Source organism: Podarcis muralis, chromosome 8 (assembly GCF_964188315.1).
Source record: "Podarcis muralis chromosome 8, rPodMur119.hap1.1, whole genome shotgun sequence".
NCBI classification, from domain to species: domain Eukaryota; kingdom Metazoa; phylum Chordata; class Lepidosauria; order Squamata; family Lacertidae; genus Podarcis; species Podarcis muralis.
The window spans coordinates 61,032,019-61,095,321 of NC_135662.1; the positions used below are offsets into that span (position 1 = coordinate 61,032,019).

Genomic DNA, 63,303 nt, shown 5'->3' on the forward strand with positions numbered 1-63,303 from the left:
CAAAGTAACTGTCTATATTCAAACATATGTAACTAACTCTTAGCTCCATAAAATATATAACAGGAACCACTTAATATTTAATCACCTGTATTGTGAAATATTTTCTATCCATATTGAAAGATAAGAGGATCCACAAACTCAAGGGATGGATCTGCACAATTGCATGTGTAAGCGAGTGCATAAACAGATAATTGTGCAAAGCAGTATTTTGCATAACATGTCAAGTTGTGGTCTTCTGCTCCCCTCCAATTGTACCATGGATTCAGAATCACAGGGGAGAAATATTATTTTGGAAGAGTCCCTATTGCATACCATACGGTAAACAAAATAAAAATAGCTTGTTCTTGTTGTCCACATAGTGTGGCATTATATAACAAGCTTTGAATTTGCTCTTTTCTATCATTGCTCTCTCATAATTTTACCTGCTTTTAAAAAAAACAACAACCCCCAAACATATTCAATACTGCCTTTTTAATGTTGTGTTATTTTCCTTGCTCGTATTCCAGTAGCTGCCAACGTATCTAGAAAAAAACTCAACCGCTTCTTAAGAGAAATACAATTATGCAGGCAGATTATTAATGCTTTGAAAAAATTAAAGCGAGCTTAACTTTTTAAAAAATACATATTTTTGAACGAGACAGAGAGGGCAGCAGGGCACTGGAGGCATGTAACAAACTGCAAACAGTGTCAGGCTTCAGAAATCTATCTCCCCCCCCCTCCCTCCCCCAATTTAAAAAGGGGAATCTTGCCATGTCCAGAGATGAACCCATCCGTTCCTGGAAACCAGAAAGAATCTCGAGAGAAATCTCTTGGAGAAACTGGACTGTGCGTATTTTCTTTGCCGGGAAAGCCTGGAGGAAGGCGAGAGGAAAACAGCAGGAGCTGCCTTTTGGAGGATGGTGTCAAGGTGAAGAGAAGGGGGAGCGCAGGCCTCCCCGTCCAAAGGACCCCCTACCTCCTCTCCGGGTGCCCGGCAGTGGCCTTCACTCACTCAGCGACTCCTGCCTGAAGTGCCCGGAGGAGTCTGCAGCCGACCTGGGCCCTGAATGTAGGAGCATAGTGGAAGAGGAGCTGCTGCTGCTGCTTGCTGCTGCCGCTGCCGGGCACATCCCAGTCCCAGAGCCGCCGCCTCCTCCTCCTCCGCCTCCTCCCAGCTTCATTCACCCCTCCGGCAACCACCCAGCCCCGTACTACACAGTGCAACGAGGACCGGCCCTCCCTACTATGAAGCCAGGCGGCGGCGGTGGCGGGGGGAGAGGAGAGGAGAGGGAGGGCGCGCAATGCTCCGCTCGCCCACAGCAGCTGAGCCGGCCTTCAGGAGCAGCGGCGGCGGCGGCGGCAGCAAGCGGGGACGCAGCTCCAGCCAGACAGCGGCGGCGGAGGAGGGCGTTGCTTCGGGACACACAAAACCCAGGCCCTGTGTGAACTCGGCGCACTCGCCCTCGGCCGGGCTCTCTCGCCAGCGCCTCTCAGGGCGCAGCAAACGCAGAGGCAGGCGCGCACAGCTGACACCAGTGCACACGCAGGCAGATACACTCGAGGGGAGCGAGGAAAGCAAGCCGAATACCGGCGAGGAGAGGGGGAAGGGAAGGGAAGAACACTTCTTTCGGTTTCTTTGCTTGCATAAGCGGCGGGGGGGGGGCATTTCTCGCATATACACCGACTCCAGCCAGCGGCACCATGCCCTCCTCCTCCCCACACCGGCCCGCCTCTAGCTTGCACACACAGCACGCCGATCGCTTCCTGGCCTGGCTTCCCCTTCCTCCTACACCTCCAGCCTCCTCGGCACGGGATGGGGGGGGGAAGATGCGGGGACCGGGCTCGAGCAAAGGGAGCTACTTTCAGGGTGACAGCGCACCGCAGTCCCTCCTGTCCCCCTCTTCCAACAGCGTATCTCTTGTGTCGGTGTGTTTTTCCTCGCCGCCACCACCCCTCCGGCCCCCAAGCTGGAAATCTCTGGAGGTTTGCAATCGAGGAGGGGTCAAGGGAGTGGAGAAAGAGAAGCGAAAGCAGAGGATGGTCTTTTTTCCTTTAAAAAGCCACTTACTGTAAAGTGTCAGTGGGGTTGGAGAACGGGACGGACCAAAAAAAAAAAAAAAAAAAAAAAGGACTCACAATATCTTGCCAGCTGATCGCAAGGGCTTGGGGGTTTTGTAATATTGAAAAAGGAGGAAAAAGGAGGAAAAAACACAACAACAACACTGTGCTATTTCTCTCCTCCCGCGCTGTGACACAGATGTCTCCTCACCAACTGTAGTAGAAATGATGTCTGCGGTATAGAAGCTCGCTCCTCTCTTCTCCAGTATGTAAATGTGTAATAGAAGCCAAATATGGAGCAGTTGGCTGCCTCTGCATCAGCTCTAGGATCCTACTTCATGCAAAGGGGAGGAGGAGGAGGAGGAGGAGAAGCGGGGGGGGGGGGGAGGAGAAGGAGGCAACACTTTGTCAGGCGGCCAAGAGAGCCACACAGATTATTGCATACGCACAACAGAGCCCGGCCAAACCAGCCTTAACCCTTTCCAGGGTTTCGTCTCAGCTTCCAGGAAGGGATTTGGATTTTTGTTTTCACTACAATGTACCTTGGAGGTTATCTCCTCTCTTCACCACACCACTCCACACGCATGCCAAATTATGTGCACAAACAAATCTTGTGCCACTCTACATTTTTTCAGTTCTGGAATCTCAAAGCTCTTTGGTTCCACTAACAGATGCGAGGAAACGATTGAAGCCCTTTCCAGACATTTCAAAAGAAACTGGACTTTTAAAAAATTAGTCTTACAGCCTGATCCTATGCATATTTACTCAGAAATCTCATTGAGTTCAACAGGCCTTGCTTCTAACTAAGTTGTCAGGAGCCCGTTCTATACTCAAGCTAGGTCTGAAGGAGAGCTCACTCTCTAATCAAGTTTTAAAAAGAAGAGCAGAACACATTTTAAGTGTTTGCAAACCAACACAAGCATGAAGGGAGAGATTTAGTCACATGCCATTAGTGATATCAGAGGCACACAATAGGTGCCCACACCACATACACACAAGAAAACAACAACACTACACTTCATTGCTGTGATTGACATGCTTTGTAGGGGAAGAATAAAAATTTCCCAGCAAAATGTTTATGTATGGGGAAATGTGGTATTTGTTCCCATAATAAAGAGCTTCCTTGAGGAAAGAAAACAAATGAGAAACAACTGAACATTTATTGATGCATAAGGTGATTTTTTCCTTCAAATAAAAAAAATGGTATAGAGGTGAAATTATTATTATTATTATTAAATTGGAAAAGGCCCTAATGATAAAAGGGGGGGGGGAATTGAAGCCTATTGCCCCTTCTAAATTACAGTGTAATTGGGAGGCAGTTGCCCCTCAAGTTTTTTCTGTTACCGAAAGAGGCGGGGGGGGGGGGGATACCACCTTGGCAGCTAACGATAGCAACACTTTAGGGCTACAAAGCTATTTTAAAGTTACTTATTCTATTGCACTGCCATCATTTAAAATTAAGCCTTAACCAAGAACCAGAGATGAGAACCAACTCCCTGTGGTGAACTAAGGGAATGACTGTCAATTAGCATTTTTCTGTTACAAACCTGAGGCATCTATTCAAGCCCACTGACAAAATGCTTTTTTAAAAAAGATATCGGAGCCTTGTAGTCATTACAAAAGGATGGGCAGCTTGATGTACAGCCTTATGCAATAACTGTCAGGGAGGAAATGTATGGTGCTGACCACCAAAGTTGTATAACATAGCAAAATTTGCTCGTAATCCTGTTTTTGACATTTTTCCCATTCCCCTAGGCAGCCAGTTAAATGGCTGTAAGCTTATAAGCTCTTTGGTTCTGTCAGTGCTACTGAACCCATAGTGTCTCTGTGATACCTCAAGACCTTGCATACAGGGTGCTTCCACATCAGAGCTTGTCCTGGAATCGGTGTTACTCATGCATGCAAGTTTTTCATCGCATCTACACAATACTGCCAGGATCAAAATGCCACAAAGTATTTTTAACTCCTACTTAATCCAGATTTCTCACTACCGCAAAAAAAGAAGTAAAAATAACCCATTATACACACATCCACCGTCACCACTGGTATAGAAACCTAGCAATGTTTTTGTGTGACTGGTTTTGTCACATGTATGCTCACTGTCACCACACCCCTACTTCTGTTTGCTCATTACCTAAGCGCAATCTACCCATATTTTTCCTGACAAACCTAATGATGCAAGTAGGTGTAGTTTTACCAACTGCTGCATGCTAGAAGCACATTCAGATTGCAGCACATATATCAGTATGTTGTTGTTTTTACTTTTGCTTTTAATAGGGGGGGGGTACTGTACTAGACTGCTTTTGAGCAGGCCCTCTGTATAATGCCACAAATTTATTCTGCCACATGAAGGAGGAGGTACCATTTAAAGCAATTCAAACTTGCATCACCAATGGCTTGTATGCTAAATTAAGAGTTTGGAGTGGGGGAGTTGTGCCCTTTGGTCCCCCTTCAGCCATCTAAGCACACACCCACCCACCCAGTCTCTCTCAAGTGTCAGGGGGCCCATCTAAAATGCTGACAGTAGCAGCAAATTGGACAAAGCAGGAGGCAGTAGAGACATCATGCTGACTGTCAATACTGCGTTGAGGCAGGAACTGCAGAGCAGGTGAAAAAATCAGTAGAGACGGCAGTACCACCACCACAAGCATGGTAAGCTATTAGGCACTGGCAAGAGGAACTGCTGCTACTGCAGCAGATGATTAAGCCAAAACACATCCTGCTCCGAGATTCTGGAGAAGTATGAACCACAAGGCCAAAGTTCATCATGCGGCGTATAATATTGTTATCTGTCCTAGTAGCCTAGTGCGAGGCTAGAATACCAGTAACAAGGCCGCACCTTGCCAACTTGATTCCAGAGAGAGGGCTGAAGACCTGGAACTGGGGAAGACCTTCAGAGGAAAACAGGAAGCTGCCTTATCCAAAGTCAGACCCCTGGTTCATCTAGCTTAACACTGACAAGCAGCAGCACTCAGTGGCGTAGCGTGGGGGGTGCAGGGGGGGGGCCGGCCGCACCGGGCGCAACATCTGGGGTTAGGGCAAATCCACAGGTTAGGGGGCGCAAATCCACGGGTTAGGGGGCACAAATTACTTGCCTTGCCCCGGGTGCTGACAACCCACGCTACGCCACTGGCAGCACTCCAGGGTTTCAGATGCAAGTTTCCCCCGGTCCTACCCAGAGATGCTAGGAATTGAACATGGAACCTTCTGCATGCAAAACCGATACAGTACTTTACCACTGAGGAGCAACTATGCTAAGAGATTAAAGGCTGCACCTGTTTGGGAAGGGCCTGATCGATAGGACCCTCAGATATGGATCCAGTGATATGGATTTCTCTGGACTCCATCACAGAAACCTGTTACAGTTTCTCCAAGGGTGATTGCAAGTAGACTGTTGCCTGATCAACAGCAGGAAACTGGGTGGAAGCACTCGCTGCACTGTAGGGGCACTGCTGACACTGGCAAAATACCAGTCAACAAAGAAAATCACACAAACAAAGTAGGAGAAGACTGATGAGAGGAAGAGAAAGGAATAAAAGTATAACTTTTCACCTTCCTCTGAAAGAGAGCACAACCCATACGGGGGACTAAAATAATAATATTCTGTCTATGAATTTCCTTAAGTTCCACTGAAGTTAATAGGATTTCCTTTATAAGCAGACATGTATACAATTGCAGTCTTAGGGTCCAAGTCAAGATGTTTTCTTTATGGTCCAGAATAATTCTCTTAGTTCTCTTGCATATTTCAGAAGTCATTCATCATTTAACTGCCCTATTTAAAGAGCTCAGAGTGGGCAATGTGTTTATTACCAGACATTCACTTAAATATGCAATAAAGACAGAGTTTTAAAACACTCAAAACTACAAAGAGATTCCACTGTGTCCCTTAGATGTGTGTTGTATATTCTGGCCACTACTACTAAATAGTAACTGGGAAGAGCAAGAGCACAGCTGAGGAAGTACAAAGTAATTTTCACAGCCGCAAACTGTTAACTCTCACAAATGCAATTCTGCATAGTGCTATGCTACAGGCTTTCTTGACAATACAAATTGCGGCCTCCCTTCTTCAGTCTTCACTTGACTTCATGATTGTAACTGGAAAGTGTACAGCCATTCTGTCCCCTTGTTTGCTGCTTAGTGGTGGTGGTGCCGCCGATTATAAAGAGTGTGTAGCCTTTACAGATCACAACTGATAAGTTGTACCTGTCCTTGGGGATGCTGGCAGGACTGAAAAATGGGCTGAAAATTAACTGAAATATAAAGGTCAGTCTACCATGAAAATTTTCCAAATAACGTACTAATGGCTGGCCATCAAAAAGCTAACCAAATAAATTCTGGCATGCTCATAGTTAGAAAATGGCTAAATTTCAAAGGAAAGAAATTCAATAATTATTGAAAGCTGCTGAGATATTTTACTACATAAAGCTGGTGCCTTCCAGATGTTTTGGACTACAACTCCTAACAGCCCCGGCCATCCTGGCCATGGATTTTGTAGGGTTGATGAGAGTAGGGTTGTCAAAAACTTCTGGAGGACTCAAAGGTAGGGAAGGCTAACCTGGAATATTCAAGCAGGAAAAATGCTGCATTGTGATGTTGGGTATTTTGTCATGATATGGGTAATGTTTATTGCTATTACAAACTAGAGATGCACATCCTTAGAATTCTTAAATTACCACCTTGAGCAATTGGGCGCTTTCTGTGGAGCTGCTTCTGTGCATAGTGCTAAACTGAAGATGCAGAAAGTAGTATCTTCCAGCAAAGAGTTGCAAAGTTGCAGCTATTTCTATGCAACATTCCCATGTTGACAGTCCTATTTGTGCTACCATTCTCCTGTATGGATCATTAAAACTCCTTTATGGTTATGCCTGGAGTATATAGATACCAAGTGGGGGGAAACATAAAAAAACCCTGAAACTTGGCAGGAGCAGAATGACTCCAACACCACCCAAAACTCAAGTGTGATGTGTAAACTTGACCTGTAGCAGAATGTTTTGGTGAGAGTACTGGCAAAGGTAAGCCTACACCTTATGGGTTTGAGGCTCAACACAGGCGCCACAGCCTTTATTCCAGCAGTTACTTGTGCATGACGAAGACAAAAGTACAAAATTTAGGTGCCAGAAGTCAAATGGTTAAACATCCATTTCAATTTGTTCGTGTCACAGAAGGCTTAGGAGAAACACCAGTTGACAAGAACGTGATGGTCCCACTTAAACAATAACATAAGGGGCACAGGATACTCCTGATTCCACCCAGATACAACTAAGTCCTGTACCACCTAATGACTAAGCTATATTATGATCCTATGCAGAGAGTTTATTTGCTGTAGGCGATATAGTATTATAATTATCTGCATGAATTCATGGGCATAAAGTATGACCCAGATGGACATTCTAACTACACACATGTTGTCCACTTTGACACAGGGAATTGTGGTGCATTATTTACTTAATAAGTTGGCTAGCCTGCTGCCTGCTGGCCACATCCACTCCCTTCCATGTTCACTGATCACTTACACAAGTCCTTGCTATGATTCTATTATGGAGAAATACTTTGTGAGCCCCTCACTCCAGCACCCAACATCCTTTAAGTTAGTTTAAACTGGCCACACTCACTTTTATACTTCAGCCACACTCCTTTTGGCATATGACATCCCACCTAGGCTTGACATGGCCCAAAAATGGCCTGATGTATTGCATATTGCCACTGTCACAAAGAGAGATATAAAAGAGCTTTTACATTCAAGTATCCTTACCAGGTCCTTAAAAATGATTTTTTGCCAATTACTATCCACAGAAATTATGTTCTAAGGTAGCTGATGATTGCCTACATTTCAGGTCTCTACATTGTTTGTCTCACTACAGCCTCTAGTGGACAAATGCAATCCATTCTCAACGCTTTCACTAAAGCTCTGCCTCCTTTTTACAGGAAGCCCAAAGCAATCCCTTTGGACTAGTCAAGTTACCTTTGCAATAGTTCTACTTGGGGCAATTCACACCAATTACTTTTATTTCAGGCCACCACCCTTGAGTTCAGCTGTGGCAGGTTAGTCCCAAGTCTCTGCTGTCAGCATCAGAGCATATTCTGTGTTTCCCTTTCCTTCTTCAGCGAAAGCAGGCCTCAGATTGTAATATTTCTGCTATTAATACAATAGCTACCCTCAGGAGATTCTGGTAACACCAATACAATCAGTTTCATTCAGGTTTTCCTTTTTAGCTTTCGTCTTCTAGAGGAGAGGAAATTTGGTTGTTCTGGATCCTTACATTTATTGAATGACTTTATATTTTTAATTTTACTGAACTATCCTATAAATGTCTTTTATTCAGAATAAACAGATCGAGGAAAAGTTCTGACTGGAAAGACACACACAAAAAGAATATACGGTACTTACTGTGAGCTTGAAAGGGATCCAATAGGTCACCTTGGTTCACCCCTTTTATTATAACATCTATTGTAAAAAAAAAAGACATAATTTTAAAAAGGAAGTTTCTTTCCTAAGCAAAAACCACACTACATGCTTCTAAAGACATGCACCATCGCAGAAAGCTTTGTTGTGGCAGTGACCCGCCCAATTCAAATCTAAAAGACATCTCCCTAGCTACCTAGATTATGCACATACTGTATATCCCCAGGTGAAATACAAACTGCACTTTTAAAATGTATGCTAAACACATGGCTCCAGCAGCATACGTGGGTCTCAGCAATCACAGGTAGACCTCTGATCAGGAATGCTGTCATTGTCAGCTATTATACTATCTGTAGAGAGTTTTTCCACTTTATAAATGGAGAACTAGCTTCTTTTCACCACTGCTGATCACCAGGGTATGTGGAGCAGTTCACAGTAAACCATAGCTTGGCTTACAGTTACCAGGTCTAGATGCATTTAAGGCACTATACATTAGCACTATTAACATACTGCTTTAAATTGTCATGACTTCCTGCAAAGGTTCATGGGAAGTGTAGTTTGTTAAGGGTTCTGAGAGTTGTTGGGAGCCCCCTATTCCCTTCAGAGAGCTATAATTTCCAGTGTTTCCTTTGATTGCTCAATAACTTCCACTGCCCCCGCTAACAAAAATCCTGGCTACGCCCATGCCCCAATTCAGCAGAAGATAATGCTAAAATGACTCTAATGTAGAAATAAAGAATTGGAGGCATAGTTTCTAGAGTGCTGAACTAAGACATGGGAAACCAGGGTTCAAATCTCCACTCAGCAGACTTTAGGCCAGTCACTGCCTCTCAACCTACCCTACATCACAGGCTGCAGGCTGGGCAGCTGAGAGACAGAACTGTGCCTGATTTCTGCTGGAATCTAAGGCTGTGGCTATCGGAGAAGCAAGACCTTATTGGGGTGTTAAAACTGTGAGCCCCTCAATCATAGGCTGAGGTTGTATATATGTGTAAATAAATCATATATTATAAAGACACTACAGTCTCTGCTGTTGCTCATTCCAAGGAAAACCGAACCTTCTAGAATCTCATAGCACTCTGAGAATAGAGTGCCGTGCAACAATATTTTACTGCACATTTTCAATTACTGCAATAGTTTTACAAATCATAGTTCCAAGCACTTGAAATCATGCCTGGCTAGCATTTCAAAAAAGAGCTATAGTATGCAATTACAAGTTACTGGACTTTAAACCAGACTTATCAAGTGAAGTTCTTTGACCTGTGTAATTATCATAACAAGGGTTGTGATTCTGTCACAGTCAAAATTCTGTTTTTCATGGTAAAACATCCTTAATTCATAGTCCAGATGTATCTATTTAATGGAATAGATTTTTTAAAGAACGTTTTTTTTAAAAAGGATTCCATCATTTTCAATGCCACCCTATCAAACATCCTCAGTCCATTTTGGGGATTAGGGGTATCCTGCTCTGCAGGAAGACTCAACTGGGATCTAGGACATGGTGAGGTTCAAACTGGATCCAAGCCAATGTGGCGTTCAGGCTGGACTCTAAGAGCTGCTCCAGTAAGGAACAAGCTGAAACTGAGCCCTTATATTGTAATCACAGCAGGTGCAGCCTGATTGTTAAGTGTACTGCAAGATGCTGCTTGATTGAAAGGGCTCCGTTCTTCTCCAGTAGTCTACTACTGAGATGGAGTAGAGGAGGCTTGGGTCTTCTACAGTGGAGTCATTGGAGTCAGAGGACGGCAGTGCCACGGTGGGCGGCACTGATCCCACAGGTTTTTCTGGACCTGCATGCCTTCCCCCTTCAGGTTTGGAGTCCTCACCTCAATCACCTGATGAAGAGGAATCCAACTCCTAGTCTCTGTCGAAAGGTTGCTGTATGCTGTTATGACTGAAGAAGTGCGGGAAAACTGGTGTAATGGTGGGTTGCATTCAATGTAGCACCAGTGAGGTCATTCCAAACAGCATTTCTGTTTGCCTGATGGAACAATAACAAATCTCCCCTTTCCTCTTCTGGGATACTCCCAATCCACCAGACCAGTTTTGGGAAGGTCATGAGGTACATACAGGGAAGAAGTCCCATTGCACTAGCAGAAAACCTTGCACTGGTTTCTGCTAGAATGAGGTAGTTGAATATAGCCCAGTGCTTCTGCTTGCTTCCTAATGTGAGGAGATTTTCTTTCTTTCTAATTTCTAGCCGGCTTTTCAAGTCAAGTTGTGGTGCCTTGCGTTGAATTATGGTAGTGGTATATCTGCCATACCTTTCCCTTGAACAAGTCACCTCCAAGCTGGCATGTAGCAGCTTGGCACTGAGTTTGTGGCCTTTCTCGGAAAACCCAACAACATAAGTTCTAGTGATTCTGATGCTGCGTTATGCAATCTGAAAGGAAACAGAGAGTGAGTCTGTGGTTGCTAGATTTCACACACACACACACACACACACACACACACACACACACACACACATATCACATAGCAGATCTATGAATAGGCTAGATGTAGCTCAGCCTGTCAAACTGAGTCCCTTCTGCTGGAAGTGGCACTGTAGATTCAGAACAATAGGATGGAAATTGTATATTATAACAATTAAGCCTCTTCTTGCCTGAGAATGTGTGTTAGCAAATAACTGAGGCAAGAAATTGGGTACCTCAGACATAGAAGATGCCACAGAATTTATAAGGTTCTCTTCATCCCCATTTTCCACATCCTTAATAACCTCATCAAACACAGGGTATGAGAAATTACCTCAGGGTCAAATAGCAACTTGACTGATAGATTGGTTTCATTTATTTATATGCCACCTTTCCACAGTGAGTCCAAAGCAGCTTCTAACAAACAATTTCAATTTGCAGAAAGGTTGGAGGGGACAGTTATAAGTGCCACCACCCTACCCCACCGGCTGTTGTGGGATGTGAAACAAATATCTCTGGAGATCCAGGGGTCTTTGCTAGCGAAGTCAAAGGTTCCTTGTAAGTCAAAAGTTATTTATTGGTCAAACGTCACTGAGTTGATAGTGTTGAGCAGGGGTCAGCAAACTTTTTCAGCAGGGGGCCGGTCCACTGTCCCTCTGACCTTGTGGGGGGCCGGACTATATTTTGAAGGGGGGAAATGAATGAATTCCTATGCCCCACAAATAACCCAGAGATGCATTTTAAATAAAAGCACACATTCTACTCATGTAAAAACACACTGGTTCCTGGACCATCCGCGGGCCGGATTTAGAAGGCGATTGGGCCAGATCTGGCCCCCGGACCTTAGTTTGCCTATCCATGGTGTTGAGGGATAATAGTACACCCTTTCTCTTGCCATCAAGTCCCTGCTTTTCTCCATGCTTTTGACTATTAACCTTACTATAAAAGGAAGCTTTCTTGCCCTTCCCCATTTGATACACCCTCCTGCATTACTATAGACATCCTACACCCCGACATACCAGAGGTTGTAGATGGTGATAGAGCAGGGAGAATAGTGGCTCACACATGGGCTGTACAATTCCATTCAAGAGTGGCTGATGCCTTGCAGCAGTGTGACATGAGCATGACTGCCACTTACTAGGGCAGTGTAGAGTGGTGGTGAAATTGGGCCATGCAGCCACATCATTTGAGGTAATCTGGCACTCCCGTCACTCTGGTTGCCCAACTCTGCCTTGCCCTGCCCCCGTACTGTCCTGGTAAACAGCAGCAGTGTTGGGAGAGAGGCTCAACATCATCACCAAACTGCGGTGGTCACTGCTTTCTCTATTACTATCTCCTGAGGGAGACCAAGCAACACTCTCTCACTTACCTCCCAACTTCAACACCTTCCTTAAATTCCAATGCCAGGTCCTTCCGTGCACGTTCTTGTTCTCACCATTCCACCTTTCTGGTGCTGCATCTCATTCACCACGAGTTCCTTCGCCTCAATATTTTGAATGGGGAGTGGTGGAATCCAGAGTTTCCAGGAAACTCTTTCATACATTGACACGTGGCACTGAGGAAACAAATGGCCATTGTATATAGTAAGGCTTACTTCAAAGTAAATATGCCTGCTGCAAACAATTTCACCATCAATCTCATTCAGCGTGACTCAAACACCATCACCGTGAAAGGTGTGTATGGATAAATTCCCCTTTTGTAGTTTTTACAACTAGTTATCAAATCGGGGGGGGGGGGTGCCTTTGAGTGATGAACGGTGGTTTGTTCCATTTAAGATCACATTTTATTTGTTTCCCTTTTTTCAGCAGCGGATTTTCTTTACCAATGAAAAAAAGTGTGTGTTTATTACTGGTCTCGTTTGCACCACACTATAAACCATAGTTAATGGTTTATAATGAATGCACTGACTGAGGCCCCTTTGACCCTCCCCACTAACGGGGGGAGAAAAAACAAACCAGTATCCTTGTCTTAGCATTAAGGCCAACCTAAGGATCACGGCTGTTTCACTTTAAAAAACACCCACAATCTTTAAACCAAGAACAAACCTTGACTATACAGATCCTGCTTTGTTTGTGTTACTCCAAACCATGGAATCATATTCAGACATATTGCTAAACCAGGGTTCATGGTTTGTTTCACCTGCACACATAAATAAACAATGTTACATTTAAGTAGCCCCAATTGCACCCCGCCCCCAAGATTCATTCCCTCCTTGCCAAGTAGAAGCCTTCCTTAAAAAGGGATTCTTTTAAATTTTGTACTCATTTTGTGTTATGGATATATTTTTGCCACCAGAACTACACATTGAGCACCACATAAGGCTTTCCCTGACATCCTTATGCACATAAATCAATAATTAGATTAATCTGTAGTGCACACAGGTGGGTGGTTGTTGTTTTGTTACTATGGATGAGGATGAGACAAGGTCAAAACAACACTGGAGTTCAGTGAATATGTGGGATATTTATCTCGTAAGTTTTAAATAAAACAACAAATAACAAAACCCATTAACAATAAATGAGAGTGAACAGACAACAATCAAAACACAGATTTCTCATCCCTAAAGCAACCACATACATGGTGCCAATTAACTGCTTTTGAATCTCTATACATAGACCTGTCATTAGCCATTCCTGTTGTTTAGTTCACACTTCCTCTATTTTCTGATGTCATGCACCAGGACTTTTCTTCTTTCTTCTGCCTCAGGCCCCTCTACATCTTTATTGTTTGTTTCTTCTCCAACTGCCATCAACAGACAATTTCCCCATACTGTCTCCAATATTTTACGTTCCTTCATCATTCCAGCCTTTATGATGCAATAAGAACAGGCACCACAGATCCAGGTTTATACATTTATTTAGGAAGTTTTGATACCAAGATGGTGAGGAAGATGAAGTATAATTACCTCCAGCATTATAATGTCATTTTTGACAGAATATTGAAGATGCTCGCAAAGGAAAAACTAGTTACGGTATGTTACTGAAGAATTTATTTATTTTTTTTAAATATTTTTTATTGCTTTGTTTTCCAGGGTCAAAGTACAACATTAATACATCGTCAATAATTCACTTTTTCAAATCCTTTTTCAACATCAACTGGACTTCCCCAAATCCTCCATCCCTGCATTCTTTACAATAAAAATCAACAGCAAATTAAAACCTTGTTTCATGTGTATTTGTATTTTCATCTAATTATTTACTCTAAAAGTTAAACTTTTCTCAAACATAACTTAGTTTCAATCAATTCCGAATCTCAATACTGAAGCATGTTTTTCTCAAAACTTAGCAAATTCTCAACATTCATATAACTTAAAATGATGTTACTGAAGAATTTAGACTAACTTTCAATCTAATATTTCATAAAACTCTGTTTTAGGACTTACCTGAAGTATCATGGGTAGTGATACAACCAGAATGCAGCAACCACTTAAAAAAAAAAAAAAATCCTGCTTGCATCTCCAAATATATTGTTTCTCTTGGAATTATCCTAAAAATTCAGCACAGGAACAAGATGGAACCACTGGTGGAGGAAGAGGAGTGCGGGGGGAGCGCATCGTCCCTGCCAGTGAAATCCCAGTAGGGTGCCATCACGGCTGCCGCCCCTGCCATCACGGCTGCCGCCCCTGCCTGCACTGGGCGCTACGCCCCTGCAGGCGGCATGCCCCGCCCCCAGGACACGCACCAGCCCCGCCTGCTCTCCGCCCCCTGGTGCCGGAGTATGAAGCTCCGCCACTGGGTGCAACATATTTCTAAGTGCTTGCAGACTTAAATGGGATGGGATGAACTGGGATAGAGTCATGCATCTATAGTCCCCATCACTCTGGAACACTGGATGTGTGGACTGGTGCAAGAATAGAGGGAACCATGTCCAAAATAGTTAATGTGGCCCAGTCAGTCTTCACTTGGAAAACGTGAGGGTAGCTGCTGTAATGACCATACTCGGATCCATGTTCTTATGTGATAAATTCTGCAGCATTGATTCACTTCACGGAATCATGTATTGCACTGACTGCTTGAACTGTTCAGAGGGTTTATTCTTCAAAGGCTGATTGTATAATCAGCCTGTTAGTGTACCAAAGTAGCATGTCTTTTTGCATTGTCTTTGCCTTCACTTGTGGGTCCTTTGGTTAAATTTTCACTGGCCTTTCAAATCCTTGCACAATCTGGCACAATCCCCACATGTCATTGTTTTTTTCAATCAAGATCTTTCCCAGATCAATAATGAAAATGCAAAACAAAGCCTTCACTGTTCTTATTATCTTAATGCATATCCCTTGTCAAGGTCATGTTGCTGTTTACCTTTACATTTTTTCCCTTACACTACATTCTCAAAACACTGTGTCTTGAGACAGGTTTCCTATCACCATTAAATAACTTCTGGCTGCACCAGTTTACATTTTCTAGTATTTTTTAAAAAAACATTCAATGCATGATTTTTAATTCAAACATATTTCACTCCTCTTCCTTTTTATATTTTCTAGGTTTCACATTATTATTTGACTGCAAAATGAACACATTTTCCTCCATGACCTTTCACATTACATGCACATTATACTTCCTCTTAATTTTCTTTCCAGTAAGCTGCAGTTAGCGCATGACACATTGCAAAGCTCACAGTTCACAGTCCCTCTGACAACTTCTCTTATTTTCTGTCACTCTCAGCCTGGGACTGATTCAAATCTTTTTCCAGTTAGCAGGATCAACTTCCCATTCACTCAAAGCAAGCTTTGAATGCAGAGTTGCCATCTTATCTGGTTGCCTCTCTATCTATAGCAGAATTAAAATGTTTGTTGAGGACTATTGCTCCTCATATCAGAGCCCAAAGACTGAGAGACATGGGAGTGGCAAGCTGTGCCACAACATGAGTAGCAGTAACTCATATCCATCAACCACCTTATAGCTCAGTGGTAGAGCATCTCAGTCCTTTAGCATCTTCAGGTAGGGTTAGGAAGGTCCCCTGGTTGAAATATGGAGAGTCACTGTGGACCAATACTGAGCTACATGGTCAAATGGCCTGGCTTTGTAGCTCCCTACCTTCCTGTTTTAGTAAAGGAAACATTCCCACTGCCTGTATGCTGGTCTTTCTTCAGCAAGGTCCAAGTACTCTTTAAGAATTCGATATCTTGATCCCACTTATGTATTCCTGTGCAGATGGGGTTTTTTAAAAAATGCCCTGCACAAACATGATTGGGATTATGGGGATACAGAACTTCCTCATCCACAATGATCCCCAACAGATGTTTCTCCTTTGCTCTCCAGTTCTCTTATCCTTTCTCAAATAATTGCACCTTTACTAGTTTTCCATTGTCAAATGCTGCTTGCAGGCAGCAGAAATACATTTGAAACACAGATACAGTGGTACCTCGGGTTACATACGCTTCAGGTTACAGACTCCGCTAACCCAGAAATAGTACCTGAGGTTAAGAACTTTGCTTCAGGATGAGAACAGAAATCGTGCTCCGGCAGCGCGGCAGCAGCAGGAGGCCCCATTAGCTAAAGTGGTGCTTCAGGTTAAGAACAGTTTCAGGTTAAGAACAGACCTCCGGAACGAATTAAGTACTTAACCCGAGGTACCACTGTACACTTTTCTTGCTTCTCTTTAGTGTCACCTCTCTATTGATTAATGCTCATAGATACCAATATCTTTGCTACAAGGAGCATTTTGCCCTGTTTCAGTCATACCCAAAGGATAAATAATAACCTCCTTCGTTCAGAAGCAATCTGCTTGGCCTGTTTTCCATCCTCCAGACATTTGTGCACAGCCACATAAAGCACTTGCTTTTCTTATTCTTTCACTGTTTGTTATGTGTACGTGAGATAGATAGATGGACACACACACTCCTTTGCTTTGGTTGCTGGAAGGACATGCCATTAATACGGATTAATTTTATCTATTGTGAGTGAGTTAGTTTGCTCCTAGGCTGCAGAGAGCCAGATTTCCTGCTTGCAATTTGTTACAGCTCAGTAGCAAGTCCCTGAAAATAGGAATTTCAAATGGAAATACTGGAAGGCCTCTCAACAGTGCTATAATAAGAAGGGTGTTTTCTTCTACATACTATATGTTGTTACACAACAGCAGCACACCAGAATGTGCGTGGAAAACAAAACGACAGTCCTTTCTAAAACTGGGCATGCACAAGATGGAAAGCAGAGCAGAAATACGGCAGCCCAAGATCAACACTCCAAATTAAGACGCTTCTGTTAAACATTTCAGCATGGGCACAGAAAGCCTAGAAAAGCATGCCTTTGAATTTGCTTGTTTGTTTGCCAGGTCATCTCTCCATAATAAATGGATGAAGAATATGTACAATTTTAATCTTGGTAAATGAAGCTGGATCAACAACAGCAGCAATGCAGAGAGAAATTATTCAGTAAAGGTCTCACTGCACCAAGAAGGGCTAACCTGTGATGTTGGCTGGACTGCCAACTCCTGTCTGTCTTAGCCAGCATGGCTGATGGTGAGGGATGAGGGGAATTATAGCTAGAAAGAACAGAAATTCCTTGTCACAATGGATCTACTAGCTGACAGTTTGTTTTGGGAACAGTTGAATCTGTTCTAATGTATGCTGTGAACCAACCTGGGTCCTGCACTGCACTGGGTGAAAGGTAGGGTAGTAAATAAGTAATACATGGCCACTCCCGCACTACACTCATTTGTATAGGGACTACAACCATCTTAAGGCAGGATGGAATGATAACCACTCCAGGGTGCTCCTGACCACTTACATTACTCCCTTGGACAAGCCTCCTATGGCAACCCTAAGTAGCCAGGATGCCCAAGGTTCAAGCATTCAAGTGACCACTTTCACAATTCCAAGGAGCGTGCCTACATCCTTAGGTTGCACAAATCAAAATGTATCCATAAAAGGACAATTATTCTTCTCCACCCAGGACTGACTGAAATGCAAACAAAACTACATGTGAAAACTCTTATGCGCAGTGGCAGAAGGTACAGATCACAAATAAAGACTGTGGAAAGTGATCTAGATAACTTTGGCCTCTCTCATGTGTGTCGCTCTGCAAGAGTTCCAAGTCTGTACAAATGTCTGGCTGTGATAAATCAGATGAAGGTGGTTGCTCGACAAAAATGCTTTCTGGTCTGCACATGGTGGATTGAGCTTCCACCTGCAGTGCTAGAGACAGTATCATGAAAGGTTTTGTTTTAGCAATACAAGCTGCAGCCATGCTTGAACTGTGCTGCTGAGAGGACAATCCCAGATGATCAGTAATCTGGGAGCATCATGTAAAAGCAGCATACAAAGTCAGCATTACTGATCAGGTCTTCAGTAATGCTGGAACATTTGTTGTTCTCTGACAATTCACTAGATTCCACCTGCAATGGTAATCACTGCAATGAAAATATCTCGGGCTACAATCTTATACCACTTACCTGGGAGTAAGTCCCACTTAACTCAATGAGTTGACATGTATAGACTGCACTCTCAGCCCATGGAGATGCAGTGTACAGTTTTGAAAGGGACAAACGTTTTGTACAATAAAAACGTCACGGTATAAATCCCCACACCGCACCATCTACATTTTATTGTCCCAGTTTCAAAAGACCAGGATTTGTAGATTTTAGGCCCTTTTTCTGCTTCTACATTTCACAACTGTGCAATATCAGGAACTGGCTTAATGAAAAGCAGGCACGATAAAAATGCATCAGTGCGTAATTCTCACAAGAGATTTAAGAAGAAAACACAGCATAAGCTAAGAGGATGGCAAAAGCCAAACATTGGACTAGATGACCCTTGGGAGTCCCTTCCAACGCTATAATTCTGTGATTCTATGAACAGCAACACGTCTCTAGGGCATTCTCACAAGTGACCCCAAGGCCTTTTTAGTCTTTCTTGAATGTGTTACATATGAATGTTAATGCGAGGCAGAAGAAAAGGGAGCCGTGCAAAAACTTAATCTACATTCCCATTAAAAAAATCTATGTTTTTTTAAAAGTGAGCTTTTAAAAATCAATTAACAGATGCAATACTGAAAAAAAGAAAAGCCCAGCAAACACTGATGTCAGTGGCACCAGTGAGTACAGCAATACTCCAGAATAACCAGAAATACTTGGGTGCATTATGGGGAATACTGGAAACAGCAAACAGCCAGTAAAGGGGGAGGGGTGTTTTAAGGAATGTGAACCAAGAGAATGAAGGAATCTGGATGCTGCTTGTTTTAAATGTAGACTAGCAAGTGAAAGTGTGGAATATGGACTTGGTGTTTTAATATACCAACTAGTAAAATACTAGTTTTATTTTGTCTGTACGTATGTTTGAAAGTTACAGTTTGGTTAAACCACAGAGCCTAGGACTTTCCAATCACAAGGTCGGCGTTTTGAATCCCCGCGACGGGGTGAGTTCCCGTTGCTCAGTCCCTGCTCCTGCCAACCTAGCAGTTCGAAAGCATGTCAAAGTGCAAGTAGATAACTAGGTACCGCTTCAGCGGGAAGGTAAACAGCGTTTCCGTGCGCTGCTCTGCTTCGCTAGAAGTGGCCTAGTGATGCTGGCCACATGACCCAGAAGCTGTACGCCGCTCCCTCGGCCAATAAAGCGAGATGAGCGCCACAACCCCAGAGTCGGTCACGACTGGACCTAATGGTCAGGGGTCCCTTTACCTTTATATTTGAAAGTTGTTGTGCCCAAATTATCCTATACTGGAATTAGTGGGGAACATGTACCAAAACAACTTGTTACTATTGCTGCATGCCACCCCAATCTCCAAGTGGTGCAAAAATCCAGGGGTTCCAAGTTGTTTCCTTGGAATGATGGACAGCGGAGACTGTGGTGTCCTTGGGATATCCATAGCCTTGGATTCCAGCAAAAATCAGGCACTGTTCTATCTCTCAGCCTGCAGCCTGCTTCTGGCTTCTTGCTCACACACCTCAACTCGGGTTTTGTCCTAACTAACAGCTAGTTGAGGGATGAGGGGCATCCGTTTTTCACTTCCTCTGTTACCTTAACAACCCATACTTAGGGGCCATGACTAAGAAACTCACCTGGCTATTCCAGCAATGGGGATCCTTAAGGGATCCAGAAATTAGAAGGGAGCTCAGGCATACAGCCTACTGCCCAACCCGCACCCCCGAAAAGTTCACAACACGATTATGTTTTAATTTAAAGCGGGGTTTGGGGTCCACGACCCTTTGGGTACTGATGCCATTGGCACTGGTGGGGTAGAAAACAGAGAGACCAGCAGTATGTGGAGCCAGAGCCTATGGCAGGCAAGAACCACTCCATGGCTTAGTGTAAGTAAGATGGCAGCCAGGTAGAGACTGGCTGTGGGCAGGCTGAGGTTGGTGGAGCAATGCCACATGGAGAACCCTCCACTCCTGTGTTCACTGATGGGTTCAACCTGAAAAGGTTGAACATAACTGCATCTTAATTTTTAAAAATATGAGAAACATATGTGCAGCACTGAACATTGTACTTCTGCCCATCTTGAGCCTTTTGCAAATTATGTGTGCTTGGGCTCAGCTCCAGATAATCAGGATAGACGCAGTGCCACGTGAATGTAACTGCAAGAGTTAAACCACTTACAGAGCAGCAGGCAAGTTCCTACAGAGCATCCTAGAAAGTTGTGCAGCTTCGTAAGGTCACTCTCCCACAGATACTAAGTAAACTTCTGAGCAGCCTTTGTTAACGCTGCTGATAACGTTGGCTGGCTAACGTCGCTGGCTTGATTTATTTTAAGTCTGTAAATGCAAAGAGACAGCGATTGCAACAGATGCTTTTTGACAGCATAAAATAATAGCATGCCAACTTAAAACTGTAAATTACAAACAATCCTTCCCTAAGTAGAAAATGAATGCAGAGAACAGGGAAGCTTCATCAACCAGGCGTGTTTGTAAATCAAATGGAGGAAAACAAATGACTGCCGAAAGCAGAAGAAGAGGTGGTGGTTGCAGAATCAGGGCTGGTGGGGAAGGCTGGCAAGGAGAGAGCTGGCACAGTTCATAGTCATCAGACCGAGGCTTGAGCCAAGTGGAGAGCAACTGTTGGGCCAGAGAGTCCAAAGGCAAGAGACCAAGCTGTAAATGAACAGAGTGCCAGAGAGGCAAAGCACTAGAAACAGTGCAGGTCCAGGCCAAGGGAAACATAAGGAAGCAATGGGATTTTTTTCCTCCCCTAAGTGCTGCATGGCCAGTGAGGGAAGGCTTCAACCTCTCATCCCTGTGCTGATTACAAGTAGAAGAAGAAAAAGAAGAGTTTGGATTTGATATCCCGCTTTATCACTACCCGAAGGAGTCTCAAAGCGGCTAACATTCTCCTTTCCCTTCCTTCCCAACAACAAACACTCTGTGGGGTGAGTGGGGCTGAGAGACTTCAAAGACGTGTGACTAGCCCAAGGTCACCCAGCAGCTGCATGTGGAGGAGCGGAGACGAGAACCCGGTTCACCAGATTACGAATCTACCGCTCTTAACCGCTACACCACACTGGCTCTCAGTGTGCCCTCTTGCCCCCCTGCACCTGGGATTTAATTAAAAGCAAACAAACCACAATGTGACTGCTAATCACATTGCTAAGGTAATGTTAGGACCTAAGAGGAGGCAACAAGGGGTATACTTGGATATTTTTCTTCAGGGGAAAAAAAGGTAATTTGTGTTTGGAGCAAAGGGCTCAGGAAAGGAAGGAAGGGTCTTCGGCCACAGGGCACATCCAGATTATATCATCGCTGAACACTACGTAGAGCTGCTTTTGGAAAATGCCTGGAAACGGCATCTAGCATACATGCAGTAGCCAGGGTGGCCCGACTATGGCCTGTATTTCCAGAGCATATGACTCCAGGATCGTTCAGTCTTCATTGGTTACCATTTTGTTAAGAAGCACTATTCGAAAGTCCTGATGGCTGTGGCCTAGGAAGCCACAAATGTTTTAGAACCAAGATTTTGAAAGTCTGCCTTCTCTCACATGAGCCTCTCTGTGCATGACTGTGACCTTAACTGGAGACCCTGCTTTGTGTCCTGTTGCCGTCAGAGTTCTGTTTGGTTTATGGGGTAGGGCTTTTTCAGTGGTGGCACCCTACCTTGGGAGCAGGGAATGGATGGATCTGTCAACTTCAGTTTCTCCCAGTTTCTCGTTTTCCCAATCTGCAATTCAGTTCTCCGTATTTCTGCAGCAATTTGCCAATTTTTTTTTAAAAAAAGAAACTTACATTTTTATGCATTCGTCACCCTATGGTATGCCTATCTATACGTATTGCATGGTTGGAGAACTGCATTGCAAGATGCAGAGAAATGCGAATTTCCAAGGATGGAGGTGTGCTGGTTTGCATATTGGTTCAGAAAATGTGAATTTGTAGGTTTGCCTTTAAATGCTAATCCCTACTTGGGGAAACTCAGCTGAAACTCCCTCCTTTGGCATTGGCTTTAGTGGTGTTCTTATGTGCTGCAAAACCCCTTTTTGTTGCATACCTTTAGTTTAGATACCTAGCTCTCGCACCCTTCTGTGATTTTTACAGGATCACAGAATTGTAGAGTTGGAAGGGACATTTGCCTTCTGATCTCCAGCTTGATTTTCCCCCATTTAGTTTTCTTGTGCTAGGGATTTGTATTGTTTTAATTGTGAACCACTTTAGAGATCTCAGGAAAGGCTAAAAAGTGGTCTATAAAATAAGTAACATAAATAAAAATCCACAGGACCAATGGCCAATGGGCCTGTACATTGGTTCTTAAGGCTTGCTGACTGGGCTTAAAGAAATACCAAAGAGCTTGGAAGGTGGGGGTCCAGAGCAGAGGTTATTGCTAGCAGGTGGAAGAGAACACTCCCTTTATTGTGGGAGAAAACGGAGAGAAAGATCACAGTGTCTGACATTTGTGATGCCTAACGCTGGCATCTGAAACAGAGCGGGAGGCTGAGTTGTGAAGGACTCCTCCATGGCTGCAAAATTTTGGGGTTTTTTTCTTCAAGAGTTGTTTTTAATTTTTCTTAATTAATCACTTTATGCATGCACACATAAATTTTCAAGAAATAATTTCTTCCCTTTAATTTTTCTTTCAGTAGCCTGCATTAGCACTGAATAATGCAGAGCCACGAATAAACTGCAAGAAATAAGCACCAGAACAGAGCGGCTATGTGGGGTTCCATGCTAAAGCTGAGGTTAAGGCACTCATTTTTGCACTGTGCATCTACCAACCACAGAGGGCATTCAATGCATGAACCTGTTCTGATCTTTTAATGACCCTTTTTCTTCTCCTTCTCCCTCGGGAACTCCTTCAGTTGCTTTCTAATTTACTGGAGGCTTTACAGGAGGATGAATTCTGGGTTATTAAAATACCCTGGATCCCAAGGTTCATAAATGAGACTTCTGGTATTTGTGATGCGAGGTGCCCAAACAATGTTAGGTAAGTCAGGAAGTGCATAAAGAGAGATAAATGGAAGGAAAGATATTAGCTGCTCTCTTCTTCTTCTTCTTCTTCTTCTTCTTCTTCTTCTTCTTCTTCAACTGAAACTATCACAGTTAGTAGAAAATGTACACACACAGCCCAATGGGCCTTCCCTGAGGTCATATCTATGGGCTACTAAAGCATTTCCCCCCTTTCTATTATGTATATAGGTTGCTAGTTGTCTTGATTGACTACTCTGATTGCACTTCAGAAAGAAAATGATGACTGGGGGGGGGGGGGGTGAGATGACAGAGCGGAAGCCACATGACACAACTCTTCCCTCCACCTCCTGACATGCCTGGCTCAGCTGTTGAAGCCAGAGTCCCAAAGGCTTCCTCTCCTTCCCCAGGGGAGGAGAGGAGCCTGTCAGAGACTGGGGAGGTTACTTCCCTGCAGTGGGATGGAGAGAGCTGACGGGACAGGGAAGGAGAATTCAGAGGTGGAGGCCGGTCTGGTGTTGTTTACCAGGAAAAGGTGGCCTCCAAAGACAAAAGACACATCCCTCAAGACACAGGCTAGGAATTCTCGCAGGGACAGAGTTCCTTGTGTGTAGCTGGGCATTCTCTGTCTCTGCTCAAAAGCATGGCAGGGTGACTACGAAACTTATTGGTGCAACCACAGCTCTGTGTAATCTTCGAATCCTTACTTCTAACCTTGTTCTCAGACTGGACTTATTGTAGCTACTCTTTTGCCTTGTAAGAACACCTGGACTAGATTGTGCTCTTTCCTAGCAGCTGAGTCTGTATCATTAGACTGCTATAATAAAAGTTTACTTCTTTACTTACAGGTGAACATCTCTGTGAAATGGGCTTGGCAGGGAGCCAGGTCACTTGTAACTGTTCTAATCACAACCAGCCCTTTGCTTAGAGCAGAACACTAGGAAGAATTTAAGCTTTGTATGAAAGGAATAGACTCCATATTTGTATCTATAAAATATACCGCATTTACTCAAATCTAATGATCACCTTTTTGCGCCAAATTAAGATGTGCATCGGATTTAGATTCGATGGCACATTTACATTCACCAGCAAATACTTTTTTTGGTTTCAAGGTTCTGAAAATTGAGGTGCGCATTAGACTCAAGTAAATACAGTACATAAAATTTAAGAACCAACTAAAGCGCAAGCCCCAGCAGAATAATTCTCATAGTGATGATAATAATATCTAGCATTGACAAAGTACTTTCATATAAGTTTTTTTATATATATAAACCTCACAACAACCCTATAAAGTAGACCAATATTATTATCCTGATACAGCAGAAGAGGGAGACAGAGGTAGAGAAGCTTGCCTAAGGTCACCTAGTGAGTTCCTAACTACATTGAGATCCAACCCCACAGCAGTTATGTCACACCCAGTAGAGTGAATGGAACATAGTGAGATATCCATATGAAAAAAGGGCAAGGCTCCATATAGTGTGGAATGTCACTTGCAATTTTGCTTGTAGCTTATGGTGGAATAGTAATGATTGTGTAGTATTAGGAGCCACTGATCTGGAAGCAGCTGGTTAAGAGAGAAAAAAACTTTACGAAAGTAAATGCAATACTGGGTATGTTTGATTTAGTGCAAGGGCTTAGAAAATGTTTCATAATATGATTCTGCAGGAATATAGTCTGCCACTGTGTTATTATGCTACACGCTCTTGTCTGCAGTGCAAGATTGATTATTTGAATCCTGATGAGAGGCTCTCTGAACATTAGCCACGCAAATTAATAAGCCTCAGTGGCAGAGTGATCTCTCATGAAGAAGATTGTCTTTTATGGAATGCGAACAATGCTATGGTAAGGCTACGGGTTGCTTTCCTTCCCTGGTTCACATTTTGTTAACCGTCTGATGTCACCACGGAGATGTGAAGTCTTTATAATTACAGCTCAAGGCCCAGAGAAAAAGAAAGAGAAATTAGGTTTCATGCATTAACACAAAACTACCTGGGATGGCTTTATGGCTGGTTACCGGTAATTCTCTTCTGCCGATTGGAACACTGCATGAATTCTGAATCCAGATCTGGTTTTATGAGTGGCATCTTAATTAATTTTCCACCATTTTTAAAAAAAAGTAATAATAACAAAATGCCCTTTGTCACAAACAATTGCTTCTTGCAGTCCTGCTGAGTAAGATGTAAAGAAAGCCAAGAGCCTTCGCTGCAGCGACCAGTGTCCTACTAAGCAGTGGGGCTTGTTTCTTTCATCTTCCCTTGGAGAAAGAATTCAGGTTACGCTCTGCACAAAATTAAAGTGTTCTGTTCAGTTATGTACACGAACAGCTTTGTAACTGTTCCTTGCTTCTAGGTCAAGGGCTCTCCCTATGGCAGGGTGCCAGCTTTATCCCTGGGCTCTCATAATCCCTTGAAATAAATCAACTTTCCATTGAAATCCTCTGCAGTTCCACTTCAAACTGCTGCCTCCAGCATGATGCTCTTTTATACTTTTGTGGAATTAAAAATAACCGGGAGGAGGAACAGGAGAAAAGGAAACAATGCAGCCATTGTAGGCTGGGTATAGAGTTCCAAATATAATCCAAATTGTGTGTATTAAATGGTATCTTTGTACGCTGCCTTAACTCCAGATTTCAGCATTTATTATTAGACCAAATGAAAGTGCCTCGGATTAGAGGTATGATCTGATTGGCTGACAGAGTTACTATGCTATAGGTATCTGTCACTGCAGCTAAACTTCTGCACAAATAGGCTGAAAACCTGCTGCCCTCTTCTAGGTCAGTGTTTCCCAACCTTGTGCCTCCAAAATTCCAAGAATTTAAAGGCTATCCCAAACACTAAGCAGATATAGCTAGAGAAAACTAATCTCCTACTCCCATGCTCATATTTGAACATTTAACATGCATCTGCAAATATAAAGCTTGTATTCTTTGAAGAACTCAAAGATTGTGATTCGTTTCAGAAAACTAGAGTCTTCGAGTGAAATACTGAAAGGACGTTTTGTTCGTACAAGCAGGGTCCCAAAATAAAATGTTGCAGCCTGTTTGTGAAATAAATAAGAAGGGAGTTAAAGAGAGCAGGGATTCAGAAGAACACAAAAAGAGCTGAGCTGGATCAAGCCAATGACCCATCGAGTGCAGCATCCTGTCCTCATAGTGACCAACCAGACACCTGTGGGAAAACTTCAAACACAACCTGAACACAAGAGTACTCTCCCCCCCGCCCTTGAGTTTCTAGCAACTGGTATTAAACATGTACACCTTCTAATGTCTGTATGACGTAGTATTTTTTTAGGAACAGGGTGCGTGGGGTGGCTACACCGCTGCTTAATCCCAGCCACCTTAAAATGTTCCACTGATTTCTGTGACCAGCTCCCAGTTCCATCCTTAGGCACAATTAAAAAATAGCTTCTCTGTGTGAACCAGGAAGTGACTTACTTAGAGGTTCTTTCTGCCTTTTATATCAGGGATAGGGGGTTTTTTTCCTCCACCTGGGGACCACATTCCCTCTTGGGGGAGAGCAGCATGGAAGTGGTGGGTGGGATCAGAGGGGAAAATCGAACAGGGCAATGCATATGATTTACCATTGTGTAGAAGGCTGCATTACACCCATGCGGAAGTCAGGTTTCTGTACGCACCTTGCCACTCGGCTCTCCATCCAGGCAAGCAAGAGGGATTAAGGTTTGAAGGACCCATTCCAGCCAGGCTAAAACAGCAGGGCCATTGTGGGGTGAGACACCAGGCGAAGTCATGGCTTGGAGATAGAGCCAGAAGGACTGACCTAGAGAGCTGTGTTTGGCTTCCAGGCCTGAAGGTCCCCATCCCAGTGAGGGACGTGGCTTGGGTACCAAAGGCCAGAGAGAGAGAGAAGGCTGGAGGGTCCATTTGTGTTGCAGAGGATATGCCACATTGCTTGAAACAGGGGCCAAATGCAGAAACCAAGTTTAGAATATATTTCTACTTCCTAAGATACTGAAAAAGAATCAGGGATAAAAACTCGCCACCAGTTTTGCAACTGTTCAGGCAGTGGCTCGCTAACGCTAGAAAGAAATGTGCCACAATTATGTTCAAGGGTACATTTGTGCCACAAGGCTGTGTGGAATCTATACAGTCATACCTCGGGTTTAATGCGCTTCGGGTTGAGTGTGTTCGAATTGCACTCCGCGGCAACCCGGAAGTAACAGAGCGTGTTACTTCCGGGTTTCGCCACTTGCGCATGCGCAGACGCTCAAAATGACGTCATGCGCATGTGCAGAAGCAGCGAAAAGCGACACGCGGGTGCGCAGACGTGCCGCCGCTAGTTACGTTTGCTTCTAGATGCGAACGGGGCTCCGGAACGGATCCCGTTCGTATCTAGAGGTACCACTGTACTAAGGTTCCCAACCAACTGCAGCTTCCATAACTCACTAAAGGATTTGCAGAGAATGTAAATAAAGCCAACGGTTTTCAGACAGTCCGTGTAATGGTATGTTTTAGATTTTAAAGTCAAGTGATGGTATGAAGCTTTGAGTCAATGCTGCGTAATGTAATTTTGTAGTGGAAGCAGAAAGTTCAGAGTATTAAAAACTATGTTCAGAACACTCTTGGCTTGCTGCCACCTAGAGACCAAAATAAGTAATGCGGTAGATTTCCATTGGAGACCTTTCGTTTTCTCTGGTCTGTAAGTGGCCACAACTTGGCACAGTAACAGCTTCTATATGCGTTCAAGGATAACTGATGGGCTTTTAATATTGGATATTAAAGAAGCAGCAAGTCATCATTGGGAGCCAGGCTGCGATGGGCTGGCAAGCCAATCCTTTTGGGTTTCAGCAGCGTAATGGTCTCTTGGTGATAAGGGGGCATGGCCCATTTTTTTCCACAGTAGATGATGTAATGCTGTAGATGATGTAAAGCAAAAATTATTGTGGATGGAATGAGGTAATTAAAAGAAAAACCATGCCCAGGCATCATATGGTTCTTTTGAGTCAGATGATTTCAAACACACATTTTTACAGCTACACTATGCACTTCACCTCTGCCTCGATAGTTGGCCTTGTACTTCCTTCATTGTGGCATGTTGCGGCTGTTTTCATTGGTGAGTGAACTAATGCCACCTGATCACTGCTTTTCTGTTTCAACCTCCCTCTCACTTAATTTAATTATAACTTTACAAATTTACAAATATAACCTATCACCCAACAAAATAGGTAAAGGTAAAGGTACCCCTGCCCGTATGGGCCAGTCTTGACAGACTCTGGGGTTGTGCGCCCATCTCACTCAAGAGGCCGTGGGCCAGCGCTGTCCGGAGACACTTCCGGGTCACGTGGCCAGCCTGACAAAGCTGCTCTGGCGAGCCAGAGCCGCACACGGAAACGCCGTTTACCTTCCCGCTATAAAGCGGTCCCTATTTATCTACTTGCACCCGGGGGTGCTTTCGAACTGCTAGGTTGACAGGCGCTGGGACCGAGCAGCGGGAGCGCACCCCACCACGGGGATTCGAACCGCCGACCTTCCGATCGGCAAGCCCTAGGCGCTGAGGGCTTTTACCCACAGCGCCACCCGAGTCCTCACCCAACAAAATACCCATCGCTTAACATTATACGATAACTAAAATGTTATATGATTTCCGTGTCCTTCTTAGATTTTTAATATATATATTTAATTTATACCCTGCCCTTCCTCTCAAAGGAGATCAGGGAGGCAAACGACAAGTGATAGAACAGTAAAAACATCTTTAAAGCATCTTATAAAAATAAAAAAAATCCAATCCAGATGCAACAAGTTTTCTTCTCAGTGTGATTATATGTTTGACCCACTCTTCATACATTTTCTCTTTTGTTGATTCCCTAGTTGTATGCGTGCTGTTGGGAATGGTCTTCCCACAAGAGGGGAGGAGCTATATTTTTTTAACTGACCCTTGTCTAATTTAGCTTTTGTGCTATTTCCCCCCCACAAATGCCAGGAACTTCCCTCAGTGATCCGAAGAGGCAGTTTTTACAACTCTCTAGTAAAAATATTTTTAAATAAATTTATAAAATGTAGATGAGTAGGGAGAAGAAGAAACAAATGTAAAGACAGTGTCATTTGGAAAGGGTTAACGACTGAGAATTCATCCCTAAAAATAAGGGGCAAGCCATACAGTCAGGAAATATTTGGAACAGCCTATACAAGTCCAGTATCACATTCATGATCACCCAAAATCATAGAAGTAATTATTGTGCAAAACTAATGGGATTTAACCCCCACTGGGCAGGCATACAGTGGTACCTCGGGTTAAGAACTTAATTCGTTCCGGAGGCCCATTCTTAACCTGAAACTGTTCTTAACCTGAAGCACCACTTTAGCTAATGGGGCCTCCCGCTGCACCACCGTGCGATTTCTGTTCTCATCCTGAAGCAAAGTTCTTAACCCGAGGTACTATTTCTGGGTTAGCGGAGTCTGTAACCAGAAGCGTATGTAACCTAAAGCGTCTGTAACCCGAGGTACCACTGTATTACCACCATCTCCCCCCCCCCCCGAGGTGTAGTGGCCTGCAATTGGTCAGAAGAGAGAGCAAATAATTTCTAGCCATAGTGCAGTTGTCTGCTCTTCACTCTGCTGCTAATGCTGTTCCATGTCTATGTGGCCTTCTGTTTTTCTGCCAGGGTCAAAGTTGTAGAGAATAACGTTAGACTCGGGTAAAATCAATTATATATGCATATTTATGCTAGCAATAATAAAAAATAATCTCTTGATTACAAGGTCTCATTGTAAACTGTACATCTGTACAAAATATGATTCTCCTTGAATTCTCAAAAATGTTTATCCATCCTCTTCTTTAGACATCAGTACCAATAATAAATGTTTTCTTGCAAGCTAGACAGCTTTTGGTCTCTGTGCATATCTTTCCAATTCAGCTGTAGAGACACAGTTCACACGTATCCTTATGGCAATAGACCAAGATGACAAAAGGTGAAAAAAAATAAGTCGGGCAACAATTAAAAAACAACACGTGCCCACTCAAAACAAGCACAAAAATACAATAATGAATATATATATATATATATATATATATATAAGCAAATATATATATATATATATATAACCCAAGACAAGCTGTTCAGAGCATAAAAATATCTCTCATGTACTTTCTCCAAACTAGCCCTGCAAATCCATCAGCATCAAGTACGAAGTGAAAAGGCAATTACCGAAAACCCAAGAAAAAAAACTTCACTAAGAATGAGCAACTCCAGAGGCCTCCTCACTCTTCCCTACTAGAATTAAAGGATCTAGGGGTAGCCAGTGCAGTGCCCTCTATATGCTGGTGGACTGAAAGTTCCATCAGCCCCAGCCAGCATGAGCAATGGTCAGGGACAGTGGGAGTTTTAGTTCAGCAGCATCTGGAGGGCACCATGTTGGGTACTCCTGGGTTACATCTACATGGAGGAAGCACCATGGAGCAGGGAGGAACAGAAGGAAGGTAAGAATGAAAAGTGGGCTGGGAAGACGCAAGATTTACCCACTCTGGAAGAATGGCAGATGAAGTTGATTGACTGTATGGGATTGGCAGAAATGACTGGCAGAATCCATGACCAGGGAGAAGAGTCGGCAGAAGAAGATTGGAAGAAATTTAAGGACTATTTACAGAAATACTGAAATATTAATGAATGTTGAATGATGTTGGATTGAAATTAAGTGGTTTCTAGCTGTAATGGTTAAAAGAATATGGAAAAATGGTTTTTTATAAGTAAAAGTTTAAGTTTCAATAATTTAAGATGTTGGATAGAAAATAAGGTGTTATTTAGCTGTAATGCTAGGAGATAAGGATTTGCTGGACAAATAATTTGAACTAGAAAACAAGAAGGGGAGGTATGAGGAGGTCAGGGAAATATGTTATTGAAATTAAGTTCTGAACTTTATGTGTTTTTAATACTTTTTCTTTTTTTAACGTTTTTCTCTTTGTTTGTATAAAATTGAAAACTTTAATAAACATCTTTTTTTTAAAAAAAAAGAAAAGTGGGCTGGAGGAATTTGGTAAGTTAATGAATTGTGGGGTGAGAATGTGACATGACTTCTGAGATCAGTGCAATGAGTTAACCAGAGGCAGTTTGCAAGAAACATTTGAGTTGTATTGTATTGTATTTCCCCCCCAGTTTTCCAGTTTGTAGTCTCATATTCAGTGTGCATCTTTTGTATAATTTTAAGTTTTGAGTCAAGTTCCGGTTTAGATTGTTTCTTTCAGGCTGTGTTCAGTTTCTATCTGCTGCTTGCTTCGCTTTTTTTGTCATTTAGAGTGCTTGGTACATTTTGGTGGTTTCTCTGATCTGGTGCGGGTTGTGGCTTGGGCACTCTTGTGTCAGTTCTGACAGGATGTCATGAAGAATTTCACTAAAGCCAAGGAACACTATAGTGTTGATGTAGTACATCAATATATTGTGTTTTGGGTCTAAGGGATAATAACAAGAAGTGCTGTCTCATGCCAGAAGCTTAACTTTGGAGATAGAATGATTAGTGCATTTGTAGTTGGGTTTTAAAATTAATCTTGAAAATGAAAATTTGTTTTGCTTTCCACAACCCCGTGCATTTATTTGCACAAAGGAACTATAACATTATACTAGACTGCCCAGTTAATTCAACACAAATCTCATTGACAGCAAAAGTTTGTGGCTGGTATGTTGAAAGTGAAGGTTCAGATTTCATTGGATAAATATCAAGGTGGGATCAGGAAAAGTGTGGGGAAAATGTGCCGCATTTGGGGGGCACGAGCTGTTGTTGGATTACGGTGACTGATGTCAGTATTTGTAATGTAATTTCATTGGGAATGTATTTCACAAAGAATAGATGGCGCTGAGTAAAGGAGGTGGCAGTTGGAAGTTGGTAGTTGACAACTGGCAGTTGGAAATTACCGGTAACAGTTGGGAGTTGGTTGGTTATACTGTTAGTTCTATCTTGACTGCAAAGGTGAGAGGTATGGGGACTTCATGCAGACGCTGTCTGGAGGAGTTTATAAATAATACTTGTTCAAATGTTGCCAGCCTGACAAGTGAGAAGATTTATCTTCAACTGTTTATGTGAGGCATATTTTTTTTAAAATCACAGATAGCTAACAACTGATTCCGTGACACACATTAACCTATTGAAGTGTGCAGAAGTGTGCTTGTCCTGGCTCCAGCTCTCAAATACAGTACCGACTATCAGCTTAAGGAAACTGAAAGCTTTATTCAAGTAGTCAGCATGTGGTCTAAGCATTAGCCCCACAGTACAGGATACATGATTCATAAGTCTACAGCAGAGCTCTAAGACACATGACTAAGAAGTAGCTATAGATGTTGTCTCAACACCTGACATGTCCCTCCCACTCTGCTTTTAACTGAGATGGGTGGGACCAGTCATTCATGTGATTCTCATCCCAAGCGAAAAGACTGTGCTTTCAAGTGTGAACTTCTATTGGGGTGGGGTAGGGTGGCTGGGTCTGTTTACACTAGTGCAATTGAAGGTGCATCCTTGATGCCAGGACCTTGATCCAACAGGACCTTGACCCAACCCTCTAACTCTCCCTCTACTTAGACCGGCCATGCTGGTACAGATCCCTTCCTCAAAGCCTTGCTCAAGCTCTTCTCACCTCCGGTTCCTCCTTCTCCTCCTCTGACAATTCTTGCCCTTCCTTTGGGATCACTTATTTTTTTAACTTCCCATCAGCTGCCAGAACCATGGGATATTTTCATTGCTTTGAAGCTATCAGCGTTGCTTGTTTCTGAGCTGTCACAATTAGGAAAGTACCGGTAAATGGGGTAGGCTGCAGGAGATAAGGTGCCATGGAAATGATCGCAGTATTAAAAAATCTGGTATTAAAAAATCCATGCAAGCCACTGTGGAAATATAAATCTATTGAATCATTGCAAAGTTTAATTCCTTTGAAAACTGGTTCCAATCAGAGAATCAGATTTCTTTAGATGGGTATGCCTAACAAGATCTGCTTCTGCCATCAACTCTCCATCAGGGTAACATAAATTGGCCTGCCAGTTATATCAGAACATCTTGCTGTGATGTTTCTAAGAGTATTTATAAACTTCTGGAATCTCCAGCACCTCAGAGCTCAGGGTACACAATCTCAGCCTGGATGTATAGTAAAAACAGTTTCCCAAACCAAAATGGGCAGTTTCTTTGGAAGAGTTCAATGTAGCATATTTTCTTAAGAATCATTTTGTAGCCGAAGTGAATTTTTTCCCCTAGGCAAAGAAATAGTGTCGTCTGGGCCATATTTTGTCAGAAAAATAGACGAAGGTGAACTGCCATTTAGCTCATTAATGTTGGCATGGTCCCCAGGTCATAAGATCTGCAGATACCAAGGTATGAAGGAGTGCCTGGTGTGCTCTGGTCCATGGGGCCACGAAGAGTCGGACACAACTAAACAACTAAACAACAACAACAACAACCTTTTTTCACCCTGAAGCAAAGTTCTTAACCTGAGGTACTATTTCTGGGTTAGCGAAGTCTGTAACCTGAAGCGTATGTAACCTGAAGCGTATGTAACCCAAGGTACCACTGTATATAGATATATAGGTAAAAAGGTAAAGGTACCCCTGCCCGTACGGGCCAGTCTTGACAGACTCTAGGGTTGTGCGCCCATCTCACTCAAGAGGCTGGGGGCCAGCGCTGTCCGGAGACACTTTCGGGTCACGTGGCCAGCGTGACAAAGCTGCATCTGGCAAGCCAGAGCCGCACACGGAAACGCCGTTTACCTTCCCACCAGTAAGCGGTCCCTATTTATCTACTTGCACCCGGGGGTGCTTTCGAACTGCTAAGTTGGCAGGCGCTGGGACCGAGCAACAGGAGCGCACCCCGCTGCGGGGATTCAAACCGCCAACCTTTCGATCGGCAAGCCCTAGGCGCTGAGGCTTTTACCCACAGCGCCACCCGCGTCCCTGTGTATATAGATATATAGATATATATAAAACCTTCAACAAACAATTTTCATTAAAACGTACACTGCCGCCTGAGACTTATGAATGACCCTGCCAGGCCAAGCTGTCAACAGAGTGGCAATTTATATTATTACATCTGTTCAGCTAGAATACATTGCAGCAGAGTGTCTCAGCAAGTTGTATTGGAGACTGGTCAGCCAGTGACAGCAAAGCCCTCTTGATCCTGGGCCAGTCGCTTAATGAGACAGACCATCCAAAGCCAAGCTCCTGTTTCATATCCTCCCCTCCTTTCTCCAATGACCTCTGCGAGGCTTTTAGCTGTTTAGCAAACTGGCAAAGGCACTGTCCCTGACATGGTAGTGTCAATACTGTCTGAAACAGATAACCCTCCAGTTGTAGAATTATTAAAGGTCTTTTGTCTCAGCTTCCCCTATTTTTAAACCACCTCAAATGCTTACCTCTATAAATGCACTGTGAGCATGCTACTAAATGGATGTTCACAGGAAGTTTGTCATTGTCCTCCAAATGGGTTCCAGTGATGATCTTTCACTTAAGAGGATTGCTTGCTAATGGTCAAGGCTGACCATCTGATATTTTTTTCAGTGGCAGCTAATGACTGGAAATGCCCCCCTATTGGACAGTCCGACTGGATTCAACAAATGAGTCCCATTAGCAGAAGCCAGCCAGCACAATGTGGCTTTCCCCCACCTGCTCCTCTCCTTGCACCTTCAAAAATGAGCTCTGAGAGGGTTGGGAGAACCCCCAGAAGAGAGGATCATTCCATCTGGCAAGCTGAAAAGTTTGCACCGACAGATCGACTGCTATAGCACTATGTTGAATTTCTCCCTCAATCTGCAAGGTGTTCCTATATGAAACTCTCACCATCTTATTCGGCTGTGAATGAGATTTTATCACCATTTCATGATTATTTATTTATTAACATTTATCTAAGCTTTATTTGAGGGTCATTCAAAATGTCTTATGACGGCAAAAGATGAAAATCTGTCCTGGAAGTGACAAGAGCATGAATGACTTTGGCTGGACTTGGTTTCTCCAGGAAAGGGGACAAGTTGTTTCAAAACAACTAGCCACGACTACTACCTGAGCATTAAGGAGCAGGTTTAAATTCAACAGCACTCCCAAACTGCAAATCTGCTGCTTCAGGGTTAGTGGACCAAAAACAGGAGATAACACACAGAAATAAAAAAATGTGCAAAATATTTGTGAGTGCTAAATAGATATATGACTTGGTTTTCAGTTAATTATGCATATAAGCTGCTGGCCTTGTCACTCAGCATAAGGTGGAAATACTTTTGCTTACCTGCACGAACACAGCAACAGCATACTTTCTTGGATATACAAAACTGCATATATTGATTTTAGTATTACAAAAACACTAGACTGGAGCATGACATTAGATCTCATGGAACCAGCCCACATATTGGACTCACCAATTATGAGTCTTGTTTGCTATGCTGCTAAGGTTACTACCTTTTGAAATAAGAAGAAAATCTGACACCTGGGTAGAGCCAGGACCTGAACTTGAGAGAAATTGGGGAGGAACCTGATAGACTCTGGTGGGGAAAGAGTGCTTAGAATAATGTGCTTAGAATGTCAGACCAGGACTGCAGAGAGCAAGTTACATCCTTACTCAGCCTTGAACTCAGTGGGTGACAACAAGCCAGTCACTCCCTCTCAACCTAGCCTACCTCACAGGGTTGTTGTGAGGATAAAATGGAGAGAGGAAAGGGAACCATATGAGATTCATTCCCCGTGTCTGCAGTCATGGGATTGTTGTCTATCACATGACGGTGTATGTATTCATTCCACAGTGTGGGAAGTGACGGAGGCAGGATGTTTGTGTTACTGTGTTCCATGAAGTTGGACTATTGTCCTTTGTTCCTTTCTCTTTTTGCTGTCTGATGAGAAAGAGGCAGGAGCTAAGTCAGAATGCTCCAAGTGTATTATATGCAAATAAAGTAGATTAGCCAAAATGCTGTGCTATTGATTCTGTTATGCAAACTGCGAACACTCTGTGGATCCCTAAGTATGCTGATGCCTTTTGGCATCATTTTGGCTGTAATGTATGGGCTGAAGAAAGCTTTTGAAGCTCCTGAACGATCAGCCAGGAGGGAGAGAACATGCCAGTCAGGCATGTGTCTCTACCAGGGTCCTACACGAGAGTAGGACGCTCCTAACACCATATACCATCCTGGCTGTAAGTCCTGGCAGGGCCCTGACTGACTCCAGCTACAAAAGCTGAGTCTGCTAAACAGCCCCTTGAACTAGGATGTTGTTTGGGGATTTTTGCTGGAAGGATTGTTTTTTATATATTTACTTTAGATCTGGATGTGCCTTATATGGAAACTGTTCAGCTTGGTTGCATATTTTTTACATGTTTTAGTTATTATTACTATTTTTGTTATGTTGCAGTTATGTATTTTTTCGCATGTTGCAAGCTGCCTTGAGCATGGTTTGAATTATAGGAAGGTGGCACACTTTATCTAATGATGTATGTATGTATCTTGAACTCCTTAGTGGGAAAGCAAGGTACATAAACCTTTTTTAAAACATAAAAACAACCTTCAGCCCCCTCATTCCCATCTGCAATATGAGAAATCTAATATTGAGCTACTATATAGGATTATCATAAAGATTACTGGGGTAATGAATATGAATTGCTTTGGATACTCACTGCGCAAATGCAAATTATTGTTTTAAGTCCTGAATGTAATTTATTTCTAGAACAAAATCTTCAGAAAGGCTCAAAATGCCATGGCATATTTTAATGTTGTAAGGATATAAATGAAAATATATTTGCATTGTTAATTTATTATGGAGTTTTTGACCTATAGAGACAAGAAAGGATTTTTCTCTCTCTATGAAAAGCAGCTTGACATGCAAGCTTGTTAATTCTCTTGATGTACAGCATCGCTGCCCTTTACAAATACAACCACTTTACCTTTTAGCTTATGATAATTATCTGATCAGATAGCAAACACAAACGGTTGCCATGTTCTGTTTGAAATGTCTTAAGACACAGAAAAGGGGAAGAGAGAGAAGTTTCTTTGCTAAAGTTGATTTGCTGCTCTAAGGAAACTCACATCACCCTTAAACTCGACGCAAACCGTTTGCAGAAGCACAATAAAATTCACAAAGAAAATAGGAAAATACAATCACTTTGGAGCAAGCAAGATATCCAAGTGCTCTCTTCTGATAGACAGGAAAATCTCAGCAACAGAGAGCAGGACACACAATTAGGCAAACAGAAGGACTGTGTTATAATATTGATTTGAGTGATTGCACCAGATACCACTAACGTAGCACAGCTACTGCCACAGATAGGTAGGCAGCTGAGCCTGAAATCCTGTAGTCATTTGTACAGTATTCGTATTTTGGCTTTATGGAGAGGACCTGTGTCGTCTCGGCATGAGGCCGGCTAATTTTGCAGGGCTGCGCAGTAAATCAATGTGCTGCAAGGATAACACAGAGATAATAGGTTGTCAAACCAAGGCCCCGTGAAAAAGAATGCACACATTGCATCTGGAAAGACACAGAGCAGTGTGTGTGTGTGTGTGTTGTTTTATTTTGTTCTGGCAACGCCTCCTGGATGACTTCTCTTTGCACACCAGCTCCGTGGCATCCCTCCAAGGTAATTTGTGAACCTTGGTTCACACCATTTTCAAAGTAGGTCATACACAGTAATCTCAGTTGAGGAGAGATACCCCTGTCAGCAGCAGTCACTAGAGGATGCAGGGAGGACGGCAGCCTCAACCAATCACAAAGCCGGTATAAATAAATAGCATGAGAGCTGTGGAACTGCACACGCTCCAAGGCCAGCAGCATCAAGGTGCTCGCCTTGTTCAAACAGCTGACAGACATGCTCTAACAGACCCAGAGCTCCCTCCCTCCCTCCCTCTGCCATTTATAGACGTACAAGGACCAACTGTTCTGCTGAGCACACCAGCGGCAGGGCTTAAATATTAACCATAATGAAAATACAGAATAAAGAGAAATCTAACCTTTACTCAGAGCCAGAATCTCAGCTAATGCTGACATATAAGATTTCCAGGAAAAGAAGTTACTATGGGCTTCATATTACCATGCCTTAATGAGCCTCACTTAAGCATTCCTCGTTCCTATGTGAATCACTGCACATGTTATACACTTTGTAAATCAGAAATGCAGAATAGTGCACATTTTTACAGAATGTAACACTTGCTATAAGGTTTCGCTAGGAGTTTAGGATATAAAGAACATGGGTTTATAAAGAATGTAGTAGGCTATTAACATCTACATATGCATTAGGATAATGACACTATATCAATTTCTATAAGAATGTAAGGGAGTATATTACATTGCAATTTTGTGTATATATATTTTCTCTTTTTTATATACATCTTTGTTCTCCCCCCTCACTTCCCCTCTTTTTTTTCTCTGTATCACTTTATTTCTTTATAATTGAGATTTTTTTAAAATAAAAATATTAATGTTTTTAAAAGACATATAGGTCTGACATCTCATTTTAACATAAAAGTTCTAATTAAATCCCAACATTTACTAAACCCAGGCGTATAGAACCCTCAAACTTACAACAATATAGATTTCTACGTGCAGAGAGTTTATATAAATTTACTGTATATACTACATTCAGTTCTCCAACTAAATCTCCATCTGAAGTTCAAAACTGTACAATCTAGACAGATGATTCCAATCTAATATGCTATTTGACTGTAACTGAAAACTAGGAGATAGGCTTTGTTCAAATGAGTAACCATGTAAGAAAGTCTTAGGTCACAGGGAGTAACTGTTGCTGGCACTTAGAAATCTGTGGGTGCTCCCTGCCCAGGAAGTAAGAATCCTTAGGGGTCAAAGGGGTCATATTGTCTAGTTTCACTTTCCATCTTTATAGTTCTACTTTTGTCCAGCCAGACCCTGCCCTGTTTGCAATATCACTTCCACCCTCTTTATGTTGGGTGTCTTCCAACTCATTCCACTGGTGACTTAGGATAAAACTATACCAAGCTTGGTGATGCATTGTTTGAGAGAGTGAGTGGTCAGAGTATGTGGAGAGGCACAAAGGTGGCCAATATGTAAGTTGCTGGCACACACGTACACAGCTCTTCCCTGATCCATCTAGGACAGGCTTCCTCAACCTCGTCCCTCCAGATGTTTTTGGCCTACAACTCCCACCACCCCTAACTAACAGGACCAGTGGTCAGGGATGATGGGAATTGTAGTCCCAAAACATCTGGAGGGCCAAGTTTGGCCATGCCTGGTCTAGAGTGTCCCATATAGGTTGACCAACAGTTTTCTGGCAATGTCGTCACAAGGAGTACTTAATGCAATGATGTACTTAGCGAACAGCCAACAATTAACTAGTGAATCAACACTAGTTGATGTGGGGGGGGGGGGGAGCTGATGGAGATGCACACTGAGGAAAGTCAGGATGACACAGTAAGAGTCTATCCCTTTACCTTTTGCGTGGACAGGCGGAGTCCCCAGATCCTGCGCGGTCCCCCCGTCATGTGGAATAACGACTCAAGACAACATGCTATGGGATTAAATTGGCCACAACTTTATTAAATTTCAAATGTGGGTAGACCTTGGCTCAGGCATTGGGCGTTCTCCCTCCCCAGTCCCCAGCTGGGGACCTAGGGAGCATCAGGGTTATCCAGTGTGTGGGGGGGGGGATGGGCCGGCTCTGGAGAACATATGTTCAAGCAGAGATAGCCGCCCCCGTTACGCTGCCGCCGCAGGGGAGAGCAATGACGACCTTTCGACGTACGGTCAAAACCTCCCTTCAGAAACCCCATTAACGGGGAACCCTGGTATCGCCGCCGCAAAGAGGAAGATGGACTAAAGGATTCCGCCCAAGGCCTGATACCGCCAAAGTTGTGACGTTTTGCTACGGGAAAGGTGAAACCTGCCAATGCAGGGAAATTCCTTTCCGGCCCTTTAACAGCGACCTTAACGTAGCAGCGCCCACATACCTGTGAAGAAAAGTTAACCTGCAAAACCTGTGAAGAAAAGTTAACCTGCAAAATAAGACATTAACTGAGGGTGGGTAGGGTGGGAGAAGCTCTGGAGCCAAGTGAGGATTCCCAGGTAAGATCCTCCCTCTATTGTGTGGGCAGGTAATCCCTCCCCTACCTGGCCTGGTCTCCTTGGCAACGCTTCCCCCAGGTGGGATTGGACAACTGACTGAGGTAAGCGGAGACCTCCAGGTATCCCACCTGAGGGAAGGCAAGGCCAAGCCTATGCTGTTGGAGCCGCTCCAGATCTAGGGGCTGCACGCGTCCACGCAAAGGGCGCCCCCCGTTTTAAGCGGGGAGCGGTCATTACCTGTAAATGTTGGGTGATCACCATTCACAACCAATATGGAAGACTATTCTCCTGAGCAGCAGGGTGTTCCTGCCAGTGACATACATATAAGAATGTACTTTTGTGGGTGATGCAAGGAAAAGGTCTAACCTTGATGGGCTAGAACTGGCTACAAGAATTGAGATTGGATTGGCAGCACATTTGTTTACTCTGCTTGAGGTCATTGGAAGAACTCTTGGAGCAAGCAGATCTTTACTCCAGTACTGGGAATACTAGATGGGGTGGCAGCCAAGATCCACATGAGTCCAGATGTAGATCTTCAGTTTTTGTTCAGTTCCTACTAGTGCTGCATGAGACTGTACAAATGAAGTCGGAAAAGAGATATAGTATCTGGAGAAAGAAGGTATTCTGGAACCAGTCTGGTTTTCTCACTAAACCACTCTGATTGCAACAGTGGTTAAGGGAAATAACTTTGTAAAGGTTTGCAGAGATTATTGAGGGACTGCCATTCAAGATCACAAAGCATTTTGTTTTCCCTTTGAATGTCCCGGTCCTCAAACACTCTGCACTTTAACAGGAAGAAAACGGCCCTTGCAGAGCTCAGGCAATGCTGGATTTCAGTATCAATATTGGCCCTTGTGGAAATATACGGTAAATGCCCAGGTAGGAGAAGTGATTGACACTTTCCAACGTTACACCACTGAGTTGGAGAGGGGTTGTTTTGTGCTTGTTGGTGCAGGACTTTGGTTTTTTGGGTGTTGAGTGATAGGCCAAGCTTTTCATAAGCTTCTGCTAATATATTTAGGATGGTTTGGAGGTCATCCTCTGAGTGCACACACTACGTTGTCATCGGCATACTGAAGCTCTAGGACAGAAGTTATCACAACCTTACTCTTTCAGCCTACTCAGAGCTTTCAATCTGTTCAATGTATGATTTCTACCCTGGTAAAGAGTTTCCCTTTGACAATGTGTAGGATCACAGCAATGAAAATAATAAATAGATTGGGGACGATAACACAACCCTGTTTAACACCTGATCCCACTGTGAATGGTTCACTTTGAGAGCCATTGTTATCTGTGGTTGTTGCTGTCATATTATCATGGAGGAGCCAAAGGATGTTCACAAATTTATCTGGGCTACCAATTTTCAGAAGGACAGTCCACAGTGTCAAAGGCCTTAGTCAGGTAAATAAATGCCATATACAGGGGTTGGTTTTGCTCTCTACATTTTTCTTGAAGCTGTTGAGCGGAGAAAATCATGTCCACTGTCCCCCTAGAAGGTCAAAAACCATTTTGCTTCTGCGCATGTGGCAAAACCGGGTTTGCCAAGTGCACATCCTGAAGTTTACGTAAACAGAGGTATGACTGTATTGCAACTGAGAACATTGATCCTTACCTTAAGACAGTGGGAGCCAATGCCACTGGTAGTATTTATAACTTGCACTCATCAAAAATAGCAGGGTTTTTACTATGGGGCAAGCACAGCCTTTTAGCTATGGGGCTGCCTAGCTATTGAACAAGAACTTTCAAAGAGAAGTTTGTTTTGCAGTGAAGGAGATCAGAAAAAGAAAGCTTTAAAATAGATTGGTCTGTTTTAGAATGCCTGGATTATATTTAGCTAAATCCTACTCGGAGTAGACCCATTCAAATTAATGAAACTATGTCAGTTATGTTTATTAACTTCAGTGGGTCTACTCTGAATTGGACTAGCGTTGAAGACCATCTTTTGTCACTGTGCTGGTTATGTTTTGTTTTTTGTTTTTAAACATCCAGTAAGGATGTTAAATACCTTTATAAGGACTAATAAAAAGTAACTGCAGGACTCTTCATGCTCAACGTTATGTCAAACAAAAATAGCAAAAGTAGGATGAACCATGGTGTATTTTAAGAAACGTCAAAAATGTAATTTCAGAATTAAAATAGAAACTTTTCTTTCATGACTCACGAGGTTGTATACGTGCAATAGGAACATAGTATGTGTGGGGGAGGCAGCCTGTGTTACAAGTTTGTACTAGGCACAAAAATATGGTGTTTGGACCTTGCTTGCATTCGCCCACATAGCCATCTCTCTTCCACCCACCCACCTCCACTGCATCCAGACTCTGTTCCATTGATACTTCGGGAAAAGGGAGAGCATTGTGCTATATTTCCCTGCCTGTGTTTCTTTATTATTACCCAGAGGATCCCAACATGGCTGTTGAAAGAACTGCGGACTTTTTCTGGCCTTGAGGAACCTTCTATCCTCAAATGTTGCACTTTCTTCTTAAACATTTTTGTAAGGAGTAAAAAAACATAAAAAACATAAAAACCACAGCAGGTTTAGGAATATTTATAATAGTTGCACTTTTGCTTTTGACTGAGTCAGCAGGTAAATCTGTTTCCTTTTAGAACTTCATAAATATCTAACAAAACCTACTGAGAGTAAGGTATCAGAGACAAATGTAAATGCCTCTTTTTTAAAATAGCATTCTCAATCACTGTAATTATACCATGAGTATGTTTTTTAAAAGCATAGACATTTTGAATAATGTTCCAAATGCAGTTTCAAAGATTCCTGCGGGGGGCAAAATTGGCTTTCTTTCACCTCTGAAGGGGGGAAAAAACCAAACCTGGAGCGCTAGATTTCATGGAAAGAGACAGATGTACTTTAGTTTGGTGTATATAATAGCAAGATAATATCTTGTTTTGTACTGATTAAATGAGAGCATAAATAGCATTCATATTTCCCCGGTTTGTGTGTTTGGGAGGGAAAGCACATTACATTCTTGATCATGTAATGGATGGGGAAGGAAGTTTTGCTTCAAAAGCATAGCTATTTGCTACTGAAAAACCACATTTGCTTTATTCGTACCAGTTTTAGAGAGGAGGAGTGCAGAACTAAAGAAAACACATTTAAAAGATGCCAACAGTTAAATAAACTAGTGGTGTCTTCTCAGTGTATTACACCTTGGGGTGGGTGGGGAGGCTGGATGAGCTACCCACCAGAAGTGGTAGTGCAGCAAGAGGGTGCTCAGTCTCTAAGCAGGGATGAGTAACCTGTGGCCCTTGAGATGTTGATGGGCTCCAGCTTCCATCAGTCCAAGCCAGTATGGCCAATGGCCAAGGATGATGGGAGTTGTAGTCCAACAACATAAGGAGCGTCGCAGATTCCCCATTCCTGCTCTAAGCTAATTTAAAAGGTCACACAATGGTTGGTGTAAATCATGTGTGTATGCACAATGGGCCTCAAGCCTCTGCCCATGAATCAGGAGACACTCAGAGCGGTGGCGAGACCTTGTATTTCCATCATGAGTTTCTACACCTTGGGCTCTTGCCCATCAAGGTCATTACGTGAACCATTTAATCATAGAATTGAAGAGTTGGAAGAAACCCTGAGAATCATCTAGTCTATTCCAACACCCTACAATGCAGGAATATGCAGGGTTTCCCCCTATTCTCCCTATCCCCACACAATCCCCAAATTTGCTCTGGATGGTTAGGGTGACGTTACCAGACGTCCCCATTTCCCGGGGACAGTCCCCAGATATACAAATCAGTCCCCATACAAAATCCATTGAATTTGAAAAGTTTCCCCGGATTCATTGAAAAAAAATCTGGTAACCTTAGGTTAGGGGAACCCCTAGAACAAATTTAAGAGATGCTTGAAGGGAGACGAGGGGGGAAATATTCTATTGCACAAAAAGAAATCCCCGCATTGACAAAAGTGGTATGCAACCCAGGGCTTCTTTTCAGCTGGAACTCACTGGAACTCATTTCCAGCGCCTGTCAGGTGGGCGCCATGTGCTATTATGAGAGAACAAGGGAGGCGTTCATGGTGAGTTCTGGCACCTCCTTTTCTAGAAAAATAGCACTGCCCGTGGTATATACACAACCTTAGTCTAGATGGTAATCCAGTTAAATGTTATCTATAGTAGGCGGTATCTGGTTCTCAGCATCACAATATATCACCAGCTAAACATCACAATATTTCGATATATCACAATGTTTGAAATAAGGCTGGAACTATGTAGAGGTGAATGTGGTAATGCCCTGGCAACTGCTACTACTTATGGGTCTAACTCTGAAACTGATACATTTTTACTTACCATTAACACATGGTTAAAACTGTTATGTTATAGCATATTTTCTCTAAACTGAAAGCTGTAGAAGTAATTCAGTAGCATAAATATCAAAGGTAAGTTGAGAGAATGTTTCCTAAAAAATTAATTACATTACTAAACAAGGGGGGGAAAAGCCAATTCACAATTGTTATGTATTATCACCGTCACACTTTTAGATATTCAAATATATTTCACTATTGAGTCTTAGCTGAATGTGTGCATCCCACAACACCAGTTATTAGACTGTTAGTTAATACCAACATAGAAAGAAAAGAATGGATAAATTTTAACTGAACAAAAAATTGCTAAACAAAATTGCTATTTTAGTGCCAGGGGAATTTGCATTTCTTTTATAAACCAGGCCAAACCAGAATTTTTTTACAGAATAAAAAATGATTAAACAAACATACATATTTTTGCATGGAAAAATTGATGCATTTAATTACTCAATGAAATAAAATTTACTCAGTGATAGCGTGCTTCAGCTATAACATTACAGATTTCTGGAGAATATAGAAAATAGATTTGCATTCTTATTTTGGTTAACAAAAATAATCCATTTTCCCTGAGGTGTTTCTTCAATGAAAGTTTGTTATGACGAAGTTTAGGTCCCTGCTGAAAGCCTGAAGTCATCTACTCAATAAACGTAGTTATTTATTATTACATTTACATCCCACCTTTCTTCCAAAGAGGTCAAGCTGGAGTACATGGTTTTCCCACTCTCCATATTATCCTCACAACTATTTATGTGCTGGGTTAGGCTGAGGGACTGTGAGCTTCATGGCTATGTAGATTTGAGTTCTGGTCTCCCAGGGCCTAGTCCAACACTACTGCAGCACCTCACACTAAACACATAGTGGATATCTGGAATGACTGGCTTTGAATATCATGCCCCCTTGGACTGTAAAATCTTCATTTCTCTGGTACCCATAAACACCAGGAACTGGTGGGCTTTGCCACAGGCGCTTCATGCGACACATTACCTTGCTTTAAAAAATACAGCTATTTTCTACATTAGAAAAACTAAATATAGTCCTGGTCCTGGCAGACTACTTTCCCTTTTAAAATGTGTGTATTCTAGTCAAGCTTCTTGCCTGAATGTCCTTTTACCTTTCTGTACTTTTCTGAATATTCACCAAATAGGAGGCAAAGGAAGCAAAGGAAGACAAGGAAGGTTACGGATTTTCCAAAAAATGTTGCTGGAGCCTTCTGCCTTCTGCCATGCACTACCTCCCTCATTTATCCAAGCCCACTATTTATCTAAACTAGATGCATGCCTCCTCCCTATCCAGATACATGATCCATTCAAGTATCAGCAATCTATAATTAGCGTGAACGGAGGACTGCAAGAGTTATTTAGCATGTGGGAGTACAGCTTGTTGGAAAGTATTCTAAAGCTGATAGCGCCCTCCAACTCCAGCTGCCCAGTCAGAGTCACAGCCATTGAACTGTACAGTGGTTATGTACTGGATCTGCAGATGCATGACTAGTATGAGTGTGCTGTTTCTTTAGATCCATAACTCTCTTCTGTTTCTGCATGCAATAACCCTTTGGATTGCTATAGTGCTGATGGTTTCCATTTTCAATGTTTTTAAATTGTTGCACACACCTCAATCCCAAAGCAGGGGTGTCTGATTTTTTTTTTATTTGCACAGATGTACAACCTGAGCAACAGGCAGAAGAACTAAAAGCATTAGCACTCCAACAGATCTTGCTTCCCCATTAGCTGTTGGGGAGGTGGGTCCCAAAGCCATAACTTTGGATTCAGCACACATAGCAAATTAAACTTCCATGTCTCTTTCCAGCTTCCTGTTCATAATAGACAAAACAAAAGACTAGACTTTGGCCTATTGTTCTCCTTCTTAGAGCCTGGTGAGCGGCTGGAATTATCCCATTCTTCTGGAAGCACCATAAGCTAGTTGTTCCTACAGCAACATGGTCAATTCTTTAGTCATGCAGATAGGGTGCTTGTCCAGCTAAGGCCATTAGTCAGTCAGTCAGTCAGTCAGTCAGTCAGGCTAAGGCCATTAACTTAGCAAGGCACTGGTTTGACCACTTCAGCAGTCCCTTCTACAGTCATAGAGATATAAAATCACAGGCTTGACTGAGATCCAAAGGCATCATCCAAACCAACCTCCCAATCCAATAACACTCTTATTTTATTTTTAAGTATTTGACAACTAATAGAAATATATGCTTAGGATAGAGTTGATTGCACCTCGGTTTCTAATACTGGATATATTGATAATTTTTGTTTAAATAAAAACAGAAGGTTGTATGCTTTTCAATTTATAGCTAGGATGGGAAGCCTATGGCCATCCAGATTTTGCTGGACTACAACTCCCATCACCCTTGATCATTGGCCATTCTGGGATCCAACAAAATCCCCAACAAAAGCTTTTAGGTACATCAAATGGTACTTTTTATGTCCCCAACCTAAATTTATAATCATCTAATACTATACTTTTCTCATTGGCCTTGGTTAGTTTGGCTCTGCTTTATTCCCATTGGCTTTGGTTTGTTTCTTTTAAATCATGGTGCATCGCTGTATTTCCAGGGACTGACAGAAAGCAGAAGACTAAATATGAAAATGTTGAGAAAGGACATACAGTGTGCCTAACTCAGCTTAAGTCAGGAAATAGTAGAATTCCCTCTGGGAGCACTGCTATGTCTGATATTTCCACACTAAAGGCAACTGGATAAACAGTAGAGATGACACAGACTACTGAACGTTTAGTGGACATATATAGACACTACTTGTTTTATTTTTGCTGCGGGAGGGGTTATCTGATTAATTTAAATAAGTGACTCTTCATGGAAACACCCACCCACCAGATAATCTGCATCTTTCCTGATGCCAATGAAAGTAATTAAAGAGGGCAACAATTATTCTAAGTATGCTGTCTTAAAGCACAGTTACTTAGATGTAAACCTAATAAAATTAACGGAATGTCATTCCAAGGAATTGTTTAAGGATCAGGCTATCAAATACAGAACTACAGGAAGGTACCTAGATAAGAAAATTGCAATGATTTTATTGAGAATGTTCAGTACCTCAAAAGATTCACCTTGTCGTATACATAACAGTAACTATTAATTCCAGGACCATTTGGTCATCAAAAGTCCATCATAGCCTTATTATCACAAATTCTAACTTATTTTATGTTAGAAATTGTACAGTTTGGATGTTTTGTTTTTAATAGGTCTGTGACTGCAGAATACATTTGATTGATGAACTGATTGACTGCCTTTGCCGGGGCCCTTCCCTCGGGACAAGGAAATTGGGTGGGTGGGTGAGAGAGAGAGAGAGAGAGAGAGAGAGAGATGCAGCTAACTCCACAAGGGCATCACAATGGGCAAACTAATTCTGCTACTCTGTACCTTATCACCAACATCCATGGATGAATCCTGAGAAGACCAATCAGAACATTTTCTCCATCTTCATCACTTGACCTGTCAGGGTCTTGTTCCTTATACCAGCCACTATCACCATCTCAGGCTAGAACTACTCTCACCCAAGATTCTCATAAAAGCCCTTCTGTAATGAGGTCTTCCTACTTCAGACAGACAATTCTCTAGCAATCCTCACATTTTAATCACTCCAGTGATTAAATCTCCAGTGTGTGTGTTTTTATAATCTGTTTGCTACACTGAAATCACAACCATCCTCCAAAGACTCAGAGCAGAGTTTTACCCTTACAACAACCTGACTTGTTCCAGACTACTGAAATGAATTGACTATTTTTTTAAAAAAATAGTTCTCTGGTAGTTCGCAAAACTTGAACAAACATATGTACCACTTACTTATGCCTACTACACAAAACTACGAACTGAATATTTATTTAGCTTAATTCTATATGGTGTAAACCTATATAAATTTATACTGTGCTAATTTATGGAATGCAGTACAGAAGGCTGAGAGCAAGTTGTGTTGCCTTTCTTCCCACGTCTTTGCTGAAATATTCATCTCCAGGTTCTCTACCCCACCCCCACCATTTATTCCCATGTTTTCTTTAGCACTGCCACAGATGTTTGGGCAGCTTGTGTTAGAAGATATCTTACCAGAGTGCATTTGTACATTTGCGGCATGTAGGTGACCAACATTCCAACTTGAGCAAGTGGCTGTACCTCAGTACAATTAATGCTCTTTGTGAATAGCCGTTACAGGTTTATCCTAGGCAAGCTGAAGAACAGCCAGGCATTGCATCACTCCACCTTTGAGACAGACATCCTCTGTATACCAAACAGCTGCATCAGAGACTGTGAACATTGTGCACTTCAGAAACACTATAATCATGGCAGATGATGGATGGGTGCCACTACATTTTATTTATTTTTAAATTTATTTATATCCAGCACCTTCAGCCCTAAAAAGGTTATTCAGAACAGCTAACAAAATATATACAAAAGCAACAGTTCCTATGAAAGCACCACACCACAACTAGTAGACTTCATAACTGATCCTGCATCTGGGTAGGAAGAAACAGGAATGTGTAACATTTATCCAGTTCTTCATATTCATATTTCATTCAAAAGAACCAAGAACTATTTCATCATCTTTTTATCTTAGCAATCAAAAGCAGGTTGCTCACCCGTAACTGTGGTTCTTTGAGTGGCTGTTGATACGGTTCTATAAGTGTGTGTGTTTGTGCAGCTGTGCAAAATGCGGAAACTTCTAGAGTGAGGTGTTTAAAAGTTTTGGTGGGAAGTCTGCTCCCATCCCTCACAACACATGCTCAAAAGCTGTGCATTCACCTTCCAGCCCAGTTCCTAAAAGATCATTTTAGCAGCTATATAAGAAAGCACTCAAGCGAAAGCTAGTCATAATGGCCTCCGCAACAGGGAAGGAGGGTGAGTTGTGTGACTATATGGATCACTGCTTGAAGGACCACAGTAAAGAACTGGCTTTTCTTCTTCACAATCTCTGTGCAGTCCCACATATGGGAGAATAGCAAGCTAAGAGGCAGGACACATGACACTGGGTGACCACTGAGCTCAACACAGCTTATCCAAAAAGGCATCTACTCAGGACAAAATATACAAAGCATAGTGCCTGACAAATGTTAATGACTGCAACCATACAGCATCACAACATGCCTGAGATTCCTCTTAGGAAGTGTGTTCTCACCTTGGTGAGGGGTTAAGAAAATATTTAACTGAAAAGCCAGGCCCACCTTATACAGAAATGACACCTCTCGATTGAACATCACTGCATCCCTACTAAGTATGGCAGGTCCAAGCAGAAAGTACAAAGTTCACTAGCTTATATTGTAGACATGATGGGCAGTTAATTTTCTTGTACTAATCTTCTGTAAAGGGCATTCAAGCACTGTCAACTGCAGTATTGCTTAATTTAGGGCCATTGTGTAAGGCTAAATATCTGAGTAAGGATATTTATTTCCTTACTTTCAGCATTTTTATACCACCCATTAACAATATGGTTTCTGGGCAGCGTAATTTTTTTTTAAAAAAATGCCATTGGAAATAAAAATACAAAAGAAGAAAAAGTTAGAACAACATCAGAATAAAACCACCAGTAGAGAAAACAATAGCATCCAAGTACTATTCACTATTCTTCAAGTGTTTAAGATACACACATAGATCTTGCTCGTCTTACCCACATTCAGTTGATACAGATTTTATGCTGCATTCCAAGAACAAGTTCCTGCACTGTTACTTGGAATCCTGAGCACAAAAGCAGAGGAATGGAAAAATGCTCTCCCTCAGCTGCTAAGGACTCTTTTCCACATAGCAACTTGCATTTGGGAGAATGATCCCATAAATGGCTATGTGAGTGCCCTTTTGAAAATCCTGTTCCTGGGATTTTGTGACCAGGCACGGGTACAAATCCTCCTCATGTTTCACTGTTCACAGGGTGAGTAGCCTGCGTACCTTGGAAAGCAGCCCTGACTAATGTCATAAGACGGAGTATAAAGACCGAGCTCTTTTAGCTAGGACTGAGGATGCCTCAGATTTACATGTTGCTGCCCAATGTGGTAAGCTATCAGGATGCCAGGGTTGGGCATCGGGCGGCAGTCTGAGATGAGCCAGCAGCCATGGAGCAAACCAATAATCAAGTCAGGACCAAAGTAACACCAAGAGGCAGGATTGAGGAAGAAGCCATGATTCAGCCAAAGGATATAGGAATGAACCAGGGCTCAAGAAAACCTTGCTCCTCTGCTAAGCCTTAACAAAAGCAGGAAGCACTTTTATACTCTTTTCTGTCTGAGAAGATCTAATAGTCAACCTAGAATGGCTGGGTTAGTCCAGTGCCTAAGGATACTACACTCCCACATCCAAATTCAGTGGCTCACCACATGGGGCAGCCACACACAAACCCAAAGGCTCTCAGTTTATGCCTCAGTATTTCCTGACATATGGCACAGATCCTTGGGCCGTGATGTGGCCTACAGTTTGATTTGCCTTTGTCCACCCAGGCAGTTCACTGGCTTCCTCCCCACCCCTCAAGGTTCCCAGACTTGTGCCTGGTTAACAACAGCCTCTCATGTGTTTGTCCCTTGCCTCTTGGCACCAGGCTTGTAATTGACTGGGTGTCAGCTTTGATAAAGGTAGACAGCAGGCTCCAGAGGGTCAGTTCCCAACCAGAGCCCACATAGCTGGAACACTATGACTGATACAACCTGGCAAAGATATCAATGCCCTCACCTCATCCTTAAGTAACAAGAACATCTTACAAAGTAATATTTCTTTGGGAGAAGGTTATAGGTTTCAGCAGGAAGAGCGAAGAGGTAATCCTCAGTGAGTGTGTCCTATATGCTAACTGAGAATTAGCAAAAACTAGCAGTGTGAGAGTCAAGTGTCTGCAAGGGATTTATCTGGGATGTGCCACGTGTATTGACAAAGGAAATAAACAGGGAGAGGCATATATTGAAACCCCACAAAGAGCCTTTGCCTTGTAGCATACAAGACAAAACGTAAAGCAAAGCAAAACAAGCTGAATATAAAATGTACTTTCTTGTTAAACTTCTTCAGAACACAAAGTTTGAAACCACACATACAACAGAATGGAAACTGAATTTATAAAAAATGTGAGATTAAGCTACAGCATTTCGAGACATGTGGCATCCTTCTCAGCAAAGTTAGTCATGTCACACATTCCCTCCCCCCCTACTGAGGCATGTCACAACCCAGAGAAGAAGTCACAGCCAAAACTCAAACTTCTATCGTGCTCTTTGTTAAACCAAGGCATGGCTGCATATGTCAAAAAAAGCAAATCCTCAATCCTTAGATGCTAAGACTTTTCCAAACTTTATTGGCCCAGAGTGTATGCAAGCACGAGAGTCTAGAATACAAGAACACAACAATATGCCATGAGATAGAACTGGCAGCTGGAATTCCTAATTAACAGCTTGGATCCTCCAAAAGCTCAAATGGCAAGAGCCCTTTGATGCAACGGCAAGATTGCAGCATTTCACTTTTAAAAGAAGATGCCTCCTTGAGATCACTCGTGTGTATTAATAGAATGCCATCTGTGTGGGATGGCCTTGCTTGCATTTCACCCTTCCCAACTCAGTCACCAGATGGAGGTTGGGTCAGTGTGGTGAAGTTGCATTTTGTACAGATTATAGGGTTTTCAAAAAAAGATTATTTGTTGGCAACAAAAATGATACATGGAAATCAAAATCATGTAGCGCAACGTTTAGCAGTGGAATGATGGTTTGCGCTGAAGAACACTGGAGCAGGCCAATGATAAAGCTGAGTCCACCTCACTCCTTCTGGGTTAGGAGAGGGTCTCCCCTTTAATGCGGGTAGTAGTGATGGGAGTAGGACTGGTCAGGGTATGTCTGGGCTGTTTCATGAGAGTGGAGCCTTTCAAGTACCATTTCTCCTGCCACTTCCTCCTCCTCCATTAACACCCCCTAACTGACCACCATTTTCTAATTCAAACACTGAGGACAGATACTTCTGCTTTTTAAAAATTTAAACTTTGCACAATTTCACTACCTGGAAAAATGCATTAGATTACCCTTCATGGTCTCATAGAAGTCTATAAAATTCAAACCATGTTAATTAGGAATTTTTTAATAAAAAAATCATATAAGGTAGTAGTAACATCCTGTGATTTTCATAGATAAGGGAGAACTCTTCTGGAGAAGGGTGTTGGCATGTGCTCACTCTTTCAGCTGATTCTGTGGATGGTCTAAATTAGTCGTGGTTAATATTTGCCTCTTATCATGAATGTCAGGTAGTAATGAAGATGGCACGTTTAATCCCAGATCTCAGTTCTTGTCACAGCACTAACCAGGCTAATCACACGCCTAAAACCACTTGCACCAAAATGGTCCTCTTGACTTCACAGTTACTCTAGAGCAGGGTTGTGCAACCTGGGCACATGTGATCCTTAGTCTAATTCCAGGCAGGTGACCTGGAGGGAGAAAAACAAGAAGAAAAGTGGGGGGGGGGGGGCAGAGAGAAAGGAGGGTGGCTCCAACCCCACCTACCTTTCATTCCAACACTACTAATTTCTGCCATGAGCCTCTTGGAAGGTTACCCCCAAAGGAATGCAGGCCCCAAGAGTAAAAAGTTTGTTTACCCCTGCTCTAGAATAACTGATTAAAAGTATTGTTGGTGGAAAAAGGGTCAGAATAAAGCTTCAGAAGCCGCACAAATAGAAGGGGTGGCTCAAATGACCGCTCTCTTTTTCTGAACGCTGTATTTGATAATGCCATTTTGACTAAATCAAGGCCAGCACTCAAGAGAACACTATATCAAGACCAGCATCAGAGAGCTCACTATCAGTATATATCAAAGGTGGGGAAACGTTTTCAGTCTAAGGAAAAAGTGGGCAGGGCAACAAATGAAACAAACATTTTTAATACAATAGGCAAGTCTCTGCACACATTCATATGCCTCTATCCTCCATACAAAAGCATCACCAGAGTTCAATGACACATTCCAGTCAGGCTTGGGGTGTGAAGTAGCAGTGTGATCTGAGGAAGGCAGGGGTAACCTGGGAAGGGTTCCAGGGGCCAGATAGAGATGCCTAGAGGGCCACATTTGGCAGCTAGGCCTGATGGTCTCCATCCCTGCTATATATGATAGTAATAAATAATATGCTAATAAATGACTGTCCATAATTCTCAATGCCTGCAACACAGAGCATGAAGGATCTGAAATGTCCTGCCCCAGCGACTAAATTTAGAGTGTGGTCAAGTGCTTGCACTTTCCCTGGAGCTATCAGGAACACGGCACACGAAATGGCTTATCACTAACTCTTGGGATTCTTCATAGCTCATTTACTCAATATACTCAGAAGCTTTCTGTTGGTAAAGCGGAATCAAACCCTTGAAAGGTCAGGCTTACTCAGGGCCTTATAAGCTCTGGCTTAACGTGAGGTATAGCTAGCCAGTGTTCAGTCTTGACACTAGGACTTAGGCCATGAGAAATGTTGTTTAATGAATTTCATGTGTACATTTTTCAAGGTGGCCTGCATAGCTCATATCCAGCCACTGATATGAATCAGACCTACTTCAGAAAGGTTTCTGGATCGTGTTCCTGCAGATCATAACTGTGGTTCATAACAATGAAGACAATTCCATTAAGCATCTGCCATGATGCAGTGGTTACTCCCCCCATTCCAATATCTGGCCAAGGCCAGATACCAGAACTTGTTGTGAATGTCCAGTCCTGGAATGTGTGAGATAAAGTGACTGCTCTGAGCACGTATAAAACGTGCTTCCCTCACTGCTGCAGATGTAATACCCAGTTTACATATTTATGAGATTACACATCTGGGATTTGTGTGAAATGGAGTGAGGACCCCTTGGTCAAAAGATGTGATTTCTAGGAATGCCTGATTCAGGCTGGCACCTCTCATTTTGAAAATGGAACATTAGTATAAGTACATCTCAGTGATTTGAAAAGCTCATTGTTTTTGAAAAGCAGTCCAGCAGTCACTTTCTGGCCTTGCTTGGTTTTAGTTCATTAGGGGACACCGTGGTAATTGTATAAAAGCTGTGAAAAGACATGGATAAATTTACCCAGCACCTTTCTTCCTCAATGGTTTCTTTATTCTGATGTCAAATATTTGATTTTCTTCTATTTCAAAGTATAATAATATTCTGTTAACATTTTTCCCCCTGTTAATTTAAGTGCCATTAGAAACTTGAGAGCTTGCCTTTTGAAGGAATTCATGTCAAGGCTTTTTGATAACTTACTCTGGATGTGACAAGCCTAGGAATCATTCATGGTGCGCTTGCTCCTGAGTGCTTACTGTAGTGTCTGTGTTTTGCTACAATCTCCCTGGGTTTCTTCTCGGCTTACCCCTTGTGGTTTGTCTCTCACATATGAACACAGTTCGCTGGCTACCTAATGGGACTGTCATCAGCCACAAAATGGCTACATTTGTACTTAATACTAAACCAAGTTTTAGCATTACATGCATGCATAGGAAGGAGCTGCCACAAGGCTCAAGCTTCCATACTCCCCCATCTCCTTCTTCTGTGCAGCCACAATTGCTGGTTTGCATGTAACAAACCAGTTTTTGTGGGAACTGAAACTAAACCCTGCTGCATGGGAAGATGAGGAGGGCATGCAGGAGCCAAAGATCTATGGTGACTCCTTCCTGCTTGTGCCCACAGTGCTAATCCATGGTTTAGTGTTACATGCAAATGTGGCCATTAACAATAAAGGAAAATATTACAGCAATGCATTGCAACAAAAAAGTTTATTTATAAAAAGGGGAGAAGGGACATGAAAAATGATGTACAAACATCCTTTATTGCTTTTGCATTGTACTAGTGAGCAACTGGGAAGATGTAACTAACTGTCTAGCAACCAACAGTGTGATGCCTTCAGTTTACTCCCAGCCTTGAATAAGTTTCATGTCAGCATGTGGACAGTTGAACCTATCAAGACAGGCCAATTGGTATCTTTAGACTGTACAAGTCCATGCTGGATTACTGGTTTAGTACACTTATTAGCAGTTATTTAAAGTGAAAATCCTTTATAAACCGGAAGCATTGCTGTACAACATACAAGGCCAAAAGGTCCGTGCAAATTCATGTTTGGCTTTTAATCCATGGGCTAGAGCTGGCAAAACTAAACTGACAATTGGCTCCATATATGCCCCAAACTCAAAGCAATTAGAATTCATCCAGAAAACACTAACAAAAATCCTCTCCTTCTATGCAGGGGAAGCAATCTTGGAAGGTGATTTCAACCTAAATCTGAGAGATAGTCCACCTACAACCCCATGGGCTACCTTCCTCCAAAAGATACCCCAAACGACTAGAGATTCTTAGAAATTACTAAAAATGCTAAAACAGAGGCCTATACGACATCTGAGGCAAAAAAACAACAACCAGGAGACACCAGCCACACATTCCAGGCGCCATGGCACAACGCCCAAACTGGATAGCATTCTGCTCATGCAAGTCCTGATCCTTTTGGTTGAAACAACAAACATTGGTAACATTAAGGTAACAGACCACAAACACCTCCCTTGTTCTCTTATAATGGCAATGGCACCCACTTGAGAGGTGCCATAACTGAGTTCCAGAGAGTTCTGAGTGAAAAAAAGTCCTGCCTGTATATTTGGGGTTTCTGTGGCAAATGCTTACAGCAGATCAAGGATCTGTTAGAATCATAATCAACCTCTATATGTGCATTGATGTTTACTTTCACCATTAAACGTTTTCACATTATGTAAACACAGGCCTCGTATATGCTCTGATACCCGTCTATCCTTGGAAGAAGAGACTGACAGGCCCTAAGTGCTGTGGGATTTTCTTGTCAGTCTGACTGACAGCTTTCAAGGAGACAGCAGTTCATTCGACTTTCAGATGTCATCTACATGAATAATATGAAAAACAACTCAGGTTTTTATATTTCCCTAATACTTTCTCTTGGATTTTAGTGACAGCTATAAAACTCCAGTGCTTTGGGTGAGGGAAAATACTTCCACCAACTCTCCAAGCTCCAAAGCTACAATATACAAAAGCTTTACAGCTCAAGACCTTGCAATTGTTTTTCTTTTATCATTCAGGCACACAACACAAATCTCTGCAATGTTTTAAAACATACTACAATATACTTTTAACACCTCAGATGCATTACACTCTTTTGACAGCAGCTGGCATTTCATCACTGATATTATTTTAGTCATTTGACCATAATACATGCACAACAACTTCTACAGCGATTTCCACATGATCGCATACCACTGGTGAACAGGCAACAGCATCAGCGGTTTGAAGGGCTTAAACCATTATAGGATTTAAGATTACAGACATGCTTATTCCACCACAAGGATGCAATAAATAATCCAATCTATATGTCTGTGTAGGGGGGGTGTCCCTGCCCCCTCGTCTCATAAAACACTTCCACAGATCATCTGCCTTTCTGCAATCCAAGTCAGAGTTGCTCCCACTTGAATCAGTCCCTGATCCACCTGTGATCAAAAGTGCCCAGCCAACTTTTGCTCAAATGTGGTTTCAAAAGAGCCTTTTCTGTCACCATTTAGGCAGGGGTGAAATGCAGTCCATCGGGTAGTGAATATTCTTCATGCCAGTTGTGGAGCAGTCTGAACAGGGCTCGATGGTTTGTTTTGCTCCATTAAAAAGATTTTCCTACCAGTATTTGACAAGTGCTATCACATCTTCTCCAGGTTACTTCAAACTTTCTTTTCTAACGCCATCTTGTTGCCATCCTCTCGAGCTGTCGTCTGCATTGTCCTTAAAAGTGGCGCTCAAAACTGGACACAGAACTCCATATAAGGTCTGACTGATGCAGAATAAAGAGGAAATGTTTCTTACGACTTGGAAGCTACAGTTCTATAACTGAAGCTAACTCATGTACAGCTTATGTTTAACTAAATTCTGTTGCTCTTTACACAAGTATTACTACCAAGACAAGTATCCCCCATCCTGTACCTATACATTTGATTCCTCTCACCTGCCACCCATTTTAGTGTAGAACTTTGCAGTTGATTCTGTTGAAATTTATTTTGGTCATTGCAGGTCAAGTCTTCCATTCAATCAAGGTCATTTTCAATTTTATTCTTTTCTTCCATGGTGCTAGTTATCCCTCCTGGTATTGTGTTATCTATGAACTCAATAAGGAACTCCTCCTCTATTTCATATTTTTTTATTTATTTCATTAAATTTATACGTAGCTTGATAATTATTCTGAAAAATCCCAAAACAGCTTATGAAGAGAATGAAACAATAAAATCATAAAACAACTTTAAATAATTCAAAATTAACAGTAAAACAGAACACATTCTACACATCTCGGTAGGCTTGTATAAACAAAACTGTTTTTAGCAGGTGCCAAAAAGAATACAATGAAGGTGCCTTCATGATGGCAATAGGCAGGTAGTTCCACAGTGAAGGTGCTGCCACACATATAAGAATGAATGATTTTAAAATGTTGAAGAAGAGTATTGGGCCTAGATCAGAGGACTGTGACACCTACTCAAAGCCTCTTTCCAGTTTGATGAAGAACCATTTTTGAATGTCCTTTGAGTGTGGTTTTCCAATCAGCTGCATATCTGCCTGAGAGTATTAACATCTAGGCCTCATTTAGCCAGCATGCCAACCAAAATATAATGGGGAAAATTCACAAATGCTTTGCTGAAATCAAGATAAATTACATCCACAGCATTCTGGGATGATTTTAAAAAATAAAATAAAACCATACTGAGCTCTACATTGCTTGAAACTAGCCAAAGCAACTTCTTATAGGCAATATGGAACTACTGTGCAGTCTTTTCAGAATTATTTGTTGTAGCTCAACTCTTCAGTCATGTTTACATGATTTCTTTAATAACTATTACTGCTAGAAACTGACTTTGTTTAAAGTGAGATCCAGGAAAAAGTGCCTAACAGCATGCATACCATATGGCAAGCACACCTGTTTTGTGTACAATGTTATGCCGCTGAAAGGGAAGAATATTATTTGAAACATACAGTACCTGAATGTCTCTTTTTCTGATCTTAGTTTTGCTGTTTGCAGTACAGTATTGATTCTTTGGCCCTTGTGCACCAATTAGATAATACCCTTTGATTGCTCTGATTGTTGCATTTACTTCTAGGTAATTGCAACTTTAACTCTCAAGTCGTGATGGAAAGGAAAACAAATCCAATGATGAAAGTTTAAAGGAATTGGGTAGGTTTGGCCTGGAAAGAGCTGAGTGGGTTGTCCATGACAGCACTCTTCAAATGCCTGGAAGTCTGTCACACAGAGGAGGGAAAAGACTTGTTCTCTGCTGCCCCACAGGGCAGGATTTAATCTAATGCAATGAAGTCACAGGAAGTGTAGAGTTGCATTAGGTGACATGTCTTGATGGAAAGAGAAGCACAACAATGGAACTAATCACCTAGAGGGGTGCTGGGTCCTCTTCTCAGTGGGGGGCTATGTGCACACTATACATTTCAAGCACATGACTTCCCCCAAAGAGTTGATACAATTCCCAGTGTGCTCAATAAACTACAGTTCCCAGAATTCTTTTGGGGAAGTCATGTGCTTGAAATGTATGGTGTGTACACAGGCAAGGTCTTCAACAAGAGGCTGTATGGTCATCTGTTGGGGATGCTCCAGCAGGATATTAGATGGCTTACAAGGTTCTTTTCATCTCTGTGATTCAATGAAATTCTGCCCGTTGTGTAGAAGCAATTTATCTGTCAGCAGCCCCCACACTGCTGGGAGAATGTCTGAATGATCCAAACACAAAGGCAGTGCACTGATTACATAGACCTGCAGACTGTCCCGTTCCGAGGAGCAAATGTGCAAAGGGCAATACGGAAAGAACCTAAGGCCTAAGTTGGTTCAGGGGAGAAAGGCCTTTCTAGTCCAGCATTCTCTTCCTCAGAGTGGCGGGTGAGAAAGCCCACCACAATATGTACAAGACAGGTAAATACATTCACATGCCTTGCTGAGTCATTTAATTTTTTCTTCTAGCCACACAGGACGGAGCTGCTTCTGGAAAGAGAGTCCCTTGTGGCTGAGAGAACTTAAAAGCTCTTCAATTCCAAAGCAGGGTGGGAGGGGGGATTCCAGGCTTGCTGACTGCCAAAGCCAGCCACCCTTCATCCCCTGCCATGAGCCTTTGTATCCAGGTGCTAGACACATAGCAACAGCATCCTAATCTCATCTGTGCTGAGAACCATTGAGCAGCAGCTGCATGAAAGGTATAAGCAGCTATTTTCCTGACTCGGGTGAGTATTTTCCTGGCTTAGGACCAAATTGGTGGCTGTGGCATGCCTTTTTCTTTCTTTTTCTTTTTTTAGTTGGCTTGAGAACAACGTGATGAGCATGCCATTTAATTTTTCTGGCCTGAGTTCATGTAGTTGAGCAAGCTGAGTGTCTAGAAGTTGTACTGAATGCCTTTTGTTCTCTCTCCTTTCCTCTTTGTAATAACTCCTTTGCAAGACTGTTTGCAGGCAAAACCCATTGGTTTTTGTTTTGGAAAGCACTCAGGAGGTGCCCGAGTGAGACATAATAAGAAGTTTCTTCTTCAGTCACAGTGGGATGTAAACTACATTTTCTTTTTAAAAAAATAAAAATAAATCAAAGATCCTTACAGATATTTTGCTGCCTCAAAGTATTTGGCTACAGGCCTTGGGGTAATAAAATGTTACATTTATGCAAAAAGACAGTGGAATAAAGAGCAGACGAGAGTTGAAATTATGAGTTGTGTCCAGTGTGGGACCAGTGGGCATTCACTGGAGCATTATTACCATTTCATCAACTCCCACTGTGCGCCCCCAAAATTTGCCCCAGGGGGTCCCCAAATCCTCTGGATCTGATTTGAAGAGTCATGGGGACAAGAGAGCATAGAAGGGGAACAGAAAGCCCCAGTGCACCCATCTATGCCTGCTGCACCAGCAGAGCTGCAGCAGTGGATAAGGCCCTATGTCATTTGGAAAATCTTAGCTCAGATGTGAATCTGACACACATCTTGGGAAGCTTCATGTCTCAGGTGAATTTTACCAAGGCTTCACATGTTTATATCCTGAAACAATATTTGAACCTGAGTCAAACAACTGCTGAGCTGTTTGCAGAATCTGGGTTTGATTTCTGGTGTTTGCTACACACACCTTTAAAACCAGGGCTTGCAACTCTGTGCTGAGCTCACTATTTATTTATTATATTTCTTTCCCACCCTTTCTCTCAAAGGAGCCTAGGGCAGGAAACAAACAAGCAATAAAGCAAAACATCTTAAAAAACAATTCCAATATAGATGTAGGCTGGGAAAGATCTCCACTTAAAAGACTTGTTAAAAGAAAGTCTTCAGCTTGTGCCCAAAAGGCAGCAGAGAAATGCCTGTCTAATATTTAACAGGAGGGAATTCCAAAAACCAGCCCAACTATATTAATAACCATGCAGTAATTTGAAGTTTGCAGCAGTGAATCCAATGGTAACATAATTTTCCAAAGTAAAATGATGTGCTTGTTTTCGAATGGATTAACAAGCTTGCTTCTGTAAAGAAAGTTAAATAATGTGCGACTTTTAAAATACAAATGAATACTACTAGTGCTTGTGTAGTTTCAGCATAGCTACCACTTTGATGTTGGTAAAATACAGATTCCTGAGAAGATGTTGGCATTGTGAGACCATTCTAAACCTCCTGAGAGTCTGGGCGGGGAGGGGGATAAGTAAATGTATGTTTAAGATTCTAAGAAAGCCGAAGTCTGATGATAACAAAGATGCGGGAACTCTTGACACTACTCCAGCTGAAGCAAACTTTCAGCAAACTCTAGAGAGTTTCATTCAACAGGATGAGCTTACCAAGAAAACAGTCATTTCTGGCTAGGTCTCCAATACTAGCAACAGCTGTGAGTTCAGCTGGTAAACAGTTTTGTTTTCTGCTTGTCAGTGAGCTTCTAGAACAGATGCGGAACGCATAAAAAATAGGTCACTGAAATATAAAAAGGAATGCACCAAGCTGAAAAGCTTGTAGTTGCTCGGATATTGCTGCAGAGCTCGTAATGTCAAATTGTACACTGCATGTGGTTGTACTATACATCAGACTGTCTTCAAATGACAGGATTACCTAGAAATTTCACCAATTGCAGCAAGAAAGCTTATCAGCAAATAACGTAGGTGAGCCCCAATTCTTATGTTTTGGAAGCCACATAGTTTCTGCCCTTTATTATATTGATCCCACACTACAAAGCAGGACAGCAAGGAAGAGGAACCAGCAACTCATCCTCCAAGCCATTGTTGCCCCCTCCCACCCACCTCTGGTCAAAGGAACACTGGCACGGAAGTAACTACATCACCAGCCCCTCCTATTGGCACACAAATGATTCATAGAATTGTAGAGTTGGCGCTCAAACCCATGACCCTGAGATTAAGAGTCTCATGCTGAGCAAACTGATGGGTTGCTTAAAATGGTACAAGTAGGCAGAGAAAGGGCTTGGAATAGGTACAGTGTGCCTTCAACTTCACAGCAAAACATGTGCAATAGTTGCACTCGGTGGAGAAATAATCACTGTTTCCCTGTAACTACAGTTATAGACTACACAGTCTCACTCAGAAATGTGCATAACCTCAAACTTATTGTGACAAAAGTGTATCATACACCAAAACACCAACTCAATCATGTACAAAACAGTCTCCCAGAATGAGCCCCCAGGAAAATTACCCACGGCGCTTTTATGGTGTTTTCCATGCTTTGTTTTGTGTTTTGGAATAAATGGCAATCTTACAATAGTATATTTTTGATTTCTGATAGCAGTTACTGACCATTGGTGTACATTTGAACTTTGGTATGTTTTGTGTCAAACATAATCCAATTAGGCTCTTGACATATTTATCTAAACAAAAAGGAGTATTAGCATGCATGTTAGCATGCATGTGTGATATCATTCATTATGAATTCATCTAACTATCCAAGGGATGGGGGGAAAGTCTATGGGTGAATGACTTTTCCTTCATTATTTCCAAGGAAAGTCATTGCTAGGGTTATGTTTTACATATCAAAATGTGCAAAGAAAAATCACGCTCTATGAGTTTTGTTCAGAGACGTAATATCTAAAACAATTCTATGGCATTCTGTGTCAGTGCTCAAACTCTGATCTTTATTTTGAAAGATACTGCATTACACACAGAAGAGTGGGTAGGGAAACAACAATATGTTGGGATCTCCACTTAAGAACCTAAGAAGGACAGGCTGGATCTTGTTCTCATAGTGGCCTGTGGGAAACCTGCAAGCAGGATTTTAACCCCAGGGGCAATCTCCCCGCCTGTGGTATTCACAGAAGCATAGCCATCAATAGCCCTTTACACATTCACTTTTCACACGGCAGACCAAAGTTGGAAGACCATGACAATTAATCCACCCATCAAGCTGGGGAGAACAATTTTCTTCGTTTGTCCCATACGTTCAACTCAGCACCCTTTTTCCAGGAACCTCTCCCACACAACTTTGCACGCAGGTACATCCTTACTCGGAAAATTGCTGGTGTGCGCCAGTCTACACCAGTGAGGGAAAAGGCAGCCTAAATGGTAGAGATAGTTCCTGGCTCTCCATATATCCAGCCTGGTTTCACATTAGCCCTGCTGCTATACATATATGACCACATGAAGGGCTCTAACAGTGTCATCTGACCTGACCTGACCTGGGTCTACCAATGCCGACTCAGAGGAGAGACAAGAGGATTTGCAGAAAGTGATGTGTGGTGGCTGGTGCCCATTGCGACTGGCAGGGCAGGAGGCAGGGAGACCAACGGTAGATGCATGACAAGCAGAGTCACCCTCTGACTGGTGGTAAGTCAAAAGGCAGCCAAGTGGAAGGAATGGGGGTCAGGCTGAGGTTTGTGGGGCACTGTCCCAATTGCCCTAAGAGACCAGCTTAATG

At 42.5% G+C, this 63,303-nt stretch overlaps 1 protein-coding gene and 1 long non-coding RNA gene across 25 annotated transcripts in view; one reads left to right on the forward strand and one right to left on the reverse strand.

Moving 5' to 3' along the window:
• ATXN1 (ataxin 1) overlaps positions 1 to 2,377 on the reverse strand; it is a 195,751-nt gene extending 193,374 nt beyond the window's left edge. For 9 of the 24 annotated variants that reach the window (XM_077933260.1, XM_028737659.2, XM_028737670.2 and 6 more), the window contains exon 1: positions 956 to 1,552. The gene's annotated coding sequence lies outside the window, so the exon portion shown is untranslated. The other 15 variants (XM_077933263.1, XM_077933254.1, XM_028737660.2 and 12 more) reach the window with 7 other exon arrangements.
• Positions 2,378 to 30,253: 27,876 nt separating this feature from the next.
• LOC114600081 (uncharacterized) lies at positions 30,254 to 60,691 on the forward strand. The gene is made up of 4 exons (XR_013394011.1): positions 30,254 to 30,608; positions 55,632 to 55,918; positions 58,534 to 58,607; positions 59,400 to 60,691. It is a non-coding gene; the product is annotated as an uncharacterized LOC114600081 (long non-coding RNA).
• The last annotated feature ends 2,612 nt before the right edge of the window (positions 60,692 to 63,303 follow it).